General features: G+C 40.8%; 4 protein-coding genes and 2 long non-coding RNA genes across 15 annotated transcripts; 3 read left to right on the top strand and 3 right to left on the bottom strand.

The window, feature by feature from the left end:
* The first annotated feature begins 4,357 nt into the window (after positions 1-4,357).
* Positions 4,358-13,479, top strand: LOC107835769 (uncharacterized). The gene is made up of 2 exons (XR_001661590.1): positions 4,358-4,391; positions 11,583-13,479. It is a non-coding gene; the product is annotated as an uncharacterized LOC107835769 (long non-coding RNA).
* A 3,009-nt stretch (positions 13,480-16,488) lies between these two features.
* arpp21 (cAMP-regulated phosphoprotein, 21) lies at positions 16,489-30,290 on the top strand. Of its 8 annotated transcripts, none has more exons than XM_016669266.1 (20): positions 16,493-16,731; positions 22,193-22,356; positions 22,488-22,637; positions 22,752-22,794; positions 22,895-22,960; positions 23,050-23,161; positions 23,294-23,432; positions 23,721-23,858; positions 23,949-24,045; positions 24,136-24,231; positions 24,352-24,389; positions 24,479-24,535; positions 25,975-26,162; positions 26,633-26,770; positions 26,870-26,967; positions 27,975-28,049; positions 28,128-28,277; positions 28,365-28,458; positions 29,578-29,681; positions 29,779-30,290. In XM_016669266.1, exons 3-20 carry the CDS (start codon positions 22,492-22,494, stop codon positions 29,920-29,922), a joined length of 1,923 nt encoding a protein of 640 aa, XP_016524752.1. In that variant the 5' UTR covers positions 16,493-16,731; positions 22,193-22,356; positions 22,488-22,491; the 3' UTR covers positions 29,923-30,290. The 8 variants fall into 8 exon arrangements, with proteins under 8 accessions (XP_016524749.1, XP_007547693.1, XP_016524752.1 ...); XM_016669264.1 differs by having other exon boundaries at positions 16,494-16,731; positions 22,488-22,638; positions 22,753-22,794; positions 29,575-29,681; XM_016669265.1 differs by having other exon boundaries at positions 16,495-16,731; positions 22,488-22,638; positions 22,756-22,794; positions 29,575-29,681.
* A 1,781-nt stretch (positions 30,291-32,071) lies between these two features.
* zftraf1 (zinc finger TRAF-type containing 1) lies at positions 32,072-44,485 on the bottom strand. Of its 3 annotated transcripts, none has more exons than XM_007547627.2 (7): positions 44,028-44,485; positions 43,469-43,805; positions 41,943-42,037; positions 40,494-40,637; positions 37,614-37,825; positions 37,346-37,524; positions 32,072-33,909 (listed from the first exon to the last, which is right to left on the bottom strand). In XM_007547627.2, exons 2-7 carry the CDS (start codon positions 43,754-43,756, stop codon positions 33,697-33,699), a joined length of 1,131 nt encoding a protein of 376 aa, XP_007547689.1. In that variant the 5' UTR covers positions 43,757-43,805; positions 44,028-44,485; the 3' UTR covers positions 32,072-33,696. The 3 variants fall into 3 exon arrangements, with proteins under 3 accessions (XP_007547689.1, XP_007547688.1, XP_007547691.1); XM_007547626.2 differs by having other exon boundaries at positions 43,469-43,768; XM_007547629.2 differs by having other exon boundaries at positions 43,469-43,764.
* Positions 44,486-45,491: 1,006 nt separating this feature from the next.
* On the bottom strand, positions 45,492-55,011 carry dclk3 (doublecortin-like kinase 3). Its single transcript, XM_007547816.2, has 7 exons — positions 54,775-55,011; positions 53,433-53,635; positions 51,743-51,874; positions 50,198-51,406; positions 49,477-49,609; positions 49,231-49,398; positions 45,492-48,486 (listed from the first exon to the last, which is right to left on the bottom strand). Exons 1-7 carry the CDS (start codon positions 54,827-54,829, stop codon positions 47,888-47,890), a joined length of 2,499 nt encoding a protein of 832 aa, XP_007547878.1. The 5' UTR covers positions 54,830-55,011; the 3' UTR covers positions 45,492-47,887.
* A 6,509-nt stretch (positions 55,012-61,520) lies between these two features.
* On the bottom strand, positions 61,521-63,189 carry LOC103135059 (uncharacterized). The gene is made up of 3 exons (XR_475891.2): positions 63,102-63,189; positions 62,087-62,229; positions 61,521-61,880 (listed from the first exon to the last, which is right to left on the bottom strand). It is a non-coding gene; the product is annotated as an uncharacterized LOC103135059 (long non-coding RNA).
* Positions 63,190-63,247: 58 nt separating this feature from the next.
* fabp3 (fatty acid binding protein 3, muscle and heart) lies at positions 63,248-67,155 on the top strand. Its single transcript, XM_007547624.2, has 4 exons — positions 63,248-63,424; positions 65,504-65,676; positions 66,533-66,634; positions 66,714-67,155. Exons 1-4 carry the CDS (start codon positions 63,352-63,354, stop codon positions 66,765-66,767), a joined length of 402 nt encoding a protein of 133 aa, XP_007547686.1. The 5' UTR covers positions 63,248-63,351; the 3' UTR covers positions 66,768-67,155.
* The last annotated feature ends 3,066 nt before the right edge of the window (positions 67,156-70,221 follow it).

Below are 70,221 nucleotides of genomic sequence, written 5' to 3'. Positions count from 1 at the left end.
ATAAGGATAGTGGTGAGTTTTTCAGCCATATCACCCAGGTCCTATATGACACATTGGGGTGCTGCTCGAGGGGGCGCCAAAATGATAGCGGTAAAATTATTACTAGTGGGGATTTTCTATATTTAACACCTGTTTGTGCTTTGAAACCCCCCTATAATGTGTCTGCATGCACCTCAGAAAGTACTTAGCTGCACCAGTTGTGTGTGTGTGTGTGTGTGTCTATGTGTGTGTGTCTATGTGTGTGCGTGTATATTGCTGAAAGGACAGCGGATATCACTGGTGCCACCTGCTTTAATGGGACAAAGGGTCAGACATATATACAGCCATTTGCATATGCAGACAGGCAAGCAGAGGTCATAGTGGTCTCTTAACATAGCATTGCTGGTATCATTTACTTAACCTTTTTACACTTGAGTTATCCCTGCAGTCCTTCCTGTCAGAGTCCTCCTCCTTCCCCCCCATGTCTCCTCTTCCGTGTCCCTGCCTGTCCTTTCATCTCCCCGTCTCTGAGTCATCACACAGGGTGAGAGGTCTGAGAGGAAAACAAGCTGCCAGAGTTGGACATGCCATAACAATGCCGCACCTGTCACTGTATAGTATGTGTGTGTACCTGTGTGCGTGTGTGTGTGTGTGTGTGTGCGTGTACATGTGCATGCAGCTGTCTCAGTGTCTGCCATCAGGAGAAAGCAGGCAACTTCGAGAGAGAAAAAAATATATACGCCCCGACCTTTCATTGTTTCTGTGTTTCTGTGTGGCTTTCTCCAGAAGTTGTTCTGCCGCCTTATTGATTGGCTGTCTTGCTTTGTGGCAGGAAATGAGCCGGCGGAGCTCAACACCTGCGTGACCCCAGCCGCAGTGGGCTGACTCCCTGTAATGATCTGAGCTCTTCTGCTCGGGTCTCATGCTTCAGCCACTTCCTTCCTTTGAGCGGACCTGATCAATGACGCGCCCATCGGCGTCTGCGCGGCAGACAGACATCACACGTCGTCACCGGCTTACTAAGGTAATCAAAACCATAATGCTACAACCACACACTTAAGAGTGTTTTATGTTTTTTTGTGTGTGTGTGTTTTAGACTAACACAAAGCAGTGCGTAGCTGTGAGGCGGAAGGTAAAAAGTATCCACAGCATCATGACAACGTGGGAAAAAGTTTGAGACTTTTTGCAAATTTCTTAAAAATATAAAACAAAATCGTGTTTACATAAGTATTTACAGCCTTTGCTTTATACTTTATACTCTGAGCTCACTGGGACATTTAAGCAGCAGAAATGTTTCTGGCTCCTTCCCCACATTTATACCTCAAGACAATCCCAACTTGGAGGTCTACAGACACTTTGCTTTGATCTCATGCTTGGTGTTTGACCTCTGACCTGCACTCGTACCCTTGATAGGCAGGTGTGTGCCTTTCCATCTTCAGTCCAATCAGCAGAGTTTGGCCTCAGGCGGACTACGTTTAAGTTGCAGAAACATCGAGAAGGATAAGGAGAAGCGGCTCAATTTAAAGCTTAAACGCCAAAGGCTGAGAATGATTTTGTAAATATGCCTTGCAAAAATCTCAACAAATGTTTTCCACACTGGCATAATAAGGTATTTGTAGAACTTTGAGTAAAGAAATTAATTTAACAGGATTTTAATAAGGCTGCAGTTGTGGAAAATGTTGCAAATGCCCCCCCGGATGTACTGTACTTTACTTCTTCTTTGTTTTTTCTTCACAAATGATTTAAAAATTGCGCCGTGTGTTTGAATTCAGTCTCCCAAAGTCATACTTTATACTTTATATCTTTTTACAACAGTCCTGTGTCTCTACTGGCCTTACAGACATACAGACTCAGACCAGGATGGTAAGCATATCCGACCATCAGTTTATAAGTCGGACCATGTTCGACTTATAAACCCCACAGCATGATTCTGCCAGCACCATGTTTCACTGAGGAGGATTATATTTTGTATATTTTCTGTACTTGCGTTGGTTTTCCTCCACAAGTGCAGTTTTTCTTGTCAGCCGAAAAGTTTACATTTGTTCTCACCTGCCCAGAGTATCTTGTTTTACATGCTCCCTGTGTCGTTTTCTCCCTGCTGCTCTTCCGTAGAGACGCGTGTGTTGCGGTTCGTTTGGCCTGTCAGCAGATTATTTTGGTTGTGGTCGATTTCTGCAGCTCCTCCAGAGTAATCAAACTTTTCAGTCTAAATGGGCAGCTGTGTTAGTTGTTCCATAATCTTCCTTAATTTTAATGGTTTTTTTTAAATATTATTACATATATAATTTTCCTACATGCACCATTTTGCGTTAGTCTGTCTCTTAAAATTGCTTACAATGTGACAAAACAGGAGAAAGTTTTGGGAGTATGAATATTTGTCATACTGTGTACTCTCTGTGTGTGGATGTGTACCTCAGATCAAACCACCAGAGCACCTGTAGATGTCTCTGCTCCTCCCTGCTGCTTGTTGCTTGTGTTGATTTGTGCATCAGGTTGGTGATTTTAATATTGATAAACCTGATGCTGCAAATTGCCCAGAGCTCAGCTGCGAACTTGCGTTGATGTCGAGCCGCTTTCCGCGCAACCAGAGGCGGCAACTTGGAATTAATCAGACTATGACAAGCAGCCCATAATAAGACGTTTAAAACGGGGTGAGGAGGTGGGGAGGGAGTGTGGGGGGGTGACTGGTATCCAAGTACAGGGTATCCATAGAGACAGTTGCTATGGCGGAAAGAAATCTCACCTCATTAGGAACAAATATAAATAGCCTCACATCTTGGCTTTATGGTCATGATGCCCTCGAGAGCAGGCTCAGAGGCTTCCGGGTCAGCAGAGCAAGTGCTGAAAGATGGAGAGATCGGTATGGGGGGGATGACCAAAAAGATTCAGAGGGAGAGATGAAATCTGGATTTGTACCGACAGATTGATGAAGGGATGCAGCCAGAAAGTTTGTCACTTCTGTCAGGAGGAGGGGAGGGAAGAGAGAGAAAAAAAAATCTCCCAAATGTCAGCAGGTTTGTTTTTTTATTCATGTTACAGCGCCGAGACAAACTCTTCAACACCATTTCAGTGGATCCGGATTAGCATTCAGCGTGTTTTTACGATAATTAACACCACCCAAGAAGCAGCGTCACAGAGCAGATGTGCAACAAAAACAACAGCAACAACAACAACCAAAAAACAAAAAAAAAAACAAACTAAAATAACACGAGGAGATGGTGTAAACGACCCCTTGAGGTATAGCGCTGATATCTGTATCTGGTACGACTGGCTGCTTTTGCAGAAATGTTTGCTTTTCCCAGCAACATTCATAATGAGGAGGGAGGAGGAGGTGGAGGAGGAGGAGAACAGAGCAGGAGCTGTGGGAGGAAAGATGGGAGAGGTTGACAGCCGAGTGGAGAGGAGACAGATGGGAGCGGAGTGAGAACTCAAGAAATCCAGTGCTGATTGCATCAACAGGTCTAAACCCCTACAGGTATGCTGCAGTGCGCCTTCACTATTACTACAGTATTGACTCATCTGGTATTTGCTGTCCGGAGGTCATCCGTCTCACTTCCTCCATCGCTCTGTTTGGACGCTCTTCCTTCCTCGGTGGTGGCATCATTAGGTTTAGAGTGTTTCTCTGGTACTTAGTCATCAAAGCCCTGCATGCGCGTCTCCGCTTTCAGAGAAATCCACAACACTCTGGCAGAAGCATTCATGCCCCTGAATATCTCTCACATTTTTGGTCATAAGCATCAGTGTATTTTAACTGGATTTAATGCGATAGACCAACATAATGTAGTTGCAGAGTGGACAAAAAAGGGATGATTTTAAAAAAAATTTGCAACTACACATCTGAAAAGCATCACATGGATGTGTATTCAGCTCTCTTCACTCTTATTTCCCTAAATAAATTCTAGTGCAACCATATGCTTTAAAAGGGCTGTATTATGTTTTCCAGGCACAAAGTGCCATTTTAGAGCATAATCATAGTCACTATGTTACCTTCAGTTGTAATAAAAATGCTTTACATAACATAACGTAATAAATAAATCAAGTCAAGTTGACTTGCATAAAATCAACAAGTGAAAGGTCACATTTTTCCAAATGCCGTCGTTACACATCAAAATGTTGGTTAGCATCTCATTCATAATCGTACTTAAAGAATCAATATTGTATAAAATTCACTCTTTTGAGCGTTACATCATGTTTTAATGTTATTCCCTCATCAAAAACACACCTGGAGTGTTGCCTCGATGTTTTTTCATGCATGTTTTAGAAATCCTGTAATCTCCATGACAACCGTTCAGCTGCGCGAAACGGCTGGGTGGACCGAGCGCCGCCTTCAAGGCACAGAGCTACTTGGAAAACTGCAGCTGCTCCCCAACTCAACTCCTTCTGACTAGCCAGCAGCAATTAGCAAACACCTGGTAGGACTGCGCTGCCCAATATACAAGCTACTTTTCTGGGTGACGCTGGTAAAACGTTGCTCAAGGTTTAATAGAAGAGCGACGTTGTGATGACCTCCTGAACGCAGAGTTTCAGAAAGATCAGGAGTCTTTAAAGAGACAGAGGCCCAATTTTAAGACGTCTGTTAAGTATGTATTGGATACATACATTTTCATAACAACCAAAGGTGACACCGTTACTTAATTTTGCAATAAAATGGCACTATGTGCCTGGAAAACTCATAATGCTTCCACTTCAAAAGAAATTTGACTTTTCAATTCAACAACTTGAAATTGGGCCTCTGTCTATATATGTCTCTTTAAGAAGGTCCTGCTCTTTCCAGCACTCCGCCTTCAGCGCATCATCACAATGTCTCTCCACTACGCCGCTTACGACCGTTCTTAGGAGTGACGCACCGAGAAGTAGTTTGTAGGATAAGGTCTCAACCATTTCCAAGTAATATATTGATAATAGCAGAACAATGCAAATTCACCCTCTCAAAAACCAATAAACTTTAAGTTGGTAAAGAACACTTAACACTGGAAGTGGAGTCAAACAATGAGGTCATTAGCAGGACTCTGGAGAAGATGACTGCATACTCACCTGAATCAGCCATTTGATTCAGGTGTGTAAAAGTCACAGTGTCTCGAGGCCTGGAATTGATCACCGCTGGTCTATCACATAATATCTCCACAAAACACACTCAAGTGTGTGTGGAAAAAATGGGAGGATATGAATAATTTTGCTTCATATCAGTCTTGACATCACAATTCGGACTGAATTTATTTTTTCAGTTTTCCAAACAAGTAGGTGTAATTAATGCAGAGCGACTTTCCGTCGCCCTCTTCTTTAACACAGCAACACCAATTTAAATGCGATATTTAAACTCGTAATTATTTAGAAATGCCCTTGCTTCAGGTACCACCGTGGCGATTTGGCAAATTTCAGGGAAACCGGTCAATTAAAACATAGAAAGCAGGGAGAGTCCCTCTCCTCAATGCAAATAAACCTTAAAAGCTCGCCGTGGCTTCCTGTTCTTCAAAGCTAAATGGTTTTCTCTCGCCTTTGTTGTGAACAGTGTGTTTTCAGCTCTGGAACAAAGGTGTCTGAGACTGAAAGATGAAAACTGCGACAGCTGATGAAGACGGTGTAGAGTTCAGACGTGCGTTTGTGTGGGCTGTCTAATTGAAGAGATTGTTTGATTCCCCTCCCTCGCCGCTTCTCTGAAGGCCTGTCAAACTCATAATCAGCCAAAACAACATGCAGAGATGGATTTGGAGGAGCAGGAAGGGGAAAAAAATAGTGGAACTGGGAAGACAGTGTGTTTAGGATGTGAGAGAGAAGGAGGGAGGGAGGCAGGGAGAGAGCGTTCGCCCACCGCCTGAAGAGATGAGAAGACAGGCAGAGGAGGGAGAACGTGTGGAGGAAGCAGTGTGCGAGCGCCAGAGCTCATCAGCCTGTCAAACATCCGTTATAGACCACAAACCCACACAGCCATCGTGCTGCTGCTGCTGAGGTCTATCACTTAACAGGTGCACCTCCCTCACCCTCACACACGGCCTCTTACACTCTCCCCAGAAAGTGTCTATACGAGCCTGTCGGTGCCCACGTCTCCCCAAGTTTCGGTCCTGTCCTCGGGGCACAGGACCTCTTGGATCATTCTCCTGTACCCGAAGTGGATCCACGGTGACTCACCGCCATTGATCAGAAAATAAGACCAGTCCTCGTGCTTCCTCTCTCTCGCACCCCTCCTGACAGTGTTTTTAGCTCTCCACCAGCACAATCCGAGTGCGCGTTTTCAGCCCAGCCCACGTTTTGAACCCATATTATTCCTCACCGTGCTCATAGTTTTGTAATTCGACCTGCTGACGCACTGCGTCTAGATTCATCGCCCACTTGCCCCCAGGTGTTAAAGCGGATTTGATGTTGGTTTCACTTACACCTCCCGTAAAAGGTGCGACTCGGGGTTCGACGCGTACGAAACCTCCTGAAACGAGGCCGACGGTCGTCCTTCTTGAAAACCCCTTCATCCTGCGATTAAAAAAAAATAAATAAAGAAAAGTTATTAATAATTCATGTGTCTTCACATTTAAATCGTCACTCAGATCTGTGTTTATGAAGCAGAACATCAGTGACATATGCCTTCAGCCCGCCAATGAAAACAGTGGCTGCTAATGTGAACCCTGTTGTGATGCAGAAAAGGTTCTCAATGTAGGAAACGTGCTATTTTAAGAGTGAACCTTTTTCTGGGGATCTTTCTTGACTTTTCTACAATTTGCATGAGTTGATTTATTTTGAAAAATATGCACTTCGGTCATGCAGATGTTTAGGAACCTCTGATCGAGATTGCTGCCTCTGTGAACGACGAAGAGTAAAAATAATTCAAGAGGAAAAAATGTTTTCCTCATGCAGACTGTCAGTTATTGAGGATTTAAAGTGAACATGGAGAAAGTAGCATATAATTGACTCAATTCATGATTAGCTTTTTGTTTACACCTCTTGTAGAAACGGATTGCTGATGCTAAATTTCTAAAGTTTTTGAATTATCCTCGCAGTGTTTTACATAATAACTGAGAGATAGGATTACATGACTTGGATAGATGCGTTCAGGAAAGGGTATTAGGAAAAAATTATTGGATAAAAAAAAAAAAAAGCAGTGCATATTCACTTTTCTAAGTGGGAAAGACAAGAGTTCATACCATGCAAATGAGTCAGATGTGTGTTCATCTCTATAAAACAAGAAATATTTACAAGAAATCGTAGAACTTTGTTAAATAAGGCTGGATTTTATTGTGCAACCAATCACAGTGAGGAAGAAAAAGAAGTAAAACTAATCAGCAAAGCTCACTGTTTGAGAACTTGAGCAATGAATGGCATCTCTGAACCTTCAGGTCTCCATAGCAACCGTTTAGTTAGTGGTTTTTGACCACATCTTTACAATGGATCTAAATAACTGTAGAGGCAGCTGTACTTCTGTTCCTAACAATCCTTTTCAGAGTAAGTCCGATCCTGAGGGGTGGGGGGCGGGGGGGCGAGTGGGAAGCGGCTTTTATTTAAAGTGTTTTGAGATTTTAAAAGACTTCCCTAAGCCCTACGTGTCGAACCTGAGAAGGGAGCCCACAGCATAACGGACCCTCCATCGTATTTAAAAATCAGCATGAGTTCTGTTTCACGTGTTTGTCCTTTTATTTTACACCGGTCCACAACGGTCAAGTTTCATCAAAAGCAAAGCCGCTGCGGTAAAGATGCAAACTCCACAGGTTTACATTTGTGATAGTAGGACTTACCCTCCCCCAAATAATCCATCGGCATGGAGGTAGAGTTATGGGGCTTATTCACCCAAGTTGCCACTTTTTGCTGCACCTCTCTGACATTAATCTGTGGAGACTTTGACCTTCTCCTTCCACCCTGCTAACTATTTATTTTATAAATATTGATCCCTGTACGTGCTGATGGTCAGTGGCTGTAATCTATCCAGAAGATTTTGCTCGGCTCGTCAAAAATGGAGACTTGGCGTGCATCGCAAACATTAATTTCGCCCTTCTCCACTTGAAAATGAAACGGTGACGTTGTGTATTCCTAATTTGAATTAATGTAGTTTTAAAGAAGGGGGCTGTGCTGTTGCTGACGGGAAGAAGCAGAGGAAGAGGAGGGAGGCCTATTTATCTGGTCCTTGTCTGTGACTGTCTAGTCACTCGGCCACTCGCTCCATCACGGTTTAAATATTCAACAGTCCGCCCTCTGAATATTCATGAGCGCTCTATTAATATTTATAAACCGCACTTTCTGAGCTGCCACTTGATCTCTTGTACACACCACAGTGATCAAAGCGCATATCTATGTCTGGATGGTTAAAATTATGTGGTCAGATACTCCCATGCCGGGTTGTAATTGTAAATAACAACAAACAAGCTGCTTATGTCTGGAATCTGGGCAAAATAAGACATTTTAAATTTGGGGAAACGGCTTTTAAAGTTCAGTCGGTGATATTTCTTATGTGGCTGCTGCAATTGTGCCATTAAACCACTTTACTGCCTCTATGCATCTACATTAAGTGGGGAGTTCCCTCCTTGCTGCTGAGAAGTATAAGATGTGGCTAAAACCCTGCATACAATCCTTCCTCAGAACCTTGTTTAATTTTGTTGGAGGGCTCGCTGAAGGGCACCATGTAAGCGAGAACCGCCCCAGAACTCAGTGTTATGGTTTGGTTCGAAACGCTGCATCAGATGCCCACTACCTCAGACTGCTTAGCATAATCCACAGCAAACCATGTCAACACACATGCTAACAAGCGAGGCAGGCAGCAGAGGAGGCTAAGGGAAAAAGTCACCCCTGTTCTTTCTTATTGATTTAACAATTCATGTGGCATGTGTTGATTAAAAAAAAAAAAAAAAAACATCCCTGGTACGCTGATTCTGTGACCTTTGGACAGAGCCAGGATAGATGTTTCCTGCTGTTTTCAGATTTTCTGCCAACCTGAGACTCAGCACAGCCAGAGAGGAAATTATCCAATAACTATACCAGGGGAAATTAAACCGTTTTAAAAGCCTTTGTAGTTAATAATGCATCCTCTAAAAAAAAAAAAAAAAGACTGTAAAATAGCTTCTTTTTTTTTTGGACATAAACCTGACACCCAAAAGATATACTGCTTGGATCTAAAGGCAGAGTGATGGTAAGTTTACCAACTGCTGGCTCCCTAAAGGACATAGCGGCTCTGATCCCTGTTCCAGTCAGGCCTTTAAACAGACATTTCTACACCTCGCTGAAGAGCTGGAACTGATGCAACTGTATCACACACACACACACACACACACACACTCAGCTGTCCTCTCTCTGATGAGTGTGTTACCTAACAAGCCACAACAGCGATATTTCTGTGCACGCGTATTCAAGCGCCGCTGAGTCTCGACCCCATGTTCACACACACACGCACGCACGCACACACACACACACAATCCCAGCCGCGCTGAGAGAAGCCTCAAACAGCAGCTGTGCGCGTCTCTCCCCTGTGTGTTGCTGCTGTCGTGCCAATTCTCGGAACAAATTTAAAATTTTATTCACACCAGCTGTCTGCAGACAAATTGTCTGAGCGCACGCAAAAAAAAAATAAAAAAATTGTCCCATGTGTTGAGTGTTGACGTAAAATGATCAGTGAAGTGCCATAACCAACCTGTAGATGTGTGTGAGTGCGTGTAGTGGTGGGGTGGGAGTGAGAACGGTGATGCAGACATGCTGAAATGTCTGCTACATTACAAATGACGCACATCCTGAGGCTTCTCGCTCAGTCACTTCTGAAACTTGTGGTTCCAACTTTTAAGTCTACATCATGTGTTGCCCTTTCATTTCACAATTGCTGTAAAGCCAAACTCAAAACTGCTATTAAATATCTGCAGAATAAGTGCTGAAATGCACTAATAAGTAAATAACCTTAAACTGTGTTCTGTTAATTGAGGTCACTGAAACCTCTTAAGAAAAATACACACGCTCATAATAAATGTGTAACACTGCTGTTTCGGTTAGGTTTAGCTTCTCAACACATGACACATACATTGTTTTTATGGCATAAATCCATCCTGCTCTCACTAAATAACAAAGTTACATAAAGGCATCGAATAGGCAGAGATACTCTGATAAAAGCATATATAATCCACAAGAACACAGTGTGTTTTTGCAGCTAGGTAAACTGTACGTCTAGCTATTTGAAGATTCTTAGAGGAGTCCTCCAAGGCTTTATTATTAGTCCTCCTTTATTTTCCACTTTTGTTAATCAGATTTAAAATAATGTCGAAGCATTGTCTTTGGAAGTCAGGCGTTTTTTGTTTTCAGTTAGATACGCTACATAAACTTCCCCTAAAGTGGAGATTGGAGATTTCAATTGTGAAAATCAGTTGAACAACCCCAGGTTCAACACCTGATATGATGACAGAGTTGTGAAAGACGAAGGTAAACATAATTCATTTGCACGTCTAATAGTTTGTTCCTCAAAAAAAACCAAAAAAAAAAACCCGAGGGATTTCTTCTACTGGCGAATATGTTCCTTTGATATCTGAAAGCATAACGTAGAAACGTGCACGCTTAGTGGCTTGAAATGCTAATATTTGTTTAGCATCACAACAAATAGCAAATCCTTCTGGTTTCTACTAGAATGCTCTGAACTCAGGTGTGATGTCATTCCCGAATCTGGGCTCCAACAAATCCTACACAGTATTGGTTTACAGCTACTGTCCGCTGTTATGGAGGTGACGTCATACTCTATTCTGTTGGGCGTTTGCTGAGGCAGACGTGATCCATAAAAGAGATTTTTTTTTAAGATTTGGCCTGCAGTGTGAGGTTAACCATTCAAAGGATATGACTTTGGTAACCCAAATAAATTAGATTGTGAATAAATATAGATAAAACAGAGCAGTCATGTGCTGATTATCAAAACAAAGCTATATCAAAATATTAAAAAGTTATAGCTTCACAACTGCTGAGTTGCTCTGTTGTAATTTCCCTGCAGTTTAAAGTCCTTTTAATAACAAAAAAGGGGCTGGATGAAGCGTTTGCAGACCAACTCCTTCCCAGCTGTGCACTGCTTGGCAACTGGCTGGAAGAAGTGTCCTACACTGGGAAGATGAACTCAGCTACTTTTTGAAGTATTTATGGATGCAAAAAGCAGTCATGTGTTGAAACTAAGGGAAACCATCTAGTGGTGCAGTAATAGTGTTTTGAAACACAGTTGTCTATCTGCGAGTGTTAAGCAGCCGACAACAGGTTAGCTACGCCTACAGATAGCCTGACTAATATTATCTAATATTAATATTTTTGAGTGGCTCTATATTGAGAGGAATGGCAAAAAGGTATAATAATCTTCACAAAAGGTATGAATCAAGTGAATAATTCAAAATCGACTGCAGCTCAACCGTATTGAGTCACTACTACAGTGTCTACTCAATACACACAATCAAAATAACAATAAATAAATGTTTCAGATAACAAAATTATGATTGCAGTAATGGATATCTTTATATTATTTTAGCAGCAACTGGTAAAATGTGTGCTCTTCTGATTAAAACAAAACTACTCAGACTCGTTTATGTGTAAATGTCTTTGGTAAAACGTTGGTATATTTACGCGAGCGCACCATAATGTGTGAATCTCATTCAAGCTCATGTTGTCTTTCCACTCTACAGACGTCTTCGGTCTTGACCCGAGTGTTTCGGGAGAAGATTATGTGAAAATGGTTTGATTCTGAGCTGTTTTGCAGCTTCAGGGCCTGAGCAGTTTGCAGTCGCTTTTCCTACCATCAGATCTGCAATCAGATCCAAACAGTAGGATACAAGACACTGAGAGACCATCTGTGAGGATGAGGAAGAAGAAGTAAATCTCTCAACAACCCGACAGTCTGCGGAGAGAATCAACCAGAGTGGCTGAAATAGAGCGAAGGAAATGTTTTTGGAGGATTTAACAGCAGCAGTAGATCAGATTTTGCAAAAGTGAGTTGCTACTCAGAGGAGGATTACAAATCCGGACGTTTCTTCTTGAATGAATCCAATATTCCCTCTGCTACATCAGCACAGTTTAAGAAACAGCCTGCTCAAATAATGCTAATATAGCAGCTATTTCACTGGATTTAACTTTTTATTTTTTATTTTTATCAAGACATACAGGAGAAATGTTGGTTAATTCACTCAGAGACGCTCCGGCTCAGCTAACTCTCATTGGTGATCAGCATCATATGAAGGATGAGAGAATTTGTTGATTTGTCTGCTTATGTGCTATAATCAGTTCCCTAAATCTTCCATAGCGTCTGACTCAATGTAGATATTAACAACTTCAGAAAGTGTTCGGTGATCTTCTATTCTGGGACAAAGGGTGAAGCTGCGAAGTCGTTTCATCTCCTCCAAACTACATTCATCACTGGGCTTCTCCTGTGTGCGTTTTTTTCTCCCCGTGAATAATGGGGTCTGTGAATGACTTTGAACTGCGTGAGAGTAGAATTAATGAAATGTGAATGAGTCTGCCGTCTCTGGGCTCCGTGCTCCCATCTATGCGCAGATGCGTGTGTTTCAGCTGATGTCCCATTTGGGTCCTAATTGCTTTCCCAACAGAGGACCTGTGTCAGAATCAGCAGATAAATCCCCTCTTAAAATGGGGATTTTGCTGTTTTTGATTTCCCAATTTGCTGCCGGGGTTTCTTTACACGTGGAGAAGGTCGTCGTGTGTTGTGCGCTAAATCAGCAGAAAAAGGAAACGGTCCAGATGTGGACCGCGTTTGACATCTCTGCAATTTAACAAACATCCCGTAGGACCGGAAAGCTCCAGAAACGAGCTTAATTACCAGGGGATTCTCTGTGTCTAAATCGGATTTGAAGATCTCCCCAGATTTGGCCCTGTGGCACTTCATGTGTTCTCTTTTTCCAAGTCCTTTTTTAAAAGCTAATAATCAATCTTGAACTGTAAATTTAGGACGGAGACTTTGCGAGGAAAAAAAAAAAATAGCAAGACAAACAACGAGATCTGCAAGCTCATTTTTATCCGGAGACCCCAGCAGGTGCTGCCGTGCCCCCCTTTGGGTTCGGACGTCTGTGACGGATGGCTGCAGCAGCAAACATCCATTCGGACACATGATAGTTTCTCTAAAAGAGACCTGGCCGCGGTACAGATATGAGGCTTGATAAGACGTCAGCCGGGTAACAGGATACCTTATTATTTGTGTCTGATGTGGTGAAACCATAGGAAGAGTAGACTGGATGGTTTGGATTCAGGACGGCTCTGCTGTAAGTGCACACATCAGATTGAAAAAGGACACCAGGCTCCTGCCACTGCGGGGCAATGAAGTTTGTGACTTAGTTTTGTGCACTGGGGGAATATCTTTTTCCTACTGATATTTTATACAGTGCCCTGCAAAGGCATTCACAATCAATAAACATTTCAGCGTTTTCTCATGTTGCAACCACAAACTTTAATGTGTTTTACTGAGATTATATGTGACAGTTTAACACAAAACTGATGCAGACTTGTCAAGTTAAAGGATAAATATACTGTGGATATCAACATTTTTGACAGATAAAAAACCATGGGAGCATGTTCAGCCTTTCAGAGTCAGTATTTTGCAGAACAGTCGTTCACACCAATTTTACCAGCTTTATGCGTCTACTGATTTCTCCTTTTCTCCTTCCCATTTTTCTTTCCCCCCGCCCTCTGATTGTTTGTTTTTACATTAACTTTCAAATATTGTCACTTCACAGTCAGATTTAGGTCTGGACTTAAACTATTAAGTAGTACTGTTGGTGGCCAGGAAAGTGGTATTTCTCATGTCTTTCTGTATTTCCCTGTATTAAGCTCCAGTTGTCTTACCATCAACTCTGTCTTGCTTTCCTGTTCCTGCTGCAGATAGACAACCCCAGATCATGATGCTGCCTCCACCATGATTCACAGTGTGGACAGCGCATTCCGGGTGATGTGTAGGGTTAGCTTTCTGCCACACACGATAGCTTGTTGTGTAGATCAAACATTTCTACTCAGGTCTAATCTAAACAGCAAATGTGATATCATTTGGGTTTCTATCAAGAATAGAGTTTATTTTATTTAGAAGTGTCCAAGATCCACAGCAAGATATGAAACATTTTGATAGTCGAGTTTTTTGGGGGGACATCGAAAAGAGGCAAATCTTCAAAGGTATAGAGCTATAGGAATGTACCAGATGGCATACGTTATACAATGCAAAGAGCAATAATGTTACCAAAAAGTAGGCTAAACAATAATGAACCTGACCAGACTCCCTGAGGAACCTCAGAACTGATAGGAGCACTAAAAGGGAACAATCTCTCAAAGTGAGCAGAAAACCTGATTTTAACCAGAGCTCTGTAACTGCAGAAAAACAAGAAGGACAGATTCAATGCTGCGGCATGACTGGCTAAAGCTCGACAGCAAAACATTGTTCAAAAGGTTTGATTGATTATCATTTGAGCCAAATTATCCAACTAACTCTTTGCATGAAACACAATATCTTGCTTTAGAAAAACTAATGCAGTAAATGTCCTAAGAGCCATTGGGAAGAGTTAAGTTTACTTGTGTAGCCACATGCTAATCGCACGTGGGGTAATTTAAAAAGCTTCATGGGAAGGTAAAGGAAAAGGGATACAAGAAACACACTAAAAACAAGGAAACTATAATAACAATGACAGTAAAAACAAAACCCTACATACAAACAAAGACATAATAAAACTGTAAATTGAACCAACAGGGCAAATAGACACATTGATTCTCCAGTTCTCAGTTTCCCTGCCTCTGAATGAACTGAAACAAGCAGGCAGCCGTGTGTCTGCGATTCATCAAGGTAAAACAACCAAACTGTGACATAATAGGCTGTGTAATTATTGTCATACAATAGGCTGTATGTGTGTGGCTCTTGTCTCTGTAATTAAATGCAGCTTTTGTTGCGGCAACACTGAGTTGCAGTAGATTTTCAATTACTCGCTTAATCCATAAGCATAACACAGAATAAATAAACCACTGCCTCTATCATAGTAGAAGTTAAAATGTGAGACTGGTTTTTATTTAAAGTGATGGATGGATTAGATCCAGGGATTTTATAGACAGATTTAAGACCACAGTAGGTTCTGGAACGCCCCCCACCCCACTCCAAGGTTGATCTATTTCCAATATCTGTAGAAAAAAAAAAAGGCTCCAGCATTTGTAATAATATTAATGTGTATAAAAATAGGAAGCTGACAGACTAATTTCACCTTTACTCATGCTTTAAGTGTTATAAATAAGAGTGGGCCGGATTTGTTCGCAGTAATGTGAGAGACTGATAAAATCATTCAGGAGGTGTACTTAACATTTCTCTGTCTGTTGTGTGTTTCTCAAGACCTGAGTTTAGAGTTGAATCATGTTACAACCTGGTACAAGCTAAAACATTTTTTTTTAATTTATTTTACCAAGAATGAATGAATGAATATTTATTTTTGTGCCTCTATGATTTGCATACAACTAAATTAATAACTGCCATCTAGGAAAACCATTACATCTCTCTCGCTCTGTTGGTTGCACATGCAGTAAGTAACCACAACCCTTCAACTTTTTCAAATGTCACATCACATTACAACCACAAACTTCATGTGTTTGACCTGTGCAGACTCTGTAGGGTTGTTTTGATGTAGCAAGGACAGAAAACCTAGTCAGTTTTGATTGGGGAAAAATGAAAAACAAACAAAACAAAAAAACGGTAAGAATAAGACAGCTGTTCTGGTTCTGGGATGATGACTTAATAGCCAGAGCTACAAAGGCATAGTTTAAAGTTTTAGATGCATGATATATCGAATAACAATAATCATTGCGATTTCAATGTCCTCACCAGCTATAAATAAAACTGTGTTATCAGCAGCACAGGAATATTGCTGATAATTCATAACCTGCAACAAAGTTTACCAAGAACCAAACCTTAATTGTGGTACACATCTATTTGTTTTCGAAATTACAATTTCTCACTACTGATAAGATTGAATTTGACCAAGTTTCATAAAATATGATCTAAACCACTCTAAGCTGTTCTTTGAAAAGTTCATGTTTAATAATTTCAGCATTAGAACATCATGGTTGAAGAATAACATGTATTTTTTAAGACTTAACTGTTTTAGCTACAATGATTATTTGAACTGCTCAATAAGAAGTAAGGAGCATCTGTGGAATATTGAGGACGAAAACCTAGATGTAAAGAGTTGTCTATTTAACTGCTTGTACTTCATTAATTGATTGGCCACAAGCAACTCCAGATACACAGGTAAAATGAATTAACTATTAACTGATTAATATGGGACTGAATTTTAAAAAATTGAGAAACCATTTATCCTAAACAATCACACGACTTTATGTTGCTAGATCCAAATAAAAAGTCACTTTTTCTGTTCGAAAAGTAACAAAATAAAACAAATTTAAAAAGAGAAAAAAAAGCTGATAAATGGCAGTAAACTAAAGGTCTGAAAGGTTAAATAAAGTGGTGAATGCAGGTGGATAGATGCGCAGAGAGGAGCTGGCTTTCAGGGCGCGTGGAGAGACAGGAGCTCGTGCATTCCTAACGTGTGCGTGTGTGTGTGTGTGTGTGGGCGCGTGGCTCGGGGTTCAGAGCTGTCGCCCGTCCTCCTCCTCCTCCTCCTCCTCCTTCTCCTCTTGCTGCTGCTTCTCCTCCCCCTGCTCCTCCTGCCTGCCTACACCGAGACGAGCAAAAGGCTGGGGAGGAGCGACAGAGCCCTTCAGTCAACAGACGCGGTGTGTACAGAAGCGGCGGTCGGCACCGGCTGCACCGGCAGGAACCCGGCGGAGGAGCGTCACCTCACGGTAAGCTAACGGTCGATCGTCACCGCGACGAAGCTGACTAACGGTCGCTCCGCGGGGGAGAGAGGGGCGATGACATCGACGCTGCTCGCTTTCTTTTCGATTCTTTGGTTATTTTCTCTCGAGTTGTTTTAATTGGAGAGGTAATGCTACGATTTTTTTTAAGCTGAAACTATGAAGTGACGGCGGGGGAAGTCTGGAGGTCTGACTCCAGCTAGCGGAGCTCAGCCGCAGCTCGCTGTCTGTCTGTATCATTCAGCGGCTCCGCTGAATGGTTTGTTATACCCTGAAAAAGACGTCCCCTACTCCGAATCCTCTGCCTTTTTAAAAAAAATATATATTAATATATTATTATTCCTGCTCAAGTGAGAGTACATAAAGCTTGATTGCATCAATGAGTGTTTCCGTTGGTGGGTTGAAACCAGCCCCCCGCAGCTGTACATCCTTCACCCGCCCGAACAGCAGCGCTGTGAAGTCCCGGAGCAGGAGGTCCGCTCCCTCCTAGACCGGTGTAAAAATAGCCCGGTGTGTCAGCTCAGCTCAGCTCAGCTCAGCTTAGTCTTGGTCACACCCGTACCCAAACAGAGCCCAGAGAGATCGTTTCCCGAGCACTTATCCGTCTGGTTATGCGGGTCAACAGGAAGCCGCAGAGGTGCCACCTGTTCGTGTGAGCCGACCCCCTGCATCCTTCTAGTAAATGAGCCGAGCATGGGTTACTGACACAGGCCCAGGGGCGCAAACACTTAAAATTCAGAAACATCATATGTGTCTGAGACAGAGACAGTTGTAACTATGGATGGGAGAGATCTCAAATAGCGAAAAAGACACAAAAACCCTTTACTTGCTAAAGTTAAATATGAAAAGATCAAGATAAGACTATAGTGGCTGTCAAAACTGACTAACAGACACACAAAATAAACCTTCAGTTAGAAACACACTAAAATAGTTCAACTCTACAGAAGTATGCACAAAATCTGCTGGACTAACGAGGACATAAAAAGAACACGAAACTATCTTTTTTTGTTTTTTTGCTGCAAGTTTTGTATGTCTGAGCAGAGAGATTGTGATCTGTGACCCATTTACGCCTTCTGGCTACCAGAACAAAGCTGCACAATGTTAGAAAATGATCCAAGTGACATCATTACTGTTGAGTTTTGCAATGGCGAAAACATTGAGGCAGGGGACGATTTGAAAGCTGTGGCCACGTAGTGAGAGTTTTATTATGACACTGGTTTGGAGGGAGCAGATAGTAGAAAGTGTCATGCTGTGAAAACAACTGCTGTGCGAATAAATAAATATTATATTCAACTAATTGATGCTTAACCTTCTTTCTGTTGAATTAATAATCATTAATATAAGAACATTGCACATAATAACGTTTTGCCACTGTCCTTTGGTGATGCCACTGCAGTGTTCATTAAATCTATTTCTTCTTCACTCATTCCTTTTTCATCTGTGACCGTCTTAACCATCGTCTGTCCGGTGTGACCACCTACTGCAGCGGCAACAGGCTGATTATGTTGTTGACGTGCAAATGCACAAACCTTGCGGTAATAATCCTGCACATTAGGACACTGCCGTCTATATTTCTGAATTTATTTTTTTCAGAGCTCAGGTGTTTTTGCGAACTTCCCCTTCTAAGCAGCAGAAGCGGCAGCTCTTGCCACCCTGCTGAGTTGCGCTTACGTATATGGTCTGCGTTTTTTCCCTATCTGGGGTTTGAGTTCAGCTGCAGAGCAACGCAGCTGTGGAAACCACAAGTCACCTTCACCTTCGTGATAAGACTGGTGCGGCTGGCCAGGTGCTGATGACAGGACAGTATAACCTAAATCTAACATGTGCAACCTACTTACTGCTGGCTCTTCAGTCGTCTTTAAAGTGCGGTGTGAGATAACGCGTTACTCTGCTGTGGGTTTGCAGCAAAAAGGAAATGAAAATGAAACTCGTGTGCAGAAAATTCAAAAGGTGCGCACACACACACACACACACACACTCACACACCAGCAAAACTGAAATTGAAATGATGACACAAAATGTATTGTGTCTTCCCCCTCCCGCACCCCCAATTAGAAGAAAGCCCATAAACGTTATGGGTCAGAGTTAGCCTCGAAATTCACAATTACTGTTTTGGAATCAGCGTTTCCTAATGAGCTCCCTGGCTGAGGAGAAAAATAAAATAAGATCTTGTTTTAGAGTCAGCCAGGCCCTTAGAGAGAAAACACTAACAGCAGCCTCTTTGATTCGAGGCGGTAAGGATTTCTTGTTTTATGCGTTTCATGCGATGGAGTGGGACGATGATAAAGGAACCTGCAGTCGGCAAATATGGATATAAATATTTACAAGTACAAGAGTTCAGGGTGACAAATCTAAGCAGCCAAGCTACGGTGGTAAACAATAGAAGCGATATGCTATTGATAGGTGAATTTTTGTTTTCCTTTTAGGGGTTTTAATTACAAAAAGGATTGCAGCAGGTTTAGGAGCTTAAAGCATCTCTTGGATACGTTTCCCCCGTCCTGCCTGCATGTCAGTGTGTAGATGAGCCGGAAAGCTTTTGGCCGGAGAAAAAAGGTTTCCCGGTGGGCGAGTGGCTCCGAGGCTTCAGAGGCTTCGGAGAGAGCAGCAGATGGATGATGATGTAGCGGGAACTGGTGCTCCCTGCCTCCCGCCGCCATCCGTCACACGCTAATGATCGTGTCACACCTTCTCCCCGGGCGGCCGGCCACTTCTGCAGCGCTCAGCTCAAAAACCGGTGGCTGCGCTCTAATCCCCTCTTCACTGCCGTCGGCTGAAAAGCCTGGAAGCAGGAGTGTCGCTGCGAGCCTCTCGATCACCAATTCCTCACTTTTTTCCCCTCCTTCCTCCATCGCCTCTTTTCATTCATCTTTCACCTTTAAAACCCCCTGCAAAACGCTCTCGCTCGTCTCTCTTCATCTTTTCCCATCTAATTCATCTGCTCCATAGCCTTCCTCCTCTTGTCTTTCTTCGTGTCATCTCTTATTGGTGTAAATTCACAGTCATAATCCAGCCCCAGCATGCCTCCTCCTGGTTTACATCCAGATTCTCTTTGATCGTCATAATTAAAGGAGATGTGTTGATTCTCCTCAACCCCTCCCCTCCCTCTCGCGTTGTGAGGTCTGGGGTCAGGGTTGACCACAGGGCAGCAGCGTTCATGGAGCTGGTGTGTGTTTGGCTGATGGACAGCTCAGCAAGAACTCGCCAGCAGCACATTAGGGAGCCCGCCAACCTTATTATGTCCTTCTGGACTGTTTATACAACTCTCAACCATTTCCTCTTTACACAGGCTGCAGTAGACCGCCACACAAAGCCAGATTTGGATCTTTATTAGTCTTTTGTTAACTGTGAAACTTCACCAGCTAGAGGGGCATGCAGGAGCTTTATTGCTTTGATTAATCTGATCTGATCAGGTCTAATTCAGAAAAAAAAAAAAAATCAGATTTTCGCTGTTTAGTCAACTCATCAATTCTAAGAATTCCCACAGTGTTTGGTCTATAAATCCATTAGTCAACAACATGTATAGTGATACTACTTTAGGTAGATAAAAATAAAATTTTATATGTATGTTGTTCATTTTCTGCTGGATTCAAAAGTATTTGTCAGCGAACCTACACCCCAGCTTTTCTGTTTTATGTAGAAAAAGAGCAATAGAATCGGTCAGAATTGGGATTAGCTGGACACTCCTGTCCAGTTAAATCCTGATTATTCCGTCTCTGTGCGAATCTTTGTCAGCATCTTGTTCACTGGGAAATGTCAGGTGCAGAAATACGGGGATCTTAGTGGTCTTTGGTTTGATTTCTGGTTAATAATAAAGATGCACAGAGATCAGAACCAATCAGCTTCCAACTGAATGGCTGGTGAAAAACTCATTAATCTTTTTTTATTATTATTATTATTATTAAATGTCTTATTATCCTTACAAAACATCTGTGTTGGCAGGTCAGAAATAACCTCCTATGTTCAGTATAATACAGCATTATAGAAAACTTGGTTTATTTTAGTAACTTGACTCACTAAGTATTATTAAAATTACACACAGAGTGATGTTTTCAAGCCTTTATTTCTGTTAATTATAATTTTTTTGCTTACAGCTAAAAAAAAATGCGACATTTAATTTCCTAGAGCAGGATATTACATCAGACCAATAAAAACATTATTAATACAGAAATGTGGGTGTAATGAAAAGTATGTTTAAGGCTGTTATTTTCAAAAGATACTTTCAGTGCAACAAATGAGCCTCATTAAACTGCATATTCGAGTTTATTAAATGCGGCTGTATTTAATACAGTTATTGTATCTAGCCAATAACAGTTTTGGGTTTTGTTCGATCTGTTCGGTTTTTATCCAATTCAGAACCAAAATAAATAAGAGAGGAAAAATGTGTGCAGGCTCTTTGATCAAGAAGGTAGTTTTGAATCCGAGTAGATAGCCCCATTTATTTAGCAATCTATATGTCAATATCTTATGTTTTGCCTGTCTTTATAGACCAAAAATGGTGGCAATTCTTAATTTTAATATATTTATTGAACAGGTGGGAAAAGCACAATTTTTTTTCAACGTTTGACCCCAACTGATCACCATCTGAAAAATAATCTGATTCCTGTGTGTGGCCGATTAGTTGGTGCAGCTGCGGTGAATTTCTTCTCGATTGTAAAAGGTTGGATTATACATAATGTATGTTTACGCAACAGTCCTACAGCCAATCCCTTTTATAATGTAAATTTTTAGACCACCACATGCCGAGATTTCAATGTCAATGATATTTTTTATTTATGCCGCACTGAGATGCCAATGGGAAGTAAACTGCGTTCAGCTGTTAAATAGTCATGTTGTGGGACTCGGCATCCTCTCAGCTCGTTATTCCCTCTCAGGTGTTGCAGGCCGAATCGTCCCCCGGAGCGGCGTGTTACAGCAGACTGCGCCCGCTTTAGAAAAGATGCCGGAATGCCGCCTCCTTTGTGTGTGGCTTGTGCGTCTTTCCTCTGGTCCCCTCCGATTGTCTCGCCACAGGGATCAGGGATTCGGCTCGGCATTCGGGGGAATATCAGCGTCGCCGGATCAGATGATGCTCTGACTCTCTCTCTTTCCTCTGCAGCTGCTGTTTCTAAGAAAAGCTCAAGGACGTGGTTTAAAACGCACAAGCGCACCAACATAGCGTGCACGCGTGAGGCAGGTTTCACTTCCGAGCACAAGGCTCGTTCGTACGCGTGCGTTGAAGACGCAGAGTAAAACAATTACTGCTGGAAGACTGCAATTAGCCGTCAAGCCAGGAGAGCTTTCTGGAAGTGCCGACAGAGGTTCATACACAAACGAACACAAGATTGCAGGCGGGCTTTTATGCTCCGGCTACTGTTTGAAACAGGCGTGCGGCGGTGATTCTGTCATACAATAACTGCTGACATTTTTTTTCCCCCCTCTCTCTCTCTCTTATGTTTTCTGATTTCTTCAGGCTGTTTTCCATTGACCATTGAAGGGGGCCTGCAGAGAAGAAAACGTTAGCGAAGCCGAGCAGAGGCGGACGTGATAATTGCATTTCTTGCTGCCCTGTGGGAACATGGGATATATGACCCCATCATTCACTCGTAAGGCTCTCCAGTAAACAATTCCACACAGGTAGGGACGGGGTAAGAATTTAGCCAAAAATATTTCTCTAAATGGTAATAAAATGCACAAATGCGTCATTATTTGGCTAAACAGGGCTTGCGGTTTTGTGTGTTTTTTTTTTGTTTTTTTGTTTTTTTCAGAAGGATGACGGAGGCGGTCGTAGAGAGTGCAGATGTCCTTGCAAAACCCTGTGACACAAAAAGCCACCCCTCCCTGTCGCCATGTCTACCCCTCTGCAGTCAGAAGGGGGGTGGGGAGTGTCACACTGACATTAAGAAGCTCCAGCAGCAGGTGAGTGACATTTAACATACACATCCTGCTAATTAACAACGCCGATATGATTCATCTTTCTCCCTAACACCGCTCATTTTACGAGGCCCTGGTAATAAATTGTTCCCTTGCCCGCAGGAACACTGTAACCAGGTGATACCAAAGAAAAAATTCAAGGTAAGCTAAAGTTGCGCCTCCTCTCATTATTCATTTTTACTGGGATATCGATTGCAGTGAGCCCTATGAATTTGTAATAATGCTTGTGTATGTGTTTCAGCCCAAAGGAAAGTTGGTGCGAAGCATGGCGTTCAGCGAGGAGTCCTCCCCGTTTGAAGAAACCAAGGTAGGAGACGTACACATCTCATAACCTTCCGCCCCCGTCCGCAGCCTCATCGCGGCGCTCAAATTACTCTTTATTTTCTTCTGTTTCAGGTATCTCCAGACACAAACATCCCATCCAGCTGCCATGACAACGAGAGGACCTCCAGTAGGGACGAGGAGCAGGAGAACAGCCCCGATCCAAAGAAACCACCACTGTCTAAAGGTGTGTGTGAGGCGGACGCCTCACAAAGAGACAAGTGGAAAGCAAATAAATTTGAAAAGTAATTAAATGTGATAATAAATGCAGGCATTTGTTATTGCAACATAAGAGTTTGTGTTGTTCCATGTCTCTCAGAGTCCAGCGTGGAGTACACCGACTCTACCGGCACAGATCTGGACCAGTTTATTGAGGACACCCTCAACAGCAACCCCAGAGACCGTCTGACACTGCTGAAACTGGAGCAGGACATGACTGATTTCATCTTCAGCAATAGGTGAGTCCATGTGAAGTAGCGTGTGTGTGTTTCGGTGTCTCTATTTAATGCACAGGTAGAGAGGTTCTACAAATCTTTAAGTAAAACTACGATTCTCCTTCAATCTAGCACCAAATTGTAAACAACCCATGTTATCACTGACTACACATGCAATTAAGTAAAACGCAAACCTAGGCACAACTTATGGATCACTTTTTTGGGGCATTGTGGCCTAACATCCATAATCCATCCACCACCAGAACCACCTCTGGAGGTCGTAGTTCATCTCCATCCTCCTCTTTCTCTCAGTTCCTTTAAGAAGTTCCCTCAAATGTCGTCCTACCACCGCATGCTGGTCCATCGGGTGGCGGCCTACTTTGGCATGGAGCACAATGTGGACCACACAGGCAAGTCGGTCATCATCAACAGGACAAGCAACACGCGCATGTAAGCTCTAAAAAAAAACATCTGTGTGTTTCCCTGTGGCCACTTGCGTATGGGTGTGAACTGATACATTTGAATATTTGTCTGCTTTAGACCGGAGCAGCGCTTCTCAGACATGGTTCACAAGGACAAGACCGAAGACACACTCCCTCTGAAGATACTATTAAAGAGGGACAATTCGGACGACCAGGTCTAACTTTGCTCTAGGAAATTATCTTCAAAGCTGACATTGATCGCAGTCTATCCTTGACCTCTTTTTCCCCATTCCCCTCCCTAACAGGGTCGCCACCACCCTTCACGCGAGAGGCAAAGTAAGTCGATGGAGGAGAGAGAAGAAGAGTACCAAAGGGCACGAGAACGAATTTTCAACAAAGAGGTGAGAGAAAGAGATCGAGAGGAACTAAACGGGACACGACAAAAAAAAAAAAAAAAAAAAAAAAAGAAAGAAAAAGAATGGACTGGAGTTAATTTCTCCTCCTTTTTTTTATCACTGCAGCCACTCTGCACTCAAGAGAGCGGCCATGCAGAAAGCAGGTAACCTTGCCTGAGGTGTATATTTTCCATGTAACTTTCAGCATATTATATTTAGATGAGGACATTAATATACGCCTGTGTGCGTGCAGGGACGTGGAGGAGTACAATTCATACGTGGAGACCCAGAGGAAAAGACAGCTCTTCAGGTAAAGCGCTCGCTGCAAACATGCAGCCATTTATCATCTTAATCTGGTCAGCATGGCTGGCGCAGGGCTTTTCAGAATCTGCAGCAAGAGCTAGATCTTGTTTTATTCCTTTGTGTGTGTCAGTGTCGAAGATTCCTGGAAGTACATAAAGTCTTTAAAACGTTGGTGAGTTAATGGATGATGGCCTGATCCCTTTATTACATGCTACATGTAGGCAGAGATTCACAGGGAAACAGACTGCTGACTGGAATTGGACCATTTTCAGCTCAATTAGCCCTGACCGGTTACTGGCTGGCTGGAAACGCAAAAATCAAATCTTTTTCCAATCAGCAAGTGAGACTCCTCGCAGGAAAAGTTCTTGCTGTGTAAAGGAGGCTCCTGTGGTCCCAGTTTAGACCTGGTATTGATATTGGTTCCAGTTGATCAGGAGTAGACAAGTCTAAAAGTCAAGATTCAAGATTCCCACCTGACAGATCAGCTAAAGATTAGACTTGGACCTAATTACCAAAGCTACTGCAACCTGTCCAAACACCATTTGGAAAGTTTGAAGTTTTTTAAAGTAACTTTTAAAAAACTTCAGTTTGAAAGTAATTTTTAAAGTAATTTTTAAAATGAAACGTTAATAAAAGGTGGTCATTATTTTTCCAATATTGCTATTTCTTTTTCTCTTTTGAAGATCGTTTCTGTTAAAAATAGAAATCGCTCACGGACGATTTTTTACTAGGAGACATTTCTGCAATGCTGCCGTGAGGAGTAATATGTCAGCAGGTGGTTCTTAAATGTGCTGTTGGACAGACTGTGCAGATACGAGTGTTGCACTGAGAGGAGATTTTCTTCAAACTCCTCTGAAGGTGGTCTGAAAACCGTCTTAGGTGAATATGTTCTCATCATGCTCCTTTCAGATCACATGAACGGACTGAGGTTAGCAATTTTCAGGACCAGTGAGGTGCTACAAAGTGAAGCCAGAGGATTTATAGAGATTTAATAAAGCATCTAAAAAGAAACTGTGTTTTCTACATGTCCAGACATGCATGTGGGGGTTTGAGAACGAGAAAGAGAGCAAGATTTTCAGCTGATAACAGGAAGGCTGATTAGAAAACAAAAGAAATTGCTCATGTTTTTACTTTATGTAATATCCTGGATCTGAAAATTTTTGCAGCTTTTGGTAAATCTCTCGACTGCTGTCTTAGAAATACATCCGTAAAAGAGGCTCAAATGTCTCCATAAACATATTTTCTGTTAAAATGTTCCAATTTGTTTTACCGTAGCTGCTCTCTCAGCTGAGAGTTGAGGCAAAGTCACATTGTAACTTTGCCTCAACTCGTAATATAAATAACATGTTTTTTTTATTATTAGTAATACTTCCATTACTTCCAAGAAATCCAAATAATCCAAGATCTGATCGGTTTTGATGAGAATGTCTCATGACTGCCTGACAGGAAAAGCCGTGCCAACTCGAGCTCCAGCTGGACGGGCAGCAGCAAGCAGAGCAGCATCGAGACCGACTATTGCTATAGCAACGACCCCCCACCTTGGAGCAGCACAGATTCAGACTCGTCCTTCCAATGGACGAGTCCAGCGGTGAAAGCCCACCAGCCTTCCGGTCAGAGCTGGGACACACGATCAGGTGTGTTTTTATTTCAAGCTTCGGAGAAGAAAAAAAAAAAAATCACTTAGTAACTTTTCAGCAGTTATCGCTCGTCTCACTGAGGTGTAAACTCAGTCATCAGAGGTGAGGGGGCTTCACTCTTCCACACCTGTGCACACGGAAATAGAGGCGCAGGCTTCATCACCGTCACGTGTGCCCGCGCGGGGCTCGCTGTTTATAAATTATCAGCTTTTATTCAGCAGCGTCTAATTAACAAAAAGTCGAAGTTCTGGTGTGAAAATTAAACTCCAATCTACAAATCTTCACACCAGAGCTGTAAATTTTCACGCAACACCTCCAGTCTTCCTCACATATTCTGGAGAAGGGGGAAAAAAAAAAAAACGTCATCGCTGCGGAAGAGGTTGTTTTTAGCACAACTTCTTCTCTTTTTTTTAATAATTGTGAGAAATCTGCTGTTCATCTTGCATTCTTCTCTTCGTCTCCGTCAGGCTCCATCTCACTTTACAGACTGCCACCCCCTTGTGCGCACCCGTCTCCGCCTCCTCCCATCATCGAGGAGCCGGTTCACACCTACGTCGCGGAGAACGGCATTCCACCAGGGAGCATACTAGTGAACCCTCTTACTGGTACATGACACACACACACACACACACATACACACACACATCGCATCGTTCTGTCAACAGCAAATTCACGTTCCTCATATTCAACCTTTAACCTCACAGGGCAACCTTTCCTGAACCCTGACGGAAGCCCAGCTGTGTACAACCCTCCAGATAGTCAGCAACCAATCAGTAGCCAGACTCTGCCGCCTCAGCAGCAGGTGACACACTTTACTGGACTTTACTTCCACACACTTTGTTCCAGACCCAACCTACAAAATACTAAAGTTCTCCATGAATTTATTAAAAAGATTTCTAGAGCAGGCTGGTTTTATAAATGGAAACTGCATATTAGGATAGGAAATATGACCTAGAAATGTTTTGCAACTATTTCTCTGACTCGTACGCCTGGAAAACACTGACATCATACATGACACACTGCAAAAACATGAACTCTTACAAGTATTATTGGTCTAGTTTCCACTGCAAATATCTTAGTACATCTGAAATGAGACAAAAAAATAAACAAGTAACTTTTCAGCACGATATGTGAGTTTCTTTTAGGTCAATAATTCCTTAATATTGATGGAAAAGGACTAGTTATATGCTAAATAATCTGCCAGTGGAACAAGACATTTTTCCCATAATGTTTTGAGAAGAACAAGGCATTATGGGTTTTATTGGAAAAAACCCATGTTTTTTCCAATAAAAACATTATGACACAGCTGGGTTTTTACTGGAAAACCCAGCTATGTCAGAAAGACATTTCTCCCATATTATAAGGTATAAAATGGGTAAAGTGTCTTGTTCCACTGGCTGATTATTTAATGTATAATTCGTACATTTTCATCAATATTAAGACAGTATTTACTTAAAAGCTTCCACATTGTGTTGTAATTTATTTTTGCACTAGAAACTAAACCAAAATTACTCGGATTGTGTTTTTTCAGTGCACACAAACACACTTTTTCCCCTCCCAGTCTCAACCTTCCAAAGTTCTTTGACCCTGACCTTCAGTTTAAAATATTAAAAACTGCAGTTTTCCATGAATTTATTAAAAAGATTGCTACAGGCTGGTTTTGTAAATGGAACCTAGACATCAGGATGGGAAAATGGGGTAGAGAAACCATTTTTGTTGTCGTATGCGGGAAAACGACTGAAGTCACACATGCCAGACACGATCACACTGACACGCTCATGTTTATCTGTGTCTCCATCCGTCTCTCAGGTGGTTCAGTACTCGTCTGTCTCTTACTCAGCTCCCCAGATGTTACCTGTCACTCCCTCACAGCCATACTCAACAGTATGTATCACTGAGTGGCCCGCTGTGCGTGTCTGTGTGTGTCTGTGTGTACTGACCTCCTTTCTCTGGACTTGACAGGTTGAAGATCTCTCCTCACAGTTTGCTCATGTGACAGTGAGCTGCCCGTCGACAGGAGACGCCGCTCCCATCTACCCTCCCAGTCAGGGTTACATCTATGCAGCTCCTGCCCCTCTTAACCTGCCCAGCTACTGCCAGCCCTCACCACAGGTAAAGGCAAACACTTTTTTCTGCCTTGTATATTTCTCTTTAGACTTGGAAGTGTATATATTCAGCAGCAATGATGTCACCCAATAGGTGCCTGTGTACGTTTACCCTACCTCAGCCCAGCCTGGATTCAGGCCCGCTTCGCCCTCCCAACATGTCCGCAGCTCAGCAGCACAACCAGCAGGTACTTCCTCTTTCTTTCTTGTCTCTTTTTTTTTTTTTTTTTGGTGGAAGAAGAGCAAACTGCAGCAGTAGAGGAGGGGGCCGTTACACTGTCAGAGATGTAGTCTGAGGGTCTCACAGTGAACCGGTCTCTTTTCCTGCTGTTTCTTTTCATCATAGCGAGGACACGGTTCGACCTCCTGATCCCTGCTGGTTAAATACTTTACCAGCATTTTTTTTTCTTAATTCAGTGTTAATTTGGTGTTTGAAGGAAATATAAAGCAGGAGATCTTATGAAGTTACGAAGGTGAAGGTCTTATGTTTTAAAGCATCACAGTCCTTATAATGAAATGCTAAAGAAACTACGAGTGACCAGAGTTTTGTCTGATTATTACAACTAACTAGCTTGTTGCACACTGCTCGTCAGCTTGCTGAAAGAAGGCCACTACACTTACAAATGAACCAGATTCGACTGCTTGAAAATACCTTCTGTCCCAAAAAAAAAATAACACAAATAAACTTGACAAAGCAACAACAAAAAAAAAAAACTATCACTATTTTTAAGATAATTTGTTACTTAAAGGTTATTACCTTAAAAATGTAGTTGGCAAACTACATGCAGGATACTTTAAGTAGCTGACTATAGGATAAAGTTAGTCGTCTAATATTAACTTATTAGGAAAAAAAGTAGCTTATTTTTGGTCAGTGAAGTCACAAAAAAGACAAAACATATTGAGTGAAGGTAAAAGTAATTACACAGACAGAATACAATCAAGTAAATTTAAATATGCAATAATGTCCAAATCTCATTATAAATAGACAAAACTTGTCACTTTATGAAGAGGAATACAGCAAAAATATTCTTCATAAGTAATTGAAACCTATCACTCAATAATGTGACTAATAATCAGTATGTTTTTTTTATTTCAGCATGAATGGCAGTAACTGCTGCTAAACTTTTTAATACATTTAAAAATGTATATGTAATAATCATAAAAGACTCAGTGATATGACAATAGCCCAGCCCAACTCACAATGTGTTAAGAAAAATGTCAAAACATTTGTGTTGCCCACTGTTTTTTTATTCATCTCTGATGAAATCGGCTCCTAATAATCCCAGTGGTGCGTCTGTGTGCAGCAGGTTACCCCCCTGCTGTGAGGGTGCAGCAGTCTTCCCACACCCAGCCTCAGCCTGTGCTAGGCACATACACACCAGTTGCCTCCCACCAGTGTAGCATGGTTCAGGTAACTTCCTGTCTCGCCCCCACTGACTCATCCATTTGTTCTAACACAACATGTAAAAATGATCTGCCCTAACGTTGCGCGTCTTGCCCCCCTGCAGGGAGGCGCTTCGGTGCCCTTTCCTCAAAGCAAAGCTGGGCCTGGGGGAGTTGGAGACGTGGGGTATTGCTGCGTGGTTCCCCCACCTCCTCATCACAGTAGCTGCACCAACCTCAGAGCACCTGCTTGGAACATGCAGTATTGATGGTGTGACAATACCTTGGTTCCTGTGTCAAGTCACACGCAGGCACACTGTTTTCTTTTTTTTTCCCCCCTTTTTCTTTTTTTCAATGCAAATGCATTTTTTCGCACTCCCTTACCTTCACCCTCTTTCCTCCTGACGGTGTGGGTTCGCTGTTCCCACACTCACAACATAGCCTCGCTCACAGAGATAAATGTTCCACTGTACCAAAGCTTAGTAGAATATATAAGAGCTGCTGTACTGAATGCATAATTTATATACACAAATGGAGTTTTATATTGTTATTAAATTATATATATATATATATATATATATTGTGTTTTAAGGAAATGCACTGTGTGAAGAGAATAAAGTGCCATGGTTTGACTGATGAGGTCACATGTCTGCATCACCCAGCCTCTTTGTTTCCTCTGAACCCGACGCTGATGTCATTGACAGTACAGAGAGCTGTGATGAGAGGAAATATTACAGGAAGATGCCATCCGCTGCAGCAGAAACCTTTTTCTGTGGCGAAGTAGCAAACAGCAATTTGAATATTGAAGAAACAGGGCTGTTTATAGGAAATCAATTCATCATTCTCTGACGAGCAAAATACTTGTGTAATCCTGGGTACTCAGCCAGGGAATAATGGGCTTATTATGAGATGGAGCAAGAGAACCGACAAGAACCAATGATGCTTTTACACTTAACAGTGACAGCAGAGAGGAAGAAAGTCTCCATTAACTAGTCTTCTGTAGGACTTCAGCACCCCCTGGTGTTCAGTAGTGAGCATTGCTTTGATTAACTTTTTGACCCTGCAGAACACGCAGTCAGGTTGGCATATGGTGACAGTAAAAATGCACAAAACAACTTTCTGCAGTGATTAAAAGGATCATATTGTTTATTGTAATTTTGGTTTTTGACTTAAAAAAAAATATATCTTTGAATACTTGCTATAATCAGTAGTTGCATGATTTAAATGCGTTTTATAGAAGAAGATAACCCAACAAATGCAGCTGGTCGGTGCCCATTTAGTTTCTGCTTAATGGCTGTATTTTTCACTACTGGGAATATTTTAAATATCTAAATTTGTTTCCCCAGTGACGGAAAAACTGAGAAAACTCTGGTTATTGCAGCACCTTCACTGGCATCCATTGACAAAGACTTCAAACTGGAGTTGCATGGTGTATGTAATGTGTCGGGCATTCATGCTCTGCATATCAGCAACAGATTTAGCTTTCAGTTCCCTTAATGTTCACATGACATTACAGTCATTAGGAGGTGAAGATGCTAAAGCTCAGGGAAAATTGAGAGGGTGTTAATCAAAATCAAGGACATTATTGCTTCTGGAAATTTTCCAGATGTGAAAGACTTAACTTTCTAAAACATCTCTTGATTTCTGAAACTTATAAATATGTGAGAATTATGCAAAAGCCTTTCAGTGCTGGGGGAACTTGAGAAGTCTTTTTGGATAAAAGGTTGGAATCAAAACAAGCAACAAAAAAAACAAGTTTTTCTTTTACTACCAACCACCATCTCTATCTCACTCAAACTATTTCCCTCTTCACCGAGAAAGCACAGGTGCGACTAACAACATTAGTGACAACTCGGCTGTGTTCAAGTTTCTCTACTAAATCTTGACAGTGAAAAAGAGCCAGCAGGCACCGACCGACCTGCAGCCGAAGCGGCTAAATGAAATTCAACCATCACTAACTTTATTTACACTAGCGTTTGTTTTCCTGCTGAACATCCACCCGAGCTGATCAGAACCCGGCAAAGTTCTCCCAAAATCCAATTAGCTCTTTCACAGACATGCAGGACTGTGTCATTACGCCAAAACAGGTGCTTTTAAGTCTGCAGGCAATCTTCGTTTTGCTCTGCCGCAATAAACCCGCGCTCTCTGTCAAGCGAGCGACGGCTGCTGATGTGCCATTGTTTCAAACGCTGCGTAATTCATTTTGTTCTCCGCGTGATTCATAATCCTCCCTTCTAATCCAATGAAACATATCCATCACCCACACGAGCCCTTCAAAATTAAATTTAGATTTCATAACTGCGGCACAGAATGCATAATTCAAACAGGCCAGTGGGTTTTGCGAGAGTCGAGACTATTTTTGTCCCAACATTCGAGCCGCCTCACGCACACTCACACACATGCAGGCGGAGGCAGCTGTGCAGGTTCCATCATCTTTAATAAAAGGCACATGTACAGCCAAAGTGAGATGAGTGAGTCCACCGGCATAGAGACGAAGCATCAAAAACACAGAAATACAGGAAGCAGAGGTCGGGAGGAGAGAGATCTGCCTGCCTTTACAGTAGAATCTACATGAGTAACATCATCATCATCTCGCTTCGTTCAAGTCTGTCTAACACTAAGATGCGTCTGTACTCAGGTCAAATGCCTCTGGAACCATCCCGCTGCGCACTACTTCATCCAAACTTCTTCTTCTGTGGTTCAGTTACTTTGTGGTAAAAACCATATTAAATTTAGGAGGAAAACCACCCTCCTCCCCCAACAAATCACAAAAAAGCAGGATTAACATAATTAGATAAAATTTGTTATCTAAGGAGCGATTAAACTTTAATTTCCTCAAAGGTGTTAAAAACAAAATCAAAAACAGCTTTTAAAAAAGTAATTGCTAAGAAAACAATTTAAAAAAAAATAAAAAAAATAAAAAAAAAGGAAAACGCTTCATGTAAAACAGCTGAAATAAATATAAACACACACAGCCTGTTTAGTTACCAGAAAGCAAGTGACACAGTGAAACCCCTGAATGTTTTGGTTGTGGTCCAGCCTGGCTGGTTCCGTCCAGCAGGACGTCGCAGCTGTGATCTGTTGACACGCACACATTCATTCATTCATTCATTCATTCATTCATTCATTCATAAACTCAGCATTCAATCAAAAAGAAAAAAGAAAAAAAAAATCACAGATACTTAAATATTCAGGGTTAAGAGAACAGAAGAGGCTGTTAGTGTAACCACTGCAGGAGGAATAAGAACTAAAAATGCTGCGCGGCCGTCTCTCCGCTTGAACGGTGGAAGGAAGGGGTGGTGGCGGTGGAGCGCTGCAGTCGCTTAGCGGACGCAAAAACGACAGGGAAGGTGTTGAAGGGGAGGAAAAAAAAACAACTAAGAAATGGTGTGCAGAGGGAGGCGGGGAGATAAAACACACATCTGCCCCCTTCCACCCTCATTCGCACCTCCAAATAACAGCTGAGCAGAGTCAGTCACTCCATTTTCACATCATCGCCCGTCTTTGGGACGCGTCCACGTGCCAGCAGAGGAGTCTGGACGCACGCTGTGGATCGTCGCTTCCTCTTGGTTGTTTTCTCTTTTTTTGTTCGCAAACATTCAACACACACACAAACGCATGTGCGCGCCTTCGTCTGTGGGCGTCCAAAGCGAATCGTCGGTCACGTACCACAGGTACCACACACCCACCGCCGCCGCCACCGCTCCCATCCTCCAACTCCCCAGGTTTCACCCCTCAAGTCTCGTCTTCACAGCAACTCACAGCTTTCTGGAGAAAACCAGCTCACTTATCTCATAAAAACAGCGTTATTATGCGTGTTGCGATTAGCGCGTGTGTGTGTGTGTGTGTGTGTGGGTGTGTGTGTGTGTGCGCGCGAGTGTGAATGTGTGTTAAGAGGTATCAATGGTTCAGTGGTGTCTCTCTTTAATCATCACGTCCTCTCTTTGACGCTGGCCTTCAATCAACGCACTTCTCCTTCAACCGTTCCATCACTCCTCTTCCTCCTCTTCCTCCTCCTCCTCGCTTTCCTCCTCTAGAGGTCTTTATTTTTGGACTTGGAAGATGAACAGGCGCAGGTTGATGTTTTTGGCGGCCAGCAGTTTGTTGCACTCCACCGAGTCGGAGATGGGCAGAGGGACGTATTCGGTTTCGTTGGTGTCGTTGCTGAAGGAGTGGTGGTAGATGACCGGCTTGATCCGCACGTCGTCGTACGGCCCCTTCAGCAGCAGGAAGGAGCACTCCAGGGCAGAGTTCACCTGCGTGCACAAAAACAAAAAAAAAGTCCATTTGAAATCAGTCCCCTTTTACTTCGATACCCTGAAATAAAATCCAGAGCAACCAACTGCCTTCAAGAGTCAAGTCAACTTGGAAACAGCTGCTCTCTCTCTCTCTCTCTCTCTCTCTCTCTCTCTATAGACTTAAGCCTTAGAAATACATTAAAAGATGCAAATAAACAATTTATTTATTTTTTTAAATAAGAAAGTAAACATTTTATAGCCTAAACTGCAACACCATAACATTCCTATAGATGAAGCTAAAATTATACTGCTTGAATTCTGGCTAAAGATATTTACAGACAAAGGAGTTTTTATCTTAAATGAAAAAAAAAAAAAGTTTTTTGTACAGTTTTTTTCTTAACTGAACATGTTGTTTTAATAACTAAATGGCCTTTTTTGAGTCTAGAAACTCTTAACGATTAATTAATTCCTAAATTAGCAAACGATTATTTTAATAACCGATTAATCACAATCTGATTAATCGTTACAGCTCTATTTGCAATAACAATAAATTTGGGATATTGTGCTTTATATGCAGCTAAATGTCACAGAGGTATTGACTCCAGGCCTACTGAAGTCACGCTGACCTCCATTTATAAACTGTTTAGAAACAGCATATTTAAAACAACAAAAAAAACAAAAAACGTCACAAAAATGTGCTACTGTGTTTTCTATCGTGTATCATCTATCATGTAAAACACTGAAGTTTGTGAAAAAGTCCAGGAGGTGAAAATACTTTTGTGAAGATGTTTCTCTAATCACTCTCTCCCGCTCTTTGAGGTCACCTGGTCATGCGTTGCCATGGCGGCGCTAACAAGGAGCTGGTGCGTTCAATCAGCCCGACTGGAGGGAGACGGCTTGGACTGGGTTTTAGTTTATCGCTTGGCTTTGAACTGGAGTTGTTCAAGTTAAATATGGAAATAATATTTATGTTTTCGAGAGATTTAATTGAGTTAATAGAGTATGTAATGTGCATAAAGAGTGAATTTTGTAGTAAAGTTTTTAAAAAACTGATTGGCCTGAAACAGTACGCCTCATTCGGGGAAAGAAGCTGAAGATGTAATCCATTTTTACACACACANGAGTTAATAGAGTATGTAATGTGCATAAAGAGTGAATTTTGTAGTAAAGTTTTTAAAAAACTGATTGGCCTGAAACAGTACGCCTCATTCGGGGACAGAAGCTGAAGATGTCATACATTTTTACACACACACACACACACACACACACACACACATTAAATCGTCTGCATCCTGTTTTTCTTGGTGTGTATTTCTGCCACCTCAGCCATTTTAAAGACAAAGTTTTGACTCTAAAGCCTTACAGACATTAGAAATTGACTAATTTCATGACCATATGTTGCACTGATATCTGCTTACTAATTAGTGAATTAATTAAAGTATAAAACTTATCCTGAGGTGCTCTATTAACATGAACAAACTGAAATCTGTGGCTAGCATCCAAACTGATGAGCTGCATTGTTTACTGCTGCTAATCTCATTTGGCTAATATCTGTGGGTTAGGTCAGCTGCTTAATCTGGGGATGTCCAGCTTAATTAGGCAGCCACACACTGCAGATGATCAATGTGCCGCTGTCATGAGGCTTTCTGGTTAAACCCAAGTTTCAATTTTTATTTATTTATTTATTTTTTTTTTTATGGAAATGAGGAAAATCACACAACACTTGATCTAAAGAGCAGATTTCCTCAGAAAGCCTGGGGTAATTCTGAGAAATCATTAACGAGTCTTAACTTTTTGAACTTCTCTGAACACCAAACCATGAAGCGCTCCTCTCACTCGGGAAGCATCGTTATTGCTCCCTCCCTCAGGAGTGGAGCCATTTCAAGGCTCGTGGAGAAGCCGAGGCCATTTCTCAGTGCCTCGTGTGTCTAATGAAGGAGAAAGACGGCTGTGGGGACACACCCACATTAGGCAGCTCTGAGAATGAATGGCTCGGCGTTTCCCTGCTGGAAGAGGCAGCGAGCGAGCCGCTACTTGTCTCCAGGTCTCGGGTGGCCGACACGGCGAGGAGTGTGAAACAAGTGAGCGCGATCTCCGGGGAGATTCCACCGCTTCTTAAATTAGATGAATAAACTGACACACCTCCTCCTCCCAACCCCCCGCACCCCTAAAGTTTGTTGTTTCTGATTTTCAGCATTTTCCCGCTCCCGTTTTTTTTTTTTTTACATACAGAAGTTTCTTATTTTCAAACTTCAACATGAAAATAATCTTTCTTCTTCCCGCTCTCGTTTTTTTTTTTTTTTCTAAAAACATGACGTTCACATCACAGCTTGTGTAAAACTGGCTACCAACTATTACAATGCATTAAACGATGGTCCATCGCACACATTTCTCTTTTATTTCCAAAAATACTTTATTAATCCCTGAGTGGGATTAATTAAAAACAAACAAATAAATGAATAAACTTTGGCTAAAGGACGTTAAAATTGAGTTTTTCCTACCCAACATGATCAGGAAAACAAAAGCAATATTATTGATGAACACTGCAGCACAATCACTGTTGCAGTTGACCAAATGTTAATTTGAACTTTTCATCATTGTGCTCACCACTCTGCATGCAATTTAGCACTGCAATCTTTAAGCAGTGTGGGTACGGGGAGCAGGAAATGTCCACACAAATGGCCAAATACATCACTGGTATGCAGACTCTGAATTCATGGCACTTAAAATATAAACAGCTCGCTACATGTTGCATCCAATCAGTCTTAAACAACTGGATGTTGCACAAACTGACACATCTCTTCCACACTTTCTTTTCCCACACATGGGACAATGCACATGGATTAATATTTCTGTAAATGTGTCAGAATGGCTGTTTTTCCATCTGTCGGTCTGGACAATGAGCTGGGACACAACGGGAAGATAAACGACTTTCAGACTTCTTCCCATACTTATACAGGCCTGGAAAACACCGAAATCAAACTCTAGACTTTTCCAGACTGTAGAAACTTTGATTTGAGTTAAATTTTGAAGCCCAAACAAAATATGCTAGAGTTGCTTTCTGGCTGCTCATCCCCACTTTGGTTGATTTCAAGTATCTTTTTAAGGATCGTAGCTCACAGAGGGCAACAATTTTCAATCTGACAGAAGCTCTAAGATTTATACGTCAAAGGATTTGCTCTTTAACCTTTACCTGATTTTTTTATTTTTTTTTTACCAATGCTAAACAAAACGCATAGCAGAAAATGCACTGATGGAGGTTTTCTGTCTCGATGCATTTACAGAGAGGAAAACTCAGATTTCAGTAGCAGATTTCCATCGTTGACTAGAGCACTCGTTGTTTAGCACGTTTCCTGCTGGTTAAAATAATCTGACTAATTGAAATGATCCCCCAAACCTCTGCAGCGACGTCATGTAGAAGGAAAAAAGCAGACGCAGAGAGAAGAGGGCGTACCTTGCTCTTGAGGATGAGCTGGAAGGAGAGCGTACGCTTGCAGGACAGATTGGGATTGCGCTCAGAGTCGTTGACTCGGGCCTTCAGCACCCACGTCTGGTTGAGAACGGTGAAACGCGGAGTTTCGTAGTACAGGCGAGTGATGAAGTCGTCGGTGCGGTACGGTCTGAACTGCACCTCTGAAACGACGGGGACGAATCAGAACGAGGCGAAGGAGCCGGGGGGCGCGGAGCGACCAGATCCGAAAATCGTGCCCAGCGTTCTGTACCTGTAAAGCCGATCTTCTCGTAGCACAGCAGGCTGAAGATGCTGTTGTATAGCTGCATGTCTCTGCGGTGGTTCTGGTCCATCTCTCCCAGTATTCCCATCAACTCTGTACCAGTCTTGGTCGGGTGAGAGCACTCGCTCTCGTGAGCCGGCAGCTCGTGAAACGGGCCTTGCCAGGGGCAACCGATTCTCTTGTACTTGCACTGCGTCACCCTGGAAACATGACATGCAGATGCAGTTAATGTAGGGAAAAAAAATAAATAAATAAAACGCAGATGCTGCTTCGTATAAATTAGATCGTTTGCCTTGTGATGACTATGGGTCGCTTGCACCGATTGGGAGTTAATGGTACGAAAGGTACTAATTAACCCGGGAAGTGAACTGCAACAAATGAAAGCAGTGCTGGGATGAGAGCACAACCTCCGAGGGGAAAAAAGCCATAGATTCATATCAATTACGCCATGGATAAAAGGTGAATCTTAATAAATACCTGTTCCTCTCTAAAGCTAAAACGAGGCATTAATAATTTGAAAGGTGCTACTTAGTCTCTGCAGTGGGGCAGAGCTAATTGAAGTGGCCCTTGTATAATTCTCGGCTTCCACGGAAAACTTTTGTCTCACGCAATCCGACCGGAGCCAGGAGAAGAAAAATACGTGAAATCTGTGGTTATAATTACAGCAACTTAAATACGGAGCCGAGGGTCCAAAAAAACCCCGACGGCTGTATTGCTGACAATAACATCCTGAATGCCGCGTCCTGGCAGGAGGCCGGCCGCATTTTCCGTCTGACCCGACTGAAAACCACCTGGAGCCTGCCGCGGCTGCTGTCATAACAACGCAGCGCTCGTCAAGGCAGGGTCGTCGTTCGCCATGGAAACAACCTCGCAGGATTTCAGGCGCGCCTGAGAATCACCTGTGACTAATGCGTGCTCTGTAATCACTCCAGCAGTCCATCTCCTTGGAGTCTCCGCCGTCTCTTTCCATCTCAACTCTGAGACGCTGCGATTCGCTGGCTGTCAGCACAAATACGCAATCGTACTTTGCAGTAAGAAATGGCCACTTATGTTTTTTTTATCTTTGAAAGAACCAAATTTTTTTCTTCATATGATCCTGTCTAAATTGGTTATGTAATTTAGACAGGATCAAATAGAATTATGCAGTTATAATTCAACTGCATGTAATGTAGTTGAATTATAAGAGCTTCATTTTGCATCAGAGCTGCAGCACAAATTCAGACATTGTTATCGCCACTGCATCACAGAGCACAGTGATTAAACAGTAAGAGAAATAAATATCGATTCATTTAAAAAAGTGAATTATATATCAGGCTTGAAGGATTTTTTGAAGGAAACAGACAGTCGGCATTGGGTGCCATGAAACAACATTTGTCTTCTTACAATTTGCCATTTGCTTTTCTGAAACTCATGTTCACATCAGATAAGCAGCATTCAGTTTCTATGCTCCACTAATCTGGAACAAACTTCCAGAAAACAGCAAAACAGCCGAAACACTCAGTTCCTTTAAACCAAAGGTAAAACCCCACATGTCTAGAGTTGCCTTTGATTCACAACAGCTGGGTATTGATCAACATGTTTGAAGATTTTGATAAAATGCTGTGTTCATTGTTGCTTGTTTCATAATTAGTTACTGAATTATGTTTTTATGACGTAAATCACTCACTGCTGAAATATGCTACACAAATAAACTTGAAATTGGAGTAAAATAACCAGAATAAATTCAAATTGCTATTTGTTTTTTCATTTAAAAATGTAATTTATCGGGGGAGAAAACCAACCAAGCCCTATTTGAAACTTTAATGCTCCTGTTGCTAAATCATAAATGAAATGGTAAAAATTTGCAAACCAAGTTCAGACTTTAATATTGTCAGATCTGCAGAATAAAGTAAGCTCTTAAGTAGAACCTGTCTGGCAGCATGAAGTAGGCCAAAGTGGCAAAGGAAAGCATCACGCTCTTATCTAAAGAAACTGCAGAACAAGACTTTAAAGATGTTAAGTTATTCATCTACTGGTATGGAAAATGGCTTAAGGATTCCAACAAACCACAAAGGCACAAATGGAGAGAACAATAATAAAAAAAAAAGTGTTCAACTATCCCAAGAAAATCAAGCTGGGGTGTTTTCACACCAGAACAGTCTACAGGACTCGGTTCAATTGAGCAATGGAGGGGGAGAGAACAAGACGCGCTGCTGTGGTTACAGAGACACCAAATGAGGCATTTTCAAATCCCATAAAAGCCAATAAGTCACACATAGAAGATGAATCACTTCCTCTGTTTGATTTGCTTGTATCCATGTTTATGTCAGAGTTTGTGTCTTTGGACCACACCAGAGTTCAAATGAGCTTTTACATGATATGCGCAACAAAACGATTTACATTGGACCAAAAACTGAGCTAAGGCACTCAGCTGAGATTCGTGATTCAACATAAGAAACAAACCGGGGGGAAAACGAGTCTGTAAGAGAGTTTCACACACTACTGCGAACCAGAGTCAGCTCTGCTTCTGCTTGTTTTTTCACGGTGTCATCAGCTGAAAAAAACTACTCTTCAAACTTCCACTTGACAGCAGACATAATTATCGCAGCTGATAACTACACAGCCTCAACTTCTCTTGAGCAAATAAAAGTTAAAGCAAAGCGTTAATGACCATATTAATAAAGTGGAACTGTTAATATTTCTCAACATCCAGTTACTCAGCACATTAATACTGGCAGTCCTATTACCTTCTGTAAGATTAAGAGCATTTAACGTTTCTGGCTGCTCATAAATTAGGACAATTTGTAGAAAAAAAAAACTAATTGTGACAAAAGTTATTAATTTTTCCCATGTGTTATTCTTAATGTCTAATTGAATGGAGCTGTGAACCTGTCTTGGCACTCCTCCTTCTGGTGCCTCTCCAGGCTGGAGCGGGGGAACTGCTTTAGGCAAAAGGTACATTCTGTCGGCAGCTCGCTGACAGCCTTCTCCACCGCCAGGTTCCTACAGCACAGGTTCTTGCTTATCTCACACCTACATGGACATGGAAAAAACAATGATTCACACGTCAGCGCAGAGGCATAAATAATATTTGTGGAATCGGCAATATGGTAATACAAGTTTGTGGACATTGCAGAGGCGGCAGCTCACTGGGAATAAGAAAAGATCCGCTAAGGCAGATTCTTACTTCAAGACGTAAGACAATCGAGTTACCTTCACTTCTGTGCACACGGTAAATCAGAAATGTCTACGAAAAATATGCTGGTGATGATCAAGAAAATGGTTTCTTGGCTATTGATAAGCGTCTGATCTTTTTTTTTTTTTCCCTAAGATTTCCCCCCAAAAATAAAACCTTTTTGTCTTTTGTAAGTTTATTAACACTTGCATATCAACTACAGCTGCACATGCAATTTAATAAAGTTGATAAAATTTATTTCTTTTTCTTTAACACTGGACTGCAGAGGCTCTGAGTTAATTCACACTTTCACTTTATACCAAATTCTTAAAATCTTGTCCCAACCTACAAGCCATATAATCAACTGTTGCTTTTTACCGCTTCCTCTCAATACTGAAGTGTTTTGATGAGTTAAGGAGAAAAATAATCGTAAAAATGCACAAATGCTATCATTTTTAATTGCATGCCATTTTCTGAAAACTCTGCATTACTGAATATGGTTCTAATACCATTGTGGTGCAGCTGACTCATAAAATTATAACCAAGATTAAACCACAAATTCCTAATATTGACCACATGCTGGTAGATGTCATGTGAAAGAGTCGTATAACTATTTTTTATTTTACAGTAGATCATGGGTGAGTTCATTTTAAAAAATCCTTTAAAATAATTAAAGCAGGTACACAACTTCCAAAGAAGAGGTATGCATTGACAACACTGTAAAATTTCCTGCTTCTTCTTGGACTCAAAAACGTCAGGTAGAAAACGGCAAAAACTCTGAAGATGGCAATAAAAAGGTCAGATGACGAACTGAATCAGTCACAGAAAAACAAAATGTCAGGAGGGACTTTTCAGCAAGATGTGAAAACTATGTGGGAACGTAAAGCAAATCTATACCTGCTGTGTGAACAGACTAAACAGATCACTGTCTGTTTCGTGCACGTTTATTTATGTGAACGTTTTACTAAAAGTATTCGTTTAGTAAAAGGTTCCCTAAGAAAGAGTCAGCTGGTATTTTATGTATATTGGCCTGCTTTGTTTTATGACTAGAATCAAGTGAAAATCTACGGATTTTGAAGCTTGAATGTTTTTCTCCTGGCATTTCTGTGAAACCTGGTGTGTCCACAGGACTTCCTGGAGCGTCCACAGTGAAGCGGGTTTACCTGCAGTTGGGACACGTGGCCTGTTCCTCCTTGAGACGAGAATCGGCCAAGAGGTGAATAAAACAGCCAGCGCACATCAGGTGTCCATTGGTACACTGACAAAAAGACAAGGACGGGTTAATAAAGATCAAGAGGCACTGCGTGGTATACAGAGTGGATGCCAAAAAATAAAACAAATAAACATCTAAAACTCAGGCGGGACATTTTTTGCAGTAGTTAAAATAGTTTGTTATAGTCTGGTTTAATTTTAAATGACCTATTTTACATTATATTTATACTATGTTTAGATATTTTAAGGATGAGGAAACAGAAAAATATATGGAATTTTGTTATGTTTTTGTTGCTCCCATTGTTTGACACTATGAGGTTTTAAAAAGTACATTATAAATAAAATTAATCATTATAATTGTAGAAGTATGGCCTTTGGAAATAAACATCAACACATATTTAGATAGGAAATTACATTTGGGTAAGAGGACACAAATCTATTTTTATATTATTTCGGATCTTTTAACATTTTTGCTGGAATATCTCGCATCACTAGTAACATGCAGGTCAGGTGCTTGCAGCATTTTACTGTCAGATATAAATACAAGCCTACATTTTCAAAGACTCTCAGATCAAGAGCTTTAAGCATTCCTATTATGACTCTATGCTAGTTTAAAGCAATAAGCAACAATTACAACTGCATGTGTATAATTTTGATTAAGAAAAAGTACAGAAATGTTTTGTTAAATAGCTAATAAAGAGAACACAAGAATCGTTACTGGCTATAAAAAAAACCCCCGTCAGTGCATACTAGATACAGGGGTAAAAACACATATTAATCCAGGTTATTTTTGGGTATTTAAAACCTTATTGGACTCTGCACTAATGTCAATGCATCCTTTTAGAAAGTTGCAGTTTAAGACTACTATTTAAAAGACATAAAACAAAGGTGAAGATTTGTCAAGATGGACATTTTTGTGGGATGATTTTACAAAAACATCAATAAGAAATCATGCATAGTATTTGATAAAAAATATGGATGTTTTGCAGTGTCAATGACTCGTGTAAATTAAACTTAGGAAAGGCTGTTCTACACTCTGATTTTGCGGTTGTAAGGTTGACTAAAATCAGAGGTGTCTGAAATTTTGTCTCGACAAAGGTCAGAGATTATTAATGGGCTAAAAGGGAGATAGATAGAAAGTCAATGAGGCCAAGATGTAATAAGTGGGATGGGGCTGTTGTATTTCCTGAGGATGAACAGAGAAAAATTCATCCTACATTGTAAACTGGAGTTGACCACTGGCGTGTCTGTCCTCCACATGGCTGAAATTTACTGTAAGGACACTTTTTCAGACTGTTGTTAGATCAGGTATGAGTAAAAATAAAGGAAATGGGCCCAGACATTCAACAGGTTGACTGTTAGGTTTGGGACACAGAGGGGAGCTTCTATTGTGGTTTTTCCAGCAGATTTATTTATGCTTGACAGCGAGTTAATTAAGGAGCATTAGGGCTTTGGTTGTGATTGGCACCACCTTTACCTGATACACAGACGCCTTGGGCAAGTCTAGGCACACGGTGCAGCACAGCACTGAGTACAGTCTCTCCTCCAGCTTCCCTGACTCTCCTTCGGGTATTTTCAACCTCTTTTTGGGTGGCTCGTCCGGGTCAGACTCGGGCCCCTCTCGCCGTATACCGACATCCTCCTGCATGGCCGCGACCCCGGCGACAGCCTCCACTGCTGCCCCCACGGCCCCGACCCCCAGGCCGGCCGAGGAGGAGCTAGGAGCGACCGCAACGCCCACGTCTCTTTCTTCCAGCGAAGACATTGGGATGGCTGCCTGGAAAAATGCCTGTTATGTACCTGCCCGGACCAGGCTGAGCCCGAAAAATATTAGGACGTTAGCTCGGGTTAGCTAACAACCTGTCGAGCTAACGTGAGCTAGGCTAACACGTCAGAAGCAAGCTCACTGTGAACACAGCCCTGCACACAGGAAGGTTGATTTTAACAAGCCAATTCTTAAGAAATAACGAGAACATGAGTCAAATTTTATAGTAGCTAATAAGGAAATCAAATTTTGACTAGTTTAGATGACTTACAGCGAGGCTAGCAGTCCTTTTTCCTGAGCCCAGGCAGAACAAAAACAACTCGGCCTCACTCAGCTGTCCGTTATTCGCAACGACAGCAGGTAACGACGTGCACTGCCAGCGGCCCTGTTCGGCTGCTCTCCCCCGCGTCCCTGCCTGCTGCTCCGGTACCGGCTGGCTCTCGATTTGTCTGTCTGTCCACTGGACCACGACCACGCACAGAACCTGTCGGAGACTACAGCTGGAGAGAGTTCTGTTGGGACTTGTCTCTCTGGCTACACAGCCATCTTTGTTTTGTTTTGTTTTTGTGTTTTTTCCCCTCCTGTCCGTTCCCTGACTTGACCGTGTTCTGCTTTTTCTATTTCGGGAAGGTTCTAAATTGTAACACTGGGCTCCATGCCGAAAATTTAAAAGTAAATGTATAGCGCCTGCATATGCAGGGGCCTCTACGCTACAGTCGTAAATTGGCTGACAGAGGAATGTTTTGTTGTGGCAGATGACTTGGGGTATTTAAAGAGTTTGAGACACGCATGCGCACTGAGCATCTTTTGCCAGCGCCGAGAAGGTAACCAGAACCTGATATGCGACAAAGTTTGGCTTCTCCCCCAGAGGATGAAATACTTCACTGTTATTTTTCTGGATCTTTAGATTTTTTTTGCGGAAACTTAGAACACATTGTTTTCTCACTTATTTTGTCTCAAAACTGTTTCAGTGAAATTTCATGAGGCTTTTTTGAAAATCTCAAATCACACTACCCGGTTTACTTAAGTGATTACTAAATATTTCAATCAAGCCCTAATCTCAATTTACTAAGTTTAAAATCTCTATGCTTGTACAAATACCTTGAGGTTAGGCTAAGATTTCATGGGGAAATTTGTCAGAAGATGGGTTACTAATGAAAAGTAGCAGTCCTTTACAAATACAGGCTAAATCATGTTTTTTAAGTAAAGCAAATAATATTTACATATTTTTTGATAGATACACACTAATTTTGGGTGCTACTGCTGAAAGAGGAATGCTTTGTTGTGGCAGATAACTTGATAAGTAACACTTAAGTTTGTCCACCAGAGGATGAAGTATTTCACAGTAATACAATTTATCTGATTAGTTTTATTATTGCGCTGAAGCCCAGAGCAAACACCTGTTTTTTCTTCTTTTGTTTATAACGCCACCTTTGCTTTGCTACATCTTATGAATTTTACAATTGAAACTTTCCATTTAGTGAGAAATATTGTCAGCAAAAAGCATCTGATAATGTACTTATTAATACAGCAAAAGGTTTTTCAATAAGTGCAAAATATGGTAATGTAGTATTTGCTAAGTCTAAAAGTTGACTATAGGGAAATACAGCTTTTACATTAAGCAAATAACTATATTGTTAAGCATTTAGCACAAAGGATAACTTGTTCTTAATCTCAACAACAATGTAACTTATGCTAACAGTAAAATGCTATTCACAAAAACAATGAATGCACACACAGCAAAAGCAATGATCATTTATTGCAGTTCTTGACAAGTCTATAAGTTACAGTAAATTACTGCTTTCATGTAAAGCAAACAAACAAAAAAGATTTGTTGCTAGCCACTACAAGTCAAGGAAAGTTTCTGCAATTAGCTTAGCAACAGTATTTTACATCAAAAGCAACCATTGATTGCTGGTAAAATACTGTTTTTACATAAAATTAATAATGATGTAATTATATTTCTATTGGTACAAATCAAGTGGTCAAACGTACACATTCTTACGTAACTTTTTCAAAGCAGTTCTGTTAGTTTTTAAATTATTTTGGTATTTAAAAGAGAAGGTATTTTACTTACAGCTGTGAATTGGCTGTTTTGTTGTGCTAGATGACTTGGGGCATTGAGCATCGTCTGGTCCACAGTCAAAAGGTGATCAAAACCTGATATGCTACAAACCTAGGCTTGTCCCCCAGAGGATAAAATACCTCACAGTAGTGGAATTTGACATTTCACTCTTGCTCTGAAGCTCTGGTCAAACTTTGATGTCATTGCTACTTTATTATGTCATGTACTAAAGTTTCTGTAAAATGTAGTTTGTTTCAAACAAGTAAGGATTTTAAAACAACATGTCTAGGGATTATTTATGCTATTAAACATCTCATAAAAATACATAGCTTGCTAGAAAATAAAATACACAACAGCCTTTCATTTCGACACATTCAATTTAAAATCTGTATTTATTTATTTTTTTTGCTTCAAAGTTAGTTATTGTTTATATGCATTCCAGGCTGTCTCTCACAGATATAAGTAAAAAAAAAAAATTATGAAAATTTTCAGCAAACTGATCCCTAGTATGCTCAATTATTTCAACAAAATACTTTTTACAGAAAGCCAAAAACAAAAAGATCTTATTGTATTTCTCATTAGATGGGAAAATATTTTAGTCACAGGACCTTTTCTCCAATGGACACATTCATCGCTTCCATTTGTCTTACACGTTTCCACCATGTGAAAAAGTTGAAAGCATTTTTCCTAATTCTAAAATATTGTTAATGTTAGTGAAGGATTGTTTCTTCAAACAATAAGCTGCTAACATGTGATGACCAAATCACGTCATTTGTGTTTTGGTGTCCGGACTGCACCATTAAAGGTCTTTTGCTGCAGTCTATAAAATTCAGCTCATTTGAATGATTTCTGTGAATGTGTGTTTTGAGTAAGCATGAATAATTTAGCCAGAGCAGCAGGATCTTTGAGAGAGGCTTTAATTACCCGTGGCCCGCAGCACTGACACTTGACCATAGGCATTTATAAGCGCTATCATTCCATCAGTGCCCCCAGATATACAGCTTAGAAACCACAAAGGTTGCGGATGTGGACTGGCCTGGGTAAGGGGGTTACGGGGTTGCGGACGTCCTTTGGGTTGGGTGGGGCAGGATGTCTGAGTGTCAGCTGTTTGCAATCGGGAGGGACAGGATTAACCAGCACTCATTGGGCAGAAAAATAGGCCTTATTTGGTGTGTGTGGAATGGCAAGGGACCAGTACCCCCCGTAGGTATGCACAGAAAGTTTGTCCAGTAGCTGAATGTGGTCACACACTGTCCTCAGCGTGTTCCAACCCTCCGGATTGTTTACAACCCCTCACTACACATTCATTTAGACATTACGAATGTCTTTATGGTAAAGTCACCCCAGCAGTAGTTCACTATCAAAAAATATGCGATGAACCAATTGTAAAGGATAATAAAGAGAAATTTACTCATTTTAAATCGGGAATTCATATCATCGCAAACAGGCAAATTATCCAATTATATATATGTACAGACTCATACTTTTATGTAATTAAAAATAGCTACCAGCCGCAGAGATCTCATCTACAAAAGACACAAATGATTTGCAGAGAAACGTAAACAAAAAATACGTAAGAAATGTACTAAAAACGTAATCAAACAACTTATAAAACGCTTCCTGTTTACAAGCTTCATTCCTGGGGTTTGGGCAGAGGCTCAGTCACAACACAAAATCCCATGATTAGTTCCAAAATGCAGGACAAATGGCGTATGCACGTATATCAGATGCATCAAATCTCATCAATCAGACTCTATTCATTCTACAAAAATAAAAACCCATCATCTGCCTGTCACCCACAGCTTCAATTACTAGAAAAAAAAAAAATCAGGGCTATTGTTTGCAACAAGGAAAATGATGACCCTGATCTAATTACACAATCAAACAGAGCAAAATCCCAGACACGTTGGGGCTTGTATGTGTTGTGACCATTTGCCTTGGTGTGGTTTTCAGTCTATTTGTGGAGGTCGGCTGCAGGGTGGAAGTGTGGGAGCTTTAGTCCTGAAGGACAGAGCTGAAGAATCAGCTGCTGGTCTGGGATTAATTATGCTGTTCTCAGCAATTTGCTATTGTTGGTGTTTGGTTAGAGCTGTCGGATCCACTGGCCACTGCTGTTCCCCGTTCTGCTTGGACTGCAGTTTATTCTGGGATGAAGACTCGGTTTGAGTTATGGAGGAGTCACTTTGATTTAAAAGGTCCACATTTGTGAGCTTTTGACGTGAATCCTGAATGTTTTCCCTGCTGTGCTGCTCTGCAGAGATGGTTTCCGGTTTTTCTCGACAAGCTGTTTCATATAGAGGTGTTTGCTTCTTCTTCTGGGAAGCCGCAGTGTCGATATTGCTCATATCTTCTGATTGGACCAGTGGAGTTTTGTTCTGGTCTTGTCCTCTTGTTGTGAATTCATCATGTCTCCTGGGAGATATTTCCTTCTTGGTGCCAGAGTTTCCTGCTATTTGATTCGCCAGTGATTCTGCTGCTTTTGTTGGAGCTGCTCTGTGCAGTTCTGCTTCACTATCTGCTGAGTCCCTCTTAGTTTTGTCAGGGAGCGCCCTCTGGCTGCAGACTGAAGCCATAGCCTTCACCCAATGGTGCTGGAGGATCTGCTCTGCTGTCAGCCTCACTGTGGGGTCTGGTTTAAGCAGAGATCTGACAAGACCTTTAGCTTCTGTTTGTCCACAAAGAAAAGAAAGAATCAGATTCTGAAAACTGCAAAAGCTTTAAAGCTATTTTAAATTTGTTACACTTTACTTCCACTCATACTGTTTTGTGATCTCTTAAACTGCCTGCCCAAAGCAGCTTCATGCAATTTGTTTAAAAATGGAGGACAGTAGCACCAGTTCAAAAATATGCACTTATATCACGCCAATGGAAAGTTTAAATCTAGGATAGTCTTGTTTGTGCTAAAATACCATTATCTCTCTCTCTCTCTCTCTCTCTCTCTCTCTCTCTCTCTAACAGTTTTTGTGGTATATNTCTCTCTCTCTCTCTCTCTCTCTCTCTCTCTAACAGTTTTTGTGGTATATATTTTAATAGGAAGAGAAACTGATGTAATAAGAAAAAGACTGAAAAAGTAGCTGAAGTCTAGAAACAAACTGTAAAATCTTCATAAAGCCAGAAGAAGTTGTGAGAAATACAGTTTCACACAAGTGTTTTCTATTAATAAGGAACATATAAAGAAATGAGGCATGACTAAAGATTTTACCACAGCATAATATTGCAACCTGTCTGGATAACAGTTATTGTAAACAGACAATACACCTTGTGTTATATAAATGATATGCACTCCAAAGCTTCCACCGTGACATCCAACAAAGATGAATCCAAAACAGAGAAAAAGCATGAAACTCTAGAATCTAATGGTAGATCACTTTATTTTTTTTTACCATGAAAATATTTTAGTCAGGTTTACCTTCTGAGATGGAGTCCCAGTAGGGCGAAGGGAAATGGAGTTCTGCGTGTTTTATTAGCTTGAAGAGCTCCTCCTGATCCCGATCCCGGCTGCGGAACGGGGCAAAGCCACACAGCAGGATGTAAAGAATCACCCCCAGAGCCCAAACATCCACTGCTACGCCGTACCCTGCAGAATAACCAGACTAAGATTATTAAAATAACCTGACTCGCATTCAGTCACAAAAGTGTCTCCAAAGTACCTCACCTGTTTCGCAGAGGATCTCTGGGGCCACGTACGTCGGTGTGCCACATATGGTGAAGACCGGTTCTGTTACCACCATAGCCAGGCCGAAGTCCCCCAACTTCAGCCGACCGATGCCAGCGGATACTTTCTCTATCTGAGAGAGAATGAGAATGTAAAATAGACAGCATGACCAGACTGGGATTAGTTACCAAAAGTTAGGATTATAAATTTTCTGTCTGAAGACAGAATAATACAGCGCCATACTTTCCTTTAAGCTTAAAGGAGAGTCAGGCATATCTACATGAGATGCAAACCTACCAAGGCAGGAAATCTTTTACTCTCCTGTGGCAACAATTCAGCTTTTTACTAAATGGTTGCAGTAAACAGGGGCTGCAGTTTCCAGGTTTCCTAGCTCCTTCAGACTAGCCAGCAGCAATTAGCAAACACCTGTTGGAGTTGCACATCTGCTGAGCTCATTATGAGCTACTTCTCAATGAAATTCTGTTTTTTAAAAAAGTTAGAGGGTTAATAGGGGAGCGATGTTGTGATGACTTCCTGAAGGCAAAGTTTCAGAAAGAGCAGAAGTTTTTAAAGAGAGAGAAGCCCAATTTCAAAGTGTTTTATATCAAAGTCAAATTTCTTTTAAGTTTTCTACTTTTAAAAGTATGCACTTCATTGGGTTTCTTATGAGACAAACAATCCCATTGGAATCTCAAGCACTTCAATCTGCCCTGACACTAACCAGTAAATTCTCAGGTTTCAGGTCTCTGTGGACGATGCTCCTGCAGTGGATGTAGTCCAGCGCTTCGCTCACGTCCGAAACCATCCGTCCGGCCTCGGGTTCTGGAAACTTCCCCTTGTCATTGATGGCCTCGAACAGATCCCCTCCGCTCACCAGCTCCATCACCAGATAGGAGTGTGTACGGGTGTGGTGGTGGGCCAGCAGCCGCACGATACGGGGGTGACTCAGACTACCGAGGAGGCTCAGCTCGTTCTGCATCATGTGCTCTCGACCGATCAACTTGGAGCGCTCCACGATCTTCATGGCGACGGGTTGGCCGTCGTCACGCCGACGGCACTCCCGCACCACGGCAAAGTTCCCGTCTCCGATCAAACGGCCGATTTCATAGCAGCGCTCGATGTCAGCCAGGGTGAGGCCTGTGCCCTCGGAGGGGAGGACGCAGCTGTCTGCGAGTCGTGCTTCTGTGTGAGCTGAAGCCGCATGTGGAGCTGGACGTAGAAGCTGCAATGGCGCACAGCTCTTCTCCTTGTCTCTGCTGACTTGAGGAGACGAGGGGCTGTTAGAAACATCTGACGGTTTCACCTCTTGATCTGTGTGATGGCTTCCTTTCTGCTTCTTTGACACAGGAGGGAGTGGGACCCTTCCTGATAGAGTACCGATCAGTCCTGGAGCCAGAGGTCTTGACTTTGTCGCCAAGCAGTTTTCACACAGAATAGGAGAGGGGATATCTGCATCTCTGAGAAGCTCGTTATGCTTGAATGGACCAATAGGAGAAGGATGTCTCTTCTTGACTTCTCCCCGAACACGCAACTTCTGGAGGTTGTTTGGAAGGTGAGCTGTTTTTTTGCAAGAATTCTTCTTATTTGACTTCTGGGAGTCGGGAATATACTGTCCTTGCTGGTTTTTGTCTGCGTGTTGAGACGTGTGAGCATCGGTGTGATTCTTGACTTGCGTATGTGCGTCTCGTTGCGCCTCTTGCACTTTCCCGGTGTTTTCCGTCTCCTCGCTGTAGCCACTGTCAGCTTTAGCAGCTTTATCTGGTGCTGGCCGGAGTTTCTTCTCCCAGACCCGCAGGGCATCGGCACGGTAATGGGAATGTTCTGGAAAAAGTTCCTCCAGGGCATCCTGCACACTGTTCAGCACGGGGCGGGCCTTTCCGAGAGCCAAGAAGGCCACTTCACCACAGAAGAAATCACACACACCCCTTACCTAGAATAAAAAGAGAAAACCGAGTTATCTAGAAACTACGAGTTGGGAGACAAATCTGGAACCGGACATCTGCTGAAAGGTTTTCTTTTAAGTAAATCTGGAAAAGCTAGATTTAATTGAAAACATTTTCTGACAGATGAAGCATTTAAACACTTAAGATAAAAAAAAAAGGTGATCTGAATCACAAAGAAAATATTATATAAAGACAAATAAAACTGGTTTGAAACTTGTCTTGGGTCCAGTGCTCAGGAGAAGAATAGGGAGCATGCAGAGGTCTATTTGCATTTTTTTCAAGATCCTCCCACGTCATGTTAAATCAGTTAAAGTTTGCCCCACCTCTCGAGCGTGTGTCGTGTACAGACGAGTGACTCTTCCTCTGTGCCAGCGAGGAAACCCCAACGCCTCTGAGAGATCCAGGAGCAGCTGCTCAAACGACACCACAGCCCTGCGGTTCAGCAGCACCGTCACCTTACAAACAGCAAGAAAAAGTCAAAATCATACTGTTTTCTCTGTAAAGTTTTATATATATATATATATATATATATATATATATATATATATATATATATATATATATATATACACACACATATATATGAACTGAAAAATACTAGGGCAATAAATGCTTATACTACTTTAGATAAGCCATCTGGTGGTAATTATTTCTCATTTAAATAATGAATATAACCATTACGTAATTATAAACAGTACAGTAACAATTTTATTTGTGGGTTTCTGGTCGAATCAAGCTCAAATGTTTGATCAAAGTTTTAAAAAGTATGTTCGGAAAAAAGCACTAAACACTACCAAAACACTGAGTCTGCGGTGGTTAGTGGCAGCATCATGCTTTGCAGTTATTTCAGGTGGTAATTTTGAAATTATGAGCTGTTCCAAAAACCCAATCGGTTTCAAAACAAAGATTTGTTAGGTGTTTGTTTCAAAAACACTGGATTAAAGGGGATTTAATTTTTCACCATCATGTGGATTTGAGGTCATTAAAAAATGCTTTAGTAGATAAAAAAAAAAAGTTTTTTAGAGACCTGACAATGTCCTTGCATTCGTATAGTTATTTAAAACATTTGCCAGATGATTTAGCAAAGATTACCAATTCATGAAGAGTAACGTTGGCAAAATCCTACCAGAGAAGACTGAATGCATAAATGTAATCAAATTATGTTGTTTTTGACAATTAGTTAAGTGTGGGATTACATATGCACCTTTTTATATTTTTTATGTTTCCCCAAGGATTATTTCTTTGTATTTCAGTTCAATTAAATGAGATATATATCATATTAGAAGTGTAAAAAGTTTGGAAATGATTTATTATGATGCCAGTTACTATGTGTCAAAAATCTGAAATTTACACTTTTGAGAGCCATTCTAGAAAAATAAGTTTTATTTATATAGCACTTTTTCAGCAACAAGGCAGTTCAAAGTGCTTAGTGCTTATTCTAGACGACTAGTCCAAATTAAGACAGACGCTTAGGAGCAAACAGCCTAAAGCATGCCTGTGCTCACAAGTCACCAAGCTCACACCTTTGAGGGTAAAAATTGTGACTATGCTACATAAAGAACCAATATTAGCCTTAAAATGTCAAGAGTTCAAGTTTGTCATGTAAAAAATAACATAATTGTTGAGTTTATAATTCTCCAAAAATATTTATGAACAAACTTTTTTGAATATCTTAATGCACAACACCAAGTGCAATCTGAGGCCTTCTGCAACTTCTGCATTAGTCACAGACTTTATTTAATATTTATTTTTGTTGTCATCTTCTGTAATACGCACACTTTTATTTGCTTGACTTTTAAGTTAATCATTCAAACTTTTAGTGAACTCTCTGAAATGTGCTGAGAAGAGAATATGCTTATTAATTTACTAAATTTCTTATATCAACAGAGTACTTTGTGGACACAAAATAACCTCTATATAATCAATTGAAATATTAACAAAAGTCACAGATTAAAACCTTCTGACCCCTTCAGGACTTATGCCTTCTTTAAAAATATTGAATCTAATTTTTACCTTCCGCAGTCCGTTTTGACTACATGGGCGGACAATGGTGACCAGATGAGGCCGCTCAGCGCTTTCCTCCGCATGCCTTGTGTGGAAGAGCGGTGGGTGAGGAGGAGGGATGAGGGGCCTGTATACCCGCTCCACTTGGTGTGGGGGTAGGGGCCAAGGCTGAGGGGCCCAACCAGCACGCTTCAATAAGGGCGCAGGGGGCCCTGAAACAAACAATAAAAAGGAAACTCATTTTAGACTATAGTGAAAGTGTACTGAGTAACAGTGTTGTGTTTTTTTTTTGTTTTGTTTTTTTCTCCGAGACTTGTAAACATAGAAAAACTCTTAAGTAACACAACACCGGCTCCTTATCCTGTGGGACTGTGTGTGAAAGCAAATCCGACTGATCAGATTTGAGCGTTTTCCATCACATGGAGTGCAGGGGCCATTTGAGATTCTTCAATCAGCATGCTGCACTGGTTGAATTATTCAGGCTTCCTTAAGTCAATAAAACCCTAACACACACACACACACACACACACACACACACACACACACACACACATACACACTCAGTACATACACACACACACACCTACAAACAAAAGCTTGCGTGACCTGGTTAGGGCTCAGCTACATCTGCATGATTAGTAGAGCATTTTAGACTCCCATCATCTTTGATATTTTATCTTCTGGCATTGATGGATAGATATTATCTGTCCTGTCTAAGGGAGTTTTTGTTGCCTCCAGACAGACAGAAACTCGAGAGTAAAATGTAACAATACAGTTTTTTTTTTACTAGCTGAGCATCAATTTTATAATAGTTTTATACACATTTACAAAAGAAAGGTTTCTCAGTACATAAAAATAAGCCCGTCTAGTGACATGTGAGAAAATAAAATCTCTTTTTTTAGCGTATTGTTTGCCTTGAAGACCCTACTTTAGCAGCTGAACTAAATGTCTCTTACTAAAAATTACTCCATGCTTAACAGCAAGTGTCAGAAAAATTAGTTAATTCATTAATTTTCAGATCGAAATAAAACGAAAAGAGATCGGATTTGTCCATTGTTATCATAGTAAATGATAATAATTAACGTTGTTATTATTAAGTCGTTCCCACGAATTAAACAAGTTGTTGTCACGATGGGGTTTTTTTCCCCTCATGTCACCAAACGGGCTCCGTAAAGACACAAAGACGCCAAAGAATTTGGGGGAAAAAAAGAAAAAAGAGAAAAAATAACTTCCTGCAATATATTTCAAGAATCAATTTAGCCAGTTAATATTATGATACTCCAAAGTTCTATGTATTTCTATATTGAGCAAAAATCGTTATATCCTTAAAAAAAACAACAAAAAAACTCACCTGCCACTCCCCATTTAGTGTTTCGTGCCACTTCACCTCCATTCCTGGCCTTCATAACGACGTCATTTATTTTAAGCAACTGTAAAAATAACCCTGTAATATAGTAATTTTACTTTATCCCACTAAAACCATGAGTTGTTGCTGGGTTACTCTCCTCTGCTAGCTCTCAAGGAAAGTAAGGGGATGTGAGAGGACCATGTAGCTACAGTGGTTGCCATGGAAATACGTCTACTGAAACAACTAAGGGCAGAGAAGACCGGAAGTTTAGTAGTTGACTGTCAACATAAAAGAACTGAATCATTCGACGCTCTCCCGAGAATGATATTTCTTTACTAATCAGACTCTGTCACTCAAATGTAATATTTTATACACAATATCTCTTTGCAGAAAGAGATATTGTGGGTTATATTGTCTGCAGGTTCAAATATCAAAACTATTTTGGTATCAAAATCGGAAGTTTTTTTTCTGTATTTCCTCAACTTGACACTAACGAGAAGAAAAGCGTATGGACTATTTTCACTCCATAGCAGCGCTCCTATGCCTTTACTTTCGTATAGTCTCAACTTGGATGCAAGTCAAAAAATTGAACCGTGTTTGATTTATGTAGACGGACATATAACAGGAAATGCAAGTTTGCGGCTTATTATTTAAATAAGGAGGAGGAAAACAAATATGTCGATCATATTTAGGAATTATAAGACATTTGAATGAATTTAAGATCCTGAAAAATATTTCAAATATTTTTCTCCTTTCTTATTTCAGGAATGATAATTGTATAAATAAATAAAATAAAATAAAATAAAATAAAATAAAATAAAATAAAATAAAATAAAACATGTCTTATACTTAGACTATAATGCTTATTTAAATTAAGGTACAACAGAGTTTTAAAACATTAGCTGAAAGAAGTCTGACACCATTGTTTCGCCAATAAGAAAGTTAAATGTTTGGAAATATTTTTAGATGCAAGAATGATGGACACAGATAATTTTATACCATTCAATTTACAATTTAGTACACTGAAACAGTGTATTTTTTTTGTTTGCTTTTTCTGTTAAATCTCACACTGACCAATGCATATTCAAGCTTTTTTAATTTATTCACTTTTTTAAGTCACAACAAAATTAATGAAAAATCAGAGTAAAGTCAGTGATGTTTTAGAACTATGAATGCTTATTCGTCTTTCTTTGGTTTAAACCCACACAGCATATTGTGTTGCATGTTTGTTTACCTCTGTGAATTTCAATAATTCACTGAAACACTACAATGCGGCTGCCATCTCAGTAACACCTGTTGTAAGGTCTATGCTGAAAGAAAACTCTGGGTCTCAGAAAGAATGAAAAATCACACTGACAGTGGGCAAAAAGGGCTGGCGGCAGCTTCAGGGTGAGTTACCATGGTTTCACTGATGGAATCTAATAGTCTGGCACACACACACACGCACACACACACACACACACACACACACACACACACACACACACACACACACACACACAACACACACAGTGAAACACAAGCTTTGCTGAGTGTGAGTCCAGTTGATCTTTCAGAACCCTTCCCCCTGGGGCCTTCGTCTCTACTGCAGATGCTGGATCAGGAAGTTTTAACTCCGGTTCCGGCTTCACATATTCATACTACTGAAATATAACGTTCAAAACTGTTATTTTTGAACATTTATAAAGACTTTAACATTATATTGCAAATAAGGAAAAAATCTTCTTTTTTTTTAATTTAACATGATGTTGATCTTTTCTTACACATTTATGTGTTTTATTCTGTTTGGTGATTCTCGTTTTGCAGCAGTTGATGTTTTATGAAGTTTAAAGGTTCGGCCAAAGTATAAACACAAACTGTACTACCAGTTTACCACCAGCAGAGGGGGTAAGTGAGCCTGGCGTATCTGGGAAGGAATTGTAGTCTGAATGTCAGGAAGCGCTAAAAGTTTTTGTATGCAGACGTATTACATAGGTTTGCGTCTAAGAATGGTGTGTGTAATAAAGATAAAACAAAAGAAAAGAAAACAAATGGCAGGAAAACCTTGAGTGACTGTCTTCTTTCTGTTTCCCCATCTTTTCAGGTTCCCTGGAGGATTTGCAAAGCAAATCAAGGAATGCAATCTTAAACCTCTCTGAGGTGACACAAAGCACAGATACACAAACAGTGCGCTAAGCCTGACTGAGCCAACATGTGCTACCATGAAAAGATAGCATATTCCATCAACCCACACTGCCAAACTGAAGATTTGGATACCGTTAGGACATCCTGGTATATCATGGGCTCTTTAGATTTAACTTTTGACATTTACTAAAGCAGCAGTTTATGCAGTTACTCTTTCACAAGGGTACAGAAAGGAGTGTGAACGGATCAGATGTTCAGTGAACCTGCGCCGTTTTTGAAGAACATGATTCAAAAGCACCATCCACGTCACAGCCAAATGAGGCGTGATACATCAAAATACAGGAACGCCGTGGTGCTCACAGTTCAAAATAGAGGCGATAAGACTTGTTTCGCTTTGTAGTCAACATCACCTCTATTTAAATGTTTTTAAGAGAATATTAGATAAGAAACAGTGTCACAAGAAGCATTGGGAAGTTGGATGAAGATAAAAGCAAGGAAAATCCTGCAAGAAAATCTGGTAGAGGGTGTAAAATACCAAAGATTGGGGTAAAGGTCAATTTTCCAGCAGGAGAACAATCCTAAAAAAAAACAGCCAGCGAAAACAGAAAATAGTTTAGGTCAGTGCATCATCTTCCTGAATGGCCCAGTCATGGCCAAAACCTAATTCCAAGAGCAGTAGGAACTTAATCATGAAGCCAGAGTTACAGTGGAATATTTCACATACAAAAATCTAAAAATATAAATACATCCTACAGTGTTCGAGTTTGTATTTGAAAACAGTTTTGAAATCCTTGTCCTACCACTTCACAGTAACCAGCTATAGGCCTCTAAAGAATAATTTGTAGCTTCAAGAATGTGCTTGCAGCATGAAAAACATATTAAAAAAAACAAAAACTTTGAGAAGTATGAATACGTTTGCAAGGCACTTTAATAAAATGAACTTTTAACCAATTGGGTGGCTTTACAGTAAGCCTCGTACTGCCCAACTCTTAGGTTGTTTTTGTTCTGAGGAAGCATTTCACATGAGAAATGAAACTCCTCAATAAATAAAAGATTACGTCAGGGCGCGGTCTACTCAGTCACTTTGGATAAACATCAGTTTAAAACTTTCATTATGCAATCCAACCCATGTAGAAACATGACGATGTTCATCTCGTTGAACCTCATTGATGAAATTAACTCTCTTAATTGCTTCACCTCCAGATGGACACATGGAGGAAGAGTGACAACGGATGTTTGGTTAAAAAGAAAAAAAAAAGCATGAAAATAAATTAGTGTTAGAAAAGGGTGTCAACTCACTCATGTGTTACACAGTCCCACAAAGATGCGCAGGAAAACTGTAAGACATCTGGAAGGAATATCAACATTCCTGGTTGTATGATCTCCATGCTCTTCCTTTGGCTCTTGAGGGATCCAGCAACCTTCTGCAAGAAAGGCCTTCCTGGCTTTATGCCTGTGTCTGCCGAAAGGCGACTTTGATGAAGTCCTACTGCGCTCAAGGCAAAACATGCTATGTGAGTTTCTGCTGGATTATATTTGCTACTCCCTTGACTTCTTCACATTACAGCAATAAACTTATTTGTATTTTGTTTAGGGGTTTTTCTCTGATAGAGTAATTTCAGGTACTGGATAAAACCAAAATGGGAGATGAGTCCATTTTCTTTACAAATAAAAATCTAAGAAGTGTGACACTCATTTGCATTAAGCCTTTCTGGGTAAATATTTTTGCACAACCTCCTTTAGCTCCCATTGCAGATGCAGATCTGTAGGAGTCTGTCTCTTTCAGTTCTGTACTCAAAGACACTAAAATGTTGGCCACCCTTCTTTGCAAAATAGCTCAAGCTCTGAGACATTGCTGGAGGTTCGTCTTTCAGCGGGGCAACATGCTGAAACATACATTTTTCTAAGAGAGTGCAATACCTTGCTACCAAATATACGTACTCAAGGACATGTAAATACACCACATGTTCGGTGACTGTGAGTCTGAAAAGGAGTATCAGGAAGTTTAACTTGTATAATCATACCCCTTTTTCATCATAACTCAAATAATCTTCCCATTTCTCATAACCCTTCTATATATACATATATATATATATATATATATATATATATATATATATATATATATATATATATTTCATAAAATCTCAGTGAAATAATTACGGTTATGTTTATATCTTCATTTATTGCAAGATTATCGCATATGTGGCGGCTATAATCGCATCAACAACCAACAGTTTCACCAGGAATCTGCAGAGAAAAGCATATTTTATCATGTACTCCCAGCTCAAGTGGAGCATATCTGTTTCAATACAAGCTGATACGCTGGGGCTTGCAGTGGTCACAAACAGCTCGGTACGTTACATTAGTTAATGTATATCTTAGCCCATTATCTGCGTTTTTCCACGTACCGGGTAGCGCTCATAAAGCAATAAATTTCCATGTCTTATGTGAGATTGCCAAAGTTCACAGAATGCACCGTGAGTAACCTTTCACAAAGAGGATATTCAAAGGCATCAGGAGAAAATCCATTTCAGTTTGACTTAAGGCCAGCCTGTAACCTCAAAGTACTTTGTCATGCGATTGACAAAAGATCAAACACACACCCACACACATGTTGAAACACATTCGTGAAGCTACTGACAGCCTGAGAACGTGCTCACTTTAACTAAAGCAGCGTGGATGTTTATTCCACCCACTTTTGTCAAATTTAGAGTCAACTGAAAGGTGAAAATGTATTTATATTCATCAGTAGCACACACTTAGAGAGAAAATAGATGTTTGCATACACTGCATAAATGAACGCCAACAGTTTTTTTTCACTGTCAGAATTGAAATTGAACTAAATTTCTTCTTGCTGTAATTTCGGCTTGTTCCTCCTCACAGAGTCGATGTAACTGGGTCAGATTTTAAGGCTCTATTGCTCCCACAAACCTTTTCAGGTCGGATTTTCAATGGGATGAATATCAGACCTTTAAGGTTGACCACTCCATGACAGTGACTTTGTTTGCAAATTAATTTGGCTGTCATCGATGGTCATTATCCACCATTTGTGTTTAACTTCCGCTGTTTCCACATAATCTTCATCTCTTATTATGTCATATTTTTTGTAGATGCAACAGTCCGTCCTGTGGAAAAACACTGACACAACCTGATGCTTCCAGGTCTGTACAAGTTCCCAGTTTTGTTTTTTTTTTTAATTGCAGCAATGGTCAGCATGGAGCAACACTTAAGTTTAAGTTTCATCATACCACAGGATATGTCTTCAGAAATGGAAGCCCTTGACTCTGAGTTCATGTGACTTTTTATGTTGCTTTTAGGGCCATATCTTCCTCCTCACTGAGCGGCCTTTCAAACTAATGCAGACTTTCTTCACTGTAGGCCAGTTTGTATTTTAGCACCAAATTATTGCAGTCTCTGGGTCACACAGCTCAACCATTTTCTGAAAAAAAGGGGTTCTCTGGAGAGAAATTGTTATCCTGGTTATACATCCATTTAATTATTTAAACAAGTGCATGGAGCACCCTTCTCCTTTTTGAAGTCCGCAGTTCTCTTCTTGATGCTTTTCTTGGGATTTTTCATGTGGAGTCCACAAGGAAAAGCAGCCTTTTTAATGAGTTTCTTTCCCACTTAATTCAGTTTAAGCTTACAAATTTAGACTATCGTCACCTGGGTTTTTGCAAAAATGTCTAAAGGCAACTTAACATTTCAGTCTTTTATTGAGCAAATCACAAATGACCTAAATCAGAAAATATTTTAATGTCAAAACTGCGAGAAAAAAATAGTTGCCTACTCATTCAGCAGTGCACATCTGAACCGAACACACTTTACGTGGAGGTTTTTGTGCTCAGTGTTGTAGAACTTTTAAAACCTAAAAGGACGACTGAAAGTTGAGAACCCCGATCTCAGTAATGTCAACCTTTCACCTCCTCTCGCTCTTCCTCAGATTTTTTCATGCGTCTCTCTCACACCTGTTTATTAACCATCAAGCTCCTTCACGCCACATTGTGTCAAACACACACATACGTGTCACTTTAAGCGCACTTGCAGCAATAAAACAAGTCTAGGAGACAGCAAGGGTAGTGGACAAAATAACATGGAGTGATGTGATGATGTAACAATTTTCACTATTGACTTTTTTTTATGTATTTATTTTTTTACCCCCATTCCCTTTTGGTGCGTCTCTCTGCGGTATTGGAGTTACTGTCATTGTTGCACAACCTCTAGAGATCATCTGACCGTGAGTCTGCTGCTGGTAAAAATTTCATCAGAAAGAGATTCAGACTGAAGGGTTGAATGGGATTTTAGGGTTATAATTTGGTTTAGGTTAGAAAGGGAAACACAAATCTAAGAAAAGCAAAGATGAAGAGCTCCAATAATCAGGGTTCAGTTGAGTTGTAGTAATTTAGGATACAATAAACAACCGTGTTTGTAGGGAAGCCTGCAGATTGATGTGAATCTTCATTTTGGTGCTAAACCTCAGCCTGAGCAAGACAGCGTGACGTTAAGAGGGCCAGGCTACTTCCCTCAAGTGGTTTAAGAGGACAGACATGAGACACATACAAACTGACTTTGGTTCAGAGAGAGCAAATCTTTTAAAAATATTTTTGGCACCAGGCCTTTATTGAACAAAAATATTGACAGGAAACAGGGCGGAGAGAGAAAAAGAGAGAGAGAGAGACATGCAGCAAATGGCCCCAATACCAGGAGTGAAACCCAGGACAACTGCATGGAGGACTATGTCGTCAGAACATAATGGACATGCTTTGCTAACTGGTCTGCCCACTTCTTCGAAGTTTGTATCCATTTCTTCCTAACAGATAATTACTTCCATAGCACCGTCCTGCTTCCACAAGAGTAAAAACACGTAGTGGGTGCAAAACAAGCTCTATAGCAACACCAATCTTCCAGAGCCCCTATCTTCTTCATATTTATGACAGCTCTCCTCAACACCACAGGCCACTGCATTCCTGGGCTTTCCAAGTCTATACACAAACACACAATAACACTTTTGGTCATGCCCTTACAGGTAAAAAAAAAGTATTCATACCGCCACCTTCTCCCACTTTGTGACGTTAGATCCAAAACTCTCTGTGGACTTTATGTGATAGACCAAACAGAACAGGGCCTCATTGCAACATATAAAGAAACGGACCCCCCCAAAAAAAGAAATCCAAAATGTGTGGCATACCGTTGTGTTCGGCTCCCCTGAGCCAATCAGATTCATCGTTTGTTGCAGTTATTGCTGTCAGCTTTGCGCATCCTGAGTCTGAAATTGTCGACCATTCTTCTTCGAGAAATCGATCAAGCTCAGCCAGACTAGACAAGGTGAAGCTGAGAAAAATAAATCTTTCTTTTATCTGGATCAGGGTTTTGACACATAGAAATACTTTGATCCAACTCCTTCCATTATTAAAGCGATGCCAGTATGTTGAGGACCATTATCCTGCTGGAAGTTGAAGCTTCCCTCTTGTCTCAAATTTTTTATAGCCCTTACTTAACATGTTCTGTATATAAACTCTGACCAGTTTTCTTATTAAAGCTCTCTTTGCATCTTGTTTGCTTATTAATATTCTGCATGTAAACCTCTGAAACCTTGACAGAACACTTGTATTTATACTCAGGATAAATTAAGACTCGGTTTACTCACTGACTGACATCTCAGGAAGGATTTTATTTAGGGGTATCAGAGTAAAGGGGTGTGAATACAAATGTGTGACACTCTCAATGGTTTTACTTTAAAAAATGTTGAATAGCAGTGTGCTTTTTCCTTCCAGCCATGCACTGCATTTCGTTGGTCTATACAATCCAACAAAACGCACTGATATCTGTGGATGCAATTCAACAAAAATGTGAATTAAACACATTTGTCAAGTAATGAAGGATCAAGAATGAATCTGAGAAGACAGCCATGACATTTTTCTAGGGGCTCAATCTCCATCTGTTTTTTTTTTTTTTCTTCCCTCGTCTGTGTCTCTAACAGTGAAGCCTTATTCATGATCGACCCTCTTGCCCCCATATCCTTTAACCCCTTTATTCCCCTAGCTTGGGTTTCTTTATGGCTCTCTGTGATCCTCTCTTTCATACTTCCAACACTACCGCTGCGGTTTGATTAAATAAACCACTGCGTCAGAGTTGAGTGACTTTATAAATTAAATGCATAAATAACAGGGGGGTAAAAAAAATAAAAAATCGAAAGAAATCACCTCATGCACATGCAGTATCAAGCAGCGCACTGTCTCCACCTCCTTTCCTGCTCTGCTCTTCACGGGCGGGTGACATCACGAACAGCCGGTTTGCAGCCGACCAGTCAGATCGCAGAGAGGCCTGAGCTGCGGAATAAACTCTCCTCTTTCTGTGTCCCTCCGCTCTCATTCCGTCGCTCCTCTTCCTCGCCGCTGACTGCTTTAACCCTCTTACAGGCTCGCGTCCTCGTTTCACTGCGCAGCTGCAAACATGGTCGAGGCTTTCGTGGGCACGTGGAACCTGAAGGAGAGCGAAAAATTTGATGATTACATGAAAGAGCTGGGTAAGGAGGATTTCTCTGTTTTCGTCCGGTGCACGTTTATTCAATACGAGCGTGTGCGCATGCGTGCGAAACGGGAGAGGATGCAAGCGCTGCACGTGAACACATGCGGGAAAAGAGAAAAGGCCGCGGAAAGATAAAGATCTGCGTTTAGCTTTTAAACGCTCTGAGAGGATGGGTAGCGTGGGTAAAATTAAATAACTGTGGTACATCAAACGAGAGAGGAACCTAATTGCATAATTAGGGGGGGGGGATTTGATTTAAGAGTGGGTGTGTGGAGGGGAAAAAAAAACAAACAGGAGAAGAGGAAAGCCAGAAAGGGGGAGGAAGAATGGTGGACCGCATGGCCAGAGAGCTGCGAGTAAGGGAGGGGTTCGCCTTTGGTGCAGAAAAGAAAACCCCAACTGTAAAGACGATGAATGGTCTGCAGCTGTCTCTCTCTCTTTCATTCTTTCACACATGCGCGCGCCCACACACACACACACACACACACACAGTTGTGCATAATGTGTGTGACCCTAGCTAAAAGCTCCTCATTGTTTGCCACCACGATGAGAGTTGCATATGAAAATGACTCCGACATCATGGAGTTTGCAGGATAACAACATGGCGGCAAAATCTTCCACATATGCAGTACTGGAACAGGTGCAGTGAATTTTACAACCGTGACGAGCTATTTGACTTTGTCAGGAAGATTGATGGTCCTTGACCTCACAGGATTCCCACCATTGACCTGCCTTCTCTGTTTCAGCTCAGAAACCATGGGACTTTTTGACCCTTTGACCCCAGTTGTTGGATCAATGACTCATCTTGCTATGTCAAGTCCATCCACAAACACGTTTTTTTTGTTTGTAAGCCTTATTGAGATCAGGTTTTCTACTATGGTATAGTAGGGTGTGAGTCATTATTACCCAATCACATAAACTTCTTTTATCCCTCATGCTCACACACACCCGTTCTGAGAGGCAAGTCAGTAATCAGTTGCTCTCTCTCATGTCCAGACAGGAACTCGGGTCAATGGGACCCCACTGTGTTTAAAGAACATGCTCCAGGCCTGATAGTAGTCAAATAAAGATTACAGATTGTGCCATTTGAAGGCACCCAGGGGCCAAATTCACAGCTTCTGCCTTAACCTTGTATCAACAGATCCCACCGACTTTCTCTAAATCATCTGTAAATGGAAAAAGAATTGGTTTCGGGAGAACATGTTTCAACAGCTGATACAGCTATTGCTTCATACTCTCAATTTTTGTTTTGGATATTTTCCTCTCTGCCTTCTGGATTTTTATATGATCCTAAAAACGTCCAATCCTAACTTTGGACTTTTTCATCAGAACGAGCTTCAGCTATCCAAGTGTAATTTTAAAGCCAATTTAGCTGTTAAATAGTCACCCATAATTATTGGGTTTTAGCATGTAGTCATTTTACCCTGGTCTAAAATATCAAAATATATCTCCTGCCATCTTTGTATTAATTTAACAAAGATAAATTAATACATCTCTGTTAAGAAGGGAAAATAAAGTACATCCTAAAACAAGTCACTCATTAAAAACTCAGCTGCACAAAGTTAGCGCTATCAACTTTACTTTGAAAATCTAATTTACCAAATATTTCTTTCTTCTTTTTTTTACATTGAAACACTGGAAGTTTATATCCAGCCATGATTAAATCCTTTTAAGAGTTTTCTTTTTTACTTTTAGGAGAAGCTTAATTTGCATGTTGTCATGAAAGGAAATATTCTGATCTTTAAAGATTGACTTCAGCAGCACCCTATGCTAAGACAGAAGGGGGGCCCAGTATAGTTCCCTGTGGGATGGCGCAGTGTAACGGGATTGTGCAAAAATATAAAGGTGCACATTAATTCCTCTGAAAATCCCTATGAAAAATCATTGTTTTCAGGAAACTGTTGACATAAACTTTGCAGATTGGTATTCAGGCTGGAGAATCCTTCAGCCTTGGCATTACTAGCAGGCCGGCCTCAAATCTAACTGTATTCAGGCATTTTAAATGTTTTTTGTTTTTTTTTGTTTTTTGTTTTTTTTTACTTTCCTTGATGAATTGCATTTGTCTGTTTTTGTTCAGGTGTGGGCTTTGCAACACGCAAGATAGGCAACATGACTAAACCCACCACAATTATCTCTGTGGATGGCGACACGGTGACCGTGAAGACCCAGAGCAGTATTAAGAATACGGAGCTTTCCTTTAAGGTCGGAGAGGAGTTTGACGAGACCACCGCAGATGACAGGAAGGTCAAGGTGAGAGGTCAAAGGCTTTTCAGTTCTGTAATCGACTCTAGAAGCTAACAATTTAAATATATGTGATATGAATACTTTTTTTTCTGTTGCACATTATAGATCTCATTAGAAAAATATACTGAAATTACAAATTTAGGAAACGTTGAAGTTGCCAGATGCAACTTTTTATAAGTACTGTTGTAAAATAAGATGGATAGGGAAACAAAACACTTTCTGCCCACTGTTTGTGGTTTTCCTATGACGATGGAAGTCGGCTACAAAGATCTGAAGATAAGACTTTAAGTTCAATTAATTAAAATGTACTTGAGCTTAATTTTTAGCACGGGTAACGTTAGCTAACATTGTTTTTCATTTTTAGCAGACAGTATTCTTTACAAGATTTACATTTAAGGTATTTCATAAGTATAGTTTTTCCTTCAGGACAGAAGGAAAGTTTAAGTAAAAAGTTAATTTGTAATATTAGCATAAATAGAAAAATGTATACATATACATCGTTTTGGCTTAGCACAGCTAATGTAGAGACTTTAAATCTAAAATTTTAGTCAGACTAAAAGTAATTTATTTTGCCAAGCTTATGTAGTTTTAACTGGCGTGTCTTTTTAATGATAACTTGTTAATTTTAATGCAAAGGTTCATTGGGAGATGGAAACATAGCTAATGCTTGAAAAATTTACCTTAATTTATGTCAGCATAATACATTTTTTTTATTATTTTGCTTAGACTAAAATGACACTCAAGTCTGTTTAGTTCATTAAGTGCTCAAGTAAAGCAAGTGACTACATGTTGCTTTATTTATGTTTCCATATTTCCATGTATTAAATGTCTCTCTTTTTTTTTTTTTTTTTTCCTCCCAAAGTCCCTAGTGACAGTAGAGGACGGCAAGCTGGTACACGTACAGAAGTGGGACGGTAAAGAGACCAGTTTGGTCAGGGAAGTTGACGGAAACAAGCTCACATTGGTAGGTATCATACAATATATTTAACACGTATATGTGTTGTGTTTTTTCAGATTTTAATCTTCTAATTTCTCTGCCACAGACACTTAAAATCGGAGACGTGGTTTGCATGCGTCGCTACGAGAAAGCCGAGTAAAACCCACCACGGAGTGAACTGCATCAGCTGAAGCCCCAAAACTCTGTACTACTCAGTAGTAAGGAGGCCAAGAAAACGCCATGTATGGCTGCTAGTCCCCTTTTACTGTACCTTCAGTATTATTGTTGCTGTTGACCTTGACTTTGCCTGTTCCGTAAACTTCTCCTTTTTTCTGTTTGTCCCTCTACTAAAACACTGAATAAATTCCAATAATTTGTTGTTGTTTTCAATAAAACTGCTGATTTGTTTTTGTTTTTATATATATGTATGTATACATATTAAAAATACTGTATTTTGCATGATGCTTAAAAAACCTTGCAAATTTCTGGAATTTGAAAATGTGATCTCAAACGTTCAAAATAAAAGTCAACAATGACAAACGGGTAAATCAGTCTTTTTCTATTCTTTAATATACAGGCTGCTTTTTAAGTCATTGTTTAAAGGTCAAGCAGAGGTTATTCACTTTTTTCCTCTTGCTGTTGGATGAATTAATTTTTAACAAAGCAGCTCCCTCCAAGGTCATAGCGTCCTTAATTACACAAATGTAACGCTTGTTGAACCTGCTCAACAAGGCTCTAGTGTGAACTATACTTAGTTACATCTCAAAGTTGACAGCTAAGTACTGCATGCAACCACTGTTTCCATCACAATCGGCTGTACCGGAGTTGAAGTTAATTATAGCTCCTAAAAAAAACAACCTGTGTGTCTATGTCAGAGTGTGTATATTTTCCCTTGGTGTGGAGAGGTTTGGTCAGAGTGTTCGTCCAGGATGAGGGAAACGTTATGTCCTCTATTTGTATATTAGGTGTGAGGTCTAAATTTGTATCCCTCCCTCTCAGATCATGTGGTAATAACTCAGAGCCAACTGGATGCAGGGTTAAGGGGTAAAAGGGCAGGGAAGGAGATGGTTCATCTCCTGTCTGCCACCACCAAAGATAACCACAACTGTTGCAGGAACGTCTTCAGTTTGCGGAGGAAACTGTTGGAAGTTAATGAAAATTAATCATAAACATGGATATTTCATTGGACTTTGATGTTTGTGTCATAGTTAAATTTTTATAGTTGAGTCTAACTAACAAAACTGAAGATATCACAAAAAACCTTGACCAAGTTTAGTCATATAGAAAGGGTGTCAAATAAACAGATTCCAGTGGGATACTAGTTAAGAGAAAATAATTCAATGCCACTAAATATTCCAGGGTATAAGAAAATCTTATATCCGCTGCATTTTTCTGTAAGTAGCCTAGGCTAATTTATTACATGTACATGCACTTTTTTGAAAATTTCAGTGACATTCAAGTCAAAGGTGTCTCTCTCTTCTACCAGTGTACCAACGTAATCACTAGTCCACCACACATGTGTGTCATTAATTATAGGTGGAACAACTGAACGGGAGGTTTCCTGAAAGTCAAACAATCTGTAAGCTGGAGGACTGTTTCAGGAATATTCCTACAGGTGTTTGTGTTTAGCTGATGGGAGAAGACACGCTGTCGGAGTGAACCAGTTGCTCCTGACACATGATGCCACTCACCCTGGTTTCCATGTGGCACTGCCTGTTAAAAAGTTCAGCATCCATTTCACCAAACATCCCCGGCTGTGAGCCGGCTGGGCGTCCAGCTGAGGTTCAGCTGTCCGATTTGGTTTTTTACGTCTTGGTGAGATGTTTCTGTGACACCATCAGAGAGTTTATCTGCACCTTTGCTGAGATGCACAAGGCTCAACTCTTGGGTCTCTGCTTTTCTCTTTTCTTTATTGATGTTACAATTTTTTTTTTTTTTTTGAAACATTACATTTTGTTAAGTAAAATCTCATTGCTGACAGCTATGTTCAGCTTCTTATTGACTTCTTGGTTGGCACTAAGAGATGGATGGCACCAAATTTTCTGACTTTTAATGAGAACAAGGCTGAAGTTACACTGTTTATACCCACCAGGTCCTACTATGTTGACCTTTCCTCCCTGAGAAAACCGTCCATTGTCGCTTGTCTTTGCAGGGTCGTGGGCCGACTGGTGTCTATCTCCACCAGTCTATCAGACATTTTGCTGTGAGGGAGGATCCATCTAGATCAGGAACATGCCATGGTAAAATTCAACTTTTTCCAGTAGAAATCAACTCTATTCTGTCAAAAAGAAATGTGTGAACTGTTTTTGTAAATTGTCTTTCTTGCACTTTCTGTTTACAAGCAAACAACCACACACTTCCTTTTTTGCTGCCTTCACTTGTTTAAAGCTCATTTCTGAATTCGTTTTCTTGGTTCTTGCATTTTTAAAAGTCTTATAAAAGTTAAGCCCCGTTTTCTCTGTCTGACCTGCTGCACTCTTATTTATAATCTAGTTCCCTCCAGGTCTGTTGACCAGACAGTTTCACTTGTCCAATCAGATTCAGAGGTGGTGGAGCTTGTGGTGTTGCAGCTCCAAACATGTTGAACGCTTTGTCATTGTCTACCTTTTTGTTGCACAGCACTTTGGTTTTCCTTGTTGTTTGCGCTTAAAGACAAAGGGAGTATGGAACAGTAAACCTGAATCAAAATGTAAACAATGCAGATATTTGCGAGGTAAAATATTAAAAGCTGAGAAAAAAAAAAATCTGCCAAATATGAATATTTATTTAAACGTCCCTTGGATTAGTTACTTAAGGAAGTCTTTGGACAGACCTGATATCCATTGCACAAAGTTTCATTCAGTTAAACTGACAGATTCAAGGCTGCATGAACCAATGATTTTTGAAAACAGAAACACTTTACGTTTGTATTTCATATCTTTCCGGTTTTAGCGTCTGTTTTTGATCATCGTCTTGTTGTGAACTCAGGATTTTTGGCCAAGTTGCAGCTTGCCGGTCGGTGGTTAGAGGGAAAAATAAAGAACAATGAAAGACATTTTGTATCATTCTCTCTACACTGAGTAATTCTCCAGTTCCCCTTGTAAACCAAATAACTCGCAACCAAGACAAAGAAGCTTCTGTGCTCTTTCTGTTGAACATTATCCATTTACATACATGACTCAAGGTGTTGTGAGTGTTCGTTATTTGCTTTACTGCAAACTTGAGTCAAGCTTAAGAGCTTGGGGAGGTGCCACTTCTTCCTCTGATTCTGTTCAGACGAGAAGATTTACTTTTAAACTCCCAGCAGGACTCCTGCAGCTGTTGTAACGCAGCCGACGCAGCACGTCTCGGCCCGGTGACTCGCGAATCGATCCGCGCCACGTTGAACTGCTTCTCAGCAAGTTACACCTGTTCTTGAACAGTTCAGTGAACGCCTCGAAAGGTGGATTTAGTTCAGCAATCAGAGTCAAAAAGCTATTATTTGCACACACCCAGAGTGTTATATTTCATTTATTCATTTGTATTGATGTTGATAGTTGTGGCTTATCAGTTAAGAGCCAAAATTCAAAACATTTACGTTCATTCTGACTGACATGACTTGTGTGCCTCCTCCAGCAGCACTAAGTAATGATTTA

The sequence above is a fragment of the Poecilia formosa genome, unplaced genomic scaffold (assembly GCF_000485575.1).
Source record: "Poecilia formosa unplaced genomic scaffold, Poecilia_formosa-5.1.2 Scaffold21, whole genome shotgun sequence".
Taxonomy (NCBI): Eukaryota; Metazoa; Chordata; class Actinopteri; order Cyprinodontiformes; family Poeciliidae; genus Poecilia; species Poecilia formosa.
This window is presented reverse-complemented; position numbering and strand designations above follow the sequence as displayed.

Bases quoted from the DNA above. Each gene is read 5' to 3' on its own strand.
- arpp21 (XM_016669263.1), top strand. From the start codon at position 22,492: ATGACGGAGGCGGTCGTAGAGAGTGCAGATGTCCTTGCAAAACCCTGT. The intron at 23,859-23,948 runs GTAAGCTCTAAA...TGTCTGCTTTAG, and splicing joins AGGACAAGCAACACGCGCAT to ACCGGAGCAGCGCTTCTCAG. The intron at 26,968-27,974 runs GTGACACACTTT...TCCGTCTCTCAG, and splicing joins CTCTGCCGCCTCAGCAGCAG to GTGGTTCAGTACTCGTCTGT.
- zftraf1 (XM_007547627.2), bottom strand. From the start codon at position 43,756: ATGTCTTCGCTGGAAGAAAGAGACGTGGGCGTTGCGGTCGCTCCTAGC. The intron at 42,038-43,468 runs GTAAAGGTGGTG...TCTTTTTGTCAG, and splicing joins CCAAGGCGTCTGTGTATCAG to TGTACCAATGGACACCTGAT. The intron at 40,638-41,942 runs GTAAACCCGCTT...ATGTCCATGTAG, and splicing joins GCCACGTGTCCCAACTGCAG to GTGTGAGATAAGCAAGAACC.
- dclk3 (XM_007547816.2), bottom strand. From the start codon at position 54,829: ATGAAGGCCAGGAATGGAGGTGAAGTGGCACGAAACACTAAATGGGGA. The intron at 51,875-53,432 runs GTAAAAATTAGA...GCTGTTTGTAAG, and splicing joins GTCAAAACGGACTGCGGAAG to GTGACGGTGCTGCTGAACCG. The intron at 49,610-50,197 runs GTTAGTGTCAGG...ATTCTCTCTCAG, and splicing joins TGAAACCTGAGAATTTACTG to ATAGAGAAAGTATCCGCTGG.
- fabp3 (XM_007547624.2), top strand. From the start codon at position 63,352: ATGGTCGAGGCTTTCGTGGGCACGTGGAACCTGAAGGAGAGCGAAAAA. The intron at 63,425-65,503 runs GTAAGGAGGATT...GTTTTTGTTCAG, and splicing joins TGATTACATGAAAGAGCTGG to GTGTGGGCTTTGCAACACGC. The intron at 66,635-66,713 runs GTAGGTATCATA...TCTCTGCCACAG, and splicing joins ACGGAAACAAGCTCACATTG to ACACTTAAAATCGGAGACGT.